The sequence below is a fragment of the Panicum virgatum genome, chromosome 6N (genome assembly GCF_016808335.1).
Source record: "Panicum virgatum strain AP13 chromosome 6N, P.virgatum_v5, whole genome shotgun sequence".
Lineage (NCBI taxonomy): Eukaryota > Viridiplantae > Streptophyta > Magnoliopsida > Poales > Poaceae > Panicum > Panicum virgatum.
Window position 1 is genome coordinate 40,968,399 of NC_053150.1, and position 72,089 is coordinate 41,040,487.

General features: G+C 45.7%; 2 protein-coding genes across 3 annotated transcripts; both read right to left on the bottom strand.

Annotated features, from left to right (window-relative positions):
* Nucleotides 1–26,682: 26,682 nt before the first annotated feature.
* On the bottom strand, nucleotides 26,683–32,780 carry LOC120679459 (AUGMIN subunit 8-like). Of its 2 annotated transcripts, XM_039961045.1 has the most exons (7): nucleotides 32,455–32,780; nucleotides 29,461–30,876; nucleotides 28,950–29,069; nucleotides 28,166–28,282; nucleotides 27,989–28,078; nucleotides 27,705–27,812; nucleotides 26,683–27,123 (listed from the first exon to the last, which is right to left on the bottom strand). In XM_039961045.1, exons 2-7 carry the CDS (start codon nucleotides 30,736–30,738, stop codon nucleotides 27,064–27,066), a joined length of 1,773 nt encoding a protein of 590 aa, XP_039816979.1. In that variant the 5' UTR covers nucleotides 30,739–30,876; nucleotides 32,455–32,780; the 3' UTR covers nucleotides 26,683–27,063. The 2 variants fall into 2 exon arrangements, with proteins under 2 accessions (XP_039816979.1, XP_039816980.1); XM_039961046.1 differs by having other exon boundaries at nucleotides 26,683–27,117; nucleotides 29,461–32,780.
* A 1,732-nt stretch (nucleotides 32,781–34,512) lies between these two features.
* Nucleotides 34,513–34,982, bottom strand: LOC120678163 (receptor-like protein 9DC3). The gene is made up of 2 exons (XM_039959315.1): nucleotides 34,792–34,982; nucleotides 34,513–34,735 (listed from the first exon to the last, which is right to left on the bottom strand). Exons 1-2 carry the CDS (start codon nucleotides 34,980–34,982, stop codon nucleotides 34,513–34,515), a joined length of 414 nt encoding a protein of 137 aa, XP_039815249.1.
* Between the last annotated feature and the right edge of the window lie 37,107 nt (nucleotides 34,983–72,089).

The window sequence follows — 72,089 nt, forward strand, 5'->3', positions numbered from 1 at the left end:
ACAAGGCCGCAAAAAATGGGCTGAAAAGGTTGTGCTGGTAAAAGGAAGGATTGGGAGGAGGAGGAGGATGAGAAGTACGCCGCCGAGGGAAAAGGAAACCCTTGGATGCAATTTCCTGGTCGATTAAGGACATATCTGCGAGCTAGGTCAGAAAAGAGGACTGAAAACGCAAATATATCATTCAGTTTCCCTTCTGTGTTAGCTTTGGCAGATAGGGTCAAAGCCATTGCAACTGAAGCTAACGATGGTTCCTTTCTGGTGTTAGAGAAAATGTTGTTGTCACCCAGGCACTTGAAAATCCTGAGCATCGAGGTCAAGTTTGAGGAGTGTCTAGTACAACCGGCTAGCAAAAAGGTTTCGGTCCAGAATTTGTTGGGATGTATAAGAAGAAAAGGAGATCTAGTAATCTGAACAAGGAAGAGATAGTGGGTGAAGCAGTACTGCGAATGGTGGACATGCTACAACGTGCTGGCATATCAATACCACCTGAAATTGTCAATATGTCCCACCAAGGACGGATATCAAGTTGTAAGGAGGTGGAACAGAACTCACCGTATCCATCAACCATTCCAGATCCTCTAGATGGCCTAACCAAGGCGACAATGTGCAGCCTCGTGGATATCGTATCTGCCAACATCTATCTAGTTCAGCAAGTGTGCCACACAGTACCTGTAGAATTTGGTTATGTTGTGACGCAACCTACTTTTGTGTGGCCCAATGCGAAGGATGTGAAATTACCTATTCCAATCGGTGATGAGATCATAGCCCTTGGTGAAGCTCTTTTTCAGCAGATACAGTGGCAAAGGGGATGTATTGAAATACCTCCAAGGACAAGGCATCCTCCCACCTCTGGCCCTACATCATCTTCATGTGTACATCCTCATCTTCATCCTCGCAAGTCAGCTTCGCCATCTTCTTCCATTCACAAGGATGAGGATGAGCGATTGGGTGCTCAGCAAGACCCACCCCATCGTTCTCCTCAATCTAAAACTCCAGTGCAAGAACAGACTCCTCCTCAAACTGAAACTCTAGTGCAAGAACAGACTCCTCTATTGGTGTTTGGCCACCAAGCCCACCTAGGGATACCCCACGGTGGTAGGTTTGTAGGTAGGATTTTGTCGAGATTTGGAACCGATGGCACAAAGAACACAAAGCTTTAGACAGGTTCGGGCCACAAGATGTGTAATACCCTACGTCAAGTTAGTTGTTTGTATTGCCTTAGATGAGGTTATCTAGGGATTCCTATCCGCCCTTAATTATATAGTCTAGGGGGACAGGGTTATATGGAAATTCTAGCCGAATACTATTTTAGGAGTCCATCCCAATGACTATCGGGTAGTTTCCTTATATTTGACTAGTTCTACTCCTGTGCGGGTAGTTGTAATAGGATAGTACATGACATGTGTTATCTCTTATTCTAGAATACTCCACATCTGTGAGCAATGCCGCTACCTCGGATCTGACATCCTCCTCCTCCTCCTCCTCCTCCTCCTCCTTCTCAAAGGGTTGATAAGAACCGGTATTCTCAAAATAGGGTGCTGCCTCAGAAAGAGACTCCAGCTCAGAAGAGCGAAGCTACAACTGTTGCCTCCTTTTGGACTAAGGACAATACTAAATACAAGGCTGGCGAGCCTAGGCTATCAAAGGAGATCTAGATGCTGCTATACCAAATTGTGCATCCTTGCACAATCACTACATGTTACTGAGTGCACATGATGTTGACAACATTGGTGTAGCGTATCAGGAATGCCACTTTGAAAGCAAGGCAAATGATTTCATAATTGGAGTTAGTGACTTGTATGACCTATTTCACCTCGATGCATTGGACATCAGCTTGTTGAGGTGCTTCTCAAGTACCTTGACAATAGAGTTTCGTTAATTACTACCACAATGTTGAGACTAAAATTTTAATTTTTTATGTGGGAAAATTGATGAAACCGCAAAAGAGATGCTGGTAGATGTTGGATTTTTGGACCCACAAACATATTCGGCAACAATGATCCAAAGCCAATCCAATTTTGTAGTACAGCAAATTGCTAAGCTTATGCAAGATGATTTCGTGTTAGGATCATACATCACGGGTTCGCACTAGGTGCTGGTAGTCATTGCCATGAAGTGGAATCTCGTATTCTTTCTAGATTTCACAAAAACTGTGCCAAGGCGAAAGTTCCTAGATGCCCAACAAGTTATTAACATATAAGTTCTATTTAGTTTTTTTCTATATATGCAAATTTCCAAGTCTTTAATGTTGCTTACAGTGCCTTCGGACATTACAGTCCGAGAAAAAGGATAAAAGGAAGGTCCAAGGCAACGAAATAGACACATAAGACTGGTTTTCAGGTAATCCTAGCAAGGAATTGATTCATTCTATTATCAAAGTTCTACCCTGCTTTATGCCATTTAATCTACCATAATATTTTTGTGTGTTGTAGTGATGTCAACAACCATCAGAGATCTTGCTATGTGGTTTCTATGTTGCAATTAATATGTGGAACCTGATGTGTGTGACCTACAAAAAAACATGTTGTACGTACTCTTCACAGCGCATTTATGCATCTTTCACTTAGTTTATTTATTTACTATTTGATGGACACTATTTTATTAAGCATTGTGTTCTATAAGATTATAAAGCTCCACACGAACTAATTTGCGAAGACTCATATGCAATCATCCGGGAGATGCTATGTGAATTCATCATCAAAGATGTCATCCCACCGGGCAGCAGGTTCTACTATGCTCAAGTTTAGAAACTGTGAGAACTTGTGATATATTATGACATGTGGTTACCAATTTGAACTTGATGTACGTGTACATGTACATGTGTTTATTTATATTAGGGTACATGATAGTTTTCGTGAACATGAGATCATATGTGATGACATATTTATGTTATAGGTTTCTTCTTTGTAAACCTGAAGGTATTGCTTCCGTGGAGTATACAATATATTGCTTGTAGGTTTAAGGTGGCGGCCAGATCTTGGCTGGTGCCAGGATGCAGCTAGGAAATGGGGCAGCCCAATTGGCAATGACTACCGTAGGTAATAGAAATCCTGTTACCATAACATTAATGGTAACGGGTATCAAATGACAACCATCACCTTACAAACATCAATGGTAACGGGCTTCAACCGCCGCCCATCACCTAACAAACATCAATGGTAACGGGCCACAAGGGCCAACCATTACCTCTAATTAAAGGCTGGTAACGGGCATTAAAGAAAAACTGTTACCTTCGAAAACTCAATGGTAACGGGCGCAAAATAATGGTTGTTACTAATTCGGACAGTAGGCCCAGAAGACCAGCCGTGCGGGGTCATTGGTAACACTTGACAGTAATGGGTTATAGCTGACACCCGTTATTGATAAAATGTTAAATGGCAGCAGGCCAAGAGGACCTGTTGTTATTAGTAACGGGTTATTATGGACGCTCGTTACGGATAATAACAGGGGGTCCAGTGGGACCAGCCCCGTGGGGTCATTGGTAACATTGGTCAGTAACGGCCTATTACAGAAACCGTTACTAATGTGTTGTTAAAGGTAACGGACTTCTATTGAAGTCCATTACCGAAACTTATTTTTGGCCCAGTGGGAGCTGGCGCTAGGGGTGATTGGTAACCCATTTTAGTAACGGACTTTTTAAAACACCTGCTACTATTTTGTGTAATTGGTAATGGGCTTTTGCTCGATAACGATGAAAGGTCATTATTAACCCATAAAGGGAAATGATGTCTATGCCCGTTACCCATGTTCGTCTTTGTCCGTTACCATTCTCTGTGTTTGAAGTAGTGATTTAAATTTGACTATATTTGCACAAATTTTTGAATAAGACTGGTCAAACTTGAGGTTAAAAAAGTCAAACAAATTATGATTTGAAAAGGAGGGAGTAGTTTTTTATGGGATATACTATGGACGCAAACTCTATCCATATCAGAAGTAATAGAAGTTTTGAGAGACTGTATCGGTAGATTTCGAGTTCAACAAAATCACCACATGTGGCTCATTGTTGATGGGCACGTCATTGCCACAAAAAGAATACAATCGGTTAATTTGACATAAATTTATAAATATAGAAAATTATTAAAATTATGAGAAACTTTTTACTAAATTTTCTGTAAAGAAAATAATTGTTGGAAAATTATTTAAATTATGAGAAAATTGTTGATTCACTTTTGTTTCTAATCACATTCTAAAATCTAAAAATTTGACCCATATCGAGGTCCTTTTTTTCGCGACCTTGCCTGAGCACGTTTTTCATTAAGAGAAAGAAGAAACAAAGTACAAGTGGACTGATTGCAGAAGAAATCAGTCCATGGCAGCGAAAAACGATTACATGGCCACTATTGCGCGACCCTGGCCCCACCACTAACCTCGCTGCCTAAAACATGTGCAACCATTTGCAGACGCCTGAAACCCGCTAACAACCAATAGGTGATCTCGTCGGTCACCTTGACTAACGTCTCCTGAATCGTGTGGACACTATGATCGAAAGTCCTATTTTTTCCTCTCCTTCCAAAGTAACCAGCAGATTAGGACAGTGAGAGTGTCGAAGGCCTTCCTATCTTCTTTCTGCAGACGTTTTCTTTGGTTACTGCTTAAGTGCTTGACGCCTGTGCTGTGGATGTTGCGTCCTGCGAGTGCTCACGTGATGGAAAACAGAAGCCTGTGCAGGAGAGTCGTCCTAGCCCAGTGAATATATTGGCGCCATGATATACCCTCTAATTCTTTTACCTCCATCAATATCTCCAAATAGAATGGTAAAATATAAAAAAAGAAAACGCCCCTCGGAAGCGCTCCGAAGCACGGCTGTTAGAAATGATTAGAATGGAATGATTGATTCTCATTGATGAGATTGATTACATATATATACAAGTCTAAAGGGCATGGTGTTCCTTGGAATTGACCCTTTTGTAGTGATCCTTTTGTGATGATTCTTTCGTGATGACCTTTTCGTGATGACCCTTTCATGAAAGGTAACCGCCTAATGAGTAATCTAATTAACTATTACAGAAATTGATCATTAATCCTAATTTCTTCATAACACTCCCCCTTGATCAATTTTCTTCTTCTTGTGGTCTTGTAATCAATTTGATCTTCTCATGATCTTGTAATCAATCGAAAAATCCTTCAAAACCCTACGGGAAAAATCAGAAGATGCGATACAATATATAACTCACCCAAACACCTTTCAGGAAAAATGTGAGGAGAATCTTTGGAAAACCCTATGGGAAAAACCAAAGTAATACCAGTATACCAGGCAAAACTCCTTAAAAACCAGTGGGAAAAATAAGGAGAAACACCATAATATACAATTATCAATGTTAGTAGACACTTGAGATAAACTCAAAGTCTTAGTCTAATAACACCTTGACCCTATGGTCAATATGCTTCAAATATCATCTTCCAAAAACCCCGGTGGGAAAAAACTAGATGATATAGCATATACCTTTATTGACATTGCCTCATCAAAAACTTTATATGAGAAACCTCAAAAGAAAAAAAACTCACATAAAGAAAAGAGTACAATGTATCGTATGTTCCAATATCATCCACTAAAAAACTCTAGGAAAAATAGATGATAGGACATAATCTTGTGTTGATATGGCCTCATTAAAAACTTTATATGAGAAACCCAAAGGGAAAAACTCATACAAAGAAAAGAGTGCAATATTATGTTTTCAACAAATTATTTAATTAGAGAGGCGAGAGACTCTCCCCCTGAAACTTGCAAACCTTTCGTACCAATGTATTCAACACATATGAAATGTAGAGTATAGTAGACCTTGTGAATATCTTTTCGAGATTATCACAAGTACTTGGTTTGAAAATATTCATATGCCCATATGACCTATGAAATAGAACATTCTTAATGCAATATAACTTATCTCCATCTAAACAACATAAGCTGCATTATCTTTATAGATAATGACATTTGATTCAATAGGATCAATACCACATAACTTCAGAATGATTAATGGAATTAACCATTAAATATTTACTTAAAGACTATTGCAAAATGGTCTTTCCATATTCATGTAAAGCTTATTCCAGTGTAAAGCTTATTCATCTAGAATTTGGGGATCTTATGGATAATCAGAATCATAATATCCATGTAATCGGATCATGGATTATACCAAGTCCGTATGTGCTATTTTATGATATCAAAGATATTCTTAACTTCAATCTACGAATCTTAGGCAGGAATGGCGCTGCTATTAGATAGCAAATTATTGCAAATACAATATCCGGCCGGGAACTTTTACAATACATGTATTAGCACATAAATAGCACAGAGATAATGGACCACATGTCCCATTATCTCAATTCAATCACTATGGTATAAAATAATCCCCCCTCATGTCTTTCTCTATCATAAGGTAGAACCACTATAGGATTTTCCTTCATATTGAATGACTCAATATGATGTGAATATCGATAGCTTTACTACAAAAAAACTGGGAGAAGATATTTGGATCCAAAACACAAAATAAAATTTTGGTTTAGATCGTTATCTTCCATGTCTAAACTCTGTCTTTTATATTACAACGTGTTCTTGACAAATGTTCATTACCAATGATGTCAAGATTATTAACAATTATATAATACTAGAAAATCCAATCAAGAATTCCGAAATGTACACCATGTGTAACCAATCATGTATCCATTCAATTTAAGGAATACATACAATGTCAATTGTACCAAATTTAACTTAACTGCTTTAAGCCATATATCGACTTAAACAATACATGGTATATGTCGCGATTTTATATATAAGTATTAGATATATGAACTCCTTCCTGGATGTTTCACAATATACCAAATCAAATGATCATATGTAATTACTACATCTATCAACTATCAACAACAAAGATAGATGCTTTTGTACTGCCAGTCAAAAGTTAGTATCAGAAATTTATAACTTACTATGGAGAATACCTGCATTGAAAATCAATGCTCTGGGCTTTGCGTAAACCCCTTGTGCTACTAGTCTTGTTTTAATCTCACCACCTCATTGTTATCAATCCATTCTAGGATGAAAACACTTTTGTACCCACAGTAAAGGTATGTCTAGGTGTTGGCTTTACTACCAAAAATACCTCTCTTCTGGTGAGCAAGACTATCTCTGTATGTATAACTTTACTCAACAAGTTCCAGTAAGAGTGACAAAGCACTCTGCCATGGTCTTATTAACTGGATAACTTGAAATAATGTATACAATTTATTCAGAGAAGTATGTATCGATACATGTAGTTTTTATATGTTATCAAAGCTTAAAAAATGAACCATTAATGACTCATCGTGACTTCCTTAAAAATGAGAGTCAGGGCTTTCCGATCTTCCAGCCTCAACATTTTGGTGCACTTTTGAGCTGGGTCGTGGATTATAAATATCCACAGGACATAAAATGTCCTCTAGGTGTCTTTCAACCAAAGGTTGAGTTGGATTTACTATTTTAGAAGGAAAGTCTTCTACTGCTAGCATGAATAATCCTGTTCTATGGCCATACTTCTCCCCCTCTTATTTACAATTGGGAGTTGAGTGGTTTTACTTAGTACCACTACTCTTTCTGGCACATACTTGCATCAGATTAATGAATAGTAAATGTGTGTGGCAGTTTATTTGCAATACTATGCAAATCAATAATTCTTTGAACTCAAAGTTCCATTAATTTAGTATGTGATCCTGAGTTTGAAATGCTTTATGCATTCAAATATTTTCCGGGCATTATATATGGTACTACTAATCTCCCCCTAATGCCTGGGAAAACTCATTTATACTAATACCAGCATACAGGTTGCAAATAGATCTTATAAGAGATCTAAATATTGAACAATCGACGGAGATTGAAATCTCAGATTGATCCCCAATTTCCTGTGTGAATCCATCAATGTATGCTGCTGTGGTGAGAGCGGTACATATACAATGTAACTCAATCTTACACAAATAAAAAATCTTCATGTATTTTCACGTACTATATGCATATGAGGAATATGCAGTTAATCATAAGTCAGGAGTGTGTAAGTCCACCTGACTCCAACACAAAGTTGGCAATAGCAATTTACTACTAATGGTCATGTTATGACTAAATGTCATACTTATAGATTCCAAATTATCCTTTTGGATATGTAACTAAACTTTTGTGATACCAAACAATCGTTATTGTAGGTACAAAAGCTCAGTAGTGTTCAAGATAATGCTCATAACAAGAGACATTATCTACTAAATGCATGGCTCTCATATATTTATCTATACAACCATGAAATGCCTGAACTGTCCATACAACCTTTGTATCAGACCCATACATATTCTTTTGAATATGATCAAGGAATCTAATAAAGTCAACCTGATTTTAAGATAAGAGGGTCTTAAAATCCAGTTCCCTATGGTACTTATCATATCCACACTTTGGGAAAATCATGACCAAAAGAATTGCCATTAATTTCTCACGCATCCCTTTGGATGCCCATGTTGATCATTTCAAATTGAATAGATCGAGCGTGTGAAAATTTTGTATACGCAACATATTGTACGGGATGGTTATAGGCATAGTACAACCAAAATGAGATTCATCTCATTACTTATATGCCATATCCAAAGTTGTCTTTTTGTGTTTCCCTAAAAACACATGTGGATATCTCTGTACTTTAGTAAAATATGAGTTGACTTAGGACATAATAAAATGTCCTCAATTATTTACTCATATCCTTAGGAAGAATAATAGTGGAGAAGAGTCGACTAAACTATCATTGCATCGCATTAGCGATACCTAAAATTATTCCCTCTTCTTGTTATAAGAACCAAGAATATTTTGCTTCTGTAGTTATAGAGTTTGTGGTACAAATTATCCACTAGGCACATATCATTTCAAATTAGAGTGATTCATGTACAATCTATATATGACAAGAATTCAATGAAAATCTTGTCTAATATATAGAAAATCCGTAAGTATTGTCGAGTATCAAATTCATCAATATAATACTCACAATAGTTATGCATTGACAATAAGTGTTACCACATATTCCGATGGACTAAACAATATCAATGGACCATGAGATTATTCCAAATCTCAAAGTAAGTCATTCGAATTATATTTAATGAGCTTGTTGTCCATGAATTTAGGTTCTATTGTGGCAGAAATAGGAGTCTTTGTTTTGTGGTCTTATAATATCTAGTAAAAACAACCAACTTCATAGAGATCTTGAAATTTAAGATTGAAAATCCTTCAAATCTTATGTCTTAGCTCTCGTTTTATCTCTTACCATTTGATATAGATCAATTTCTTCAATAAGATATTCTTATCAATAATCTTTATGGATGCAGTGCCTTAACAATAATAAGGCACATTTTCTATGATCTATATAATAAACAACCCAATCAAGAGTCATTAAACTCTTTTATTAGTTTATGGGATAAAGCCAATATTAATGTCCATTGTCTATGTAGGATATTGATGCCATCGAGAGTGAGTTCAACAGACTCTTCTGATGTCAATATTCACAACATGTGACAAACCATTGATTTGATGAATTTACGCCTAAGGTAAACTCAAAATCACTATGGTGATGTTGTAATCGCAAATGTAATATTTTACAATTATATATCTTATCATAGTTTTGGATCATTGTAGATAACCACATAGATGTGTAGACCATATAACAAATCATCATAAATTTTGGTATACACAAGACAAGATAATCTCTATGACAGAGACAAAGAGTAGATCTTTATAGTAGGCAATGAATATTGCTGCCTAAGCACGATCTCTGGGTGTATTAATTCTCAAAGAATTAAACGCAGCCTTTACTTAGGACTCTACTAACTTGTGTAATAGCAAAACAATATGATGACAAAGAGCAATCCAAAACCTTTATTTTGATTAAAAACACAACATAGGTAATCATCATGGTTCAGAGAAACAAGATGTAGACCTGTCAGTAACAGGTGATTAGATCACTGCTATGACATGGTCTCAAGGCAGGATAATTCATAAGGAATTAAATGCAGCCAATGCCATAGACTCCATTACCTTGTGTTGATTAACCAAAATAATCAAGATATTCATATTGCATTTTGAATCCTAAAGGGATTAAAATTTTCTTATTCTATGAAGAACTTAGTTAAATTGCATCTAAATAAATAGCAAATTTAACATCTATGTGGTACCAAAAATGGTTTGGGGCACCAACATACGCGATTCTATTATAGAAATGTAAATGTAACATATATGTTGGTGCAAAAAAGGGGGTTTGAGTGCACCAAAATAGTTCAATTGAATTATCAAAGTCACATATGTAAACAATATAATAGAATCAAGATGGCATTGTAATATAATATAATCAAACCATAAAATATATTACAATGACAATATCCAAGCAATAACAAAGCACAAAGTGCTATAGTTAGGTAGTAGCATAAATTATGCAAAATCCCATAGGATCAAAGCAAAAAATACTTCCTATGTTAGCCCTCCTAGCAAAAATGGTTCGACTGCCATTTTGCCTTTTTGATTGTGGCTCATATGAGTTAAATTATATCCAATCTTAATTAAATATTAATTAATTAAGAGAATTTAATTTTGTTGCAACTAAAATTAATTAATTGCCAAATAATAAAACCGACAAACTATGTATATTTAGATACGAATAATTTTCTGGTGTTAAAAACAAACTAAGTATAGGAGTAAAAACTCTACCATACTAATATTGTTAGAATGACTCAAACAGAAATCATAGATACAGAAAATATATCTAAATATTAATATAGTATCTTAATTGCAATATAATATTATGATGCAATTTATGAGAATCGATGTGTTTCAAAAATTATTTATTTACAATAGGTAAATAATTTGCATCATAATTTATTTAGATTAGAGATCTAAAACGGTCAATTATACGAGGTATAAATGCAATATATATTGCAGTGTTATATGGAGGGCTAAACTGAATAATTTGGGGTCTCAAATATAAACATGCATAACTGGATACTTTGAAAAATGTAAAAATAGAGAAATTTGGGGGCCTAAATGCAAGATTGTATGGGTGAAGAGGGCCAAAAAGGCCTACAGGAGGCTCAGCTTGCTTGCAATTGCGGCCCGGCTTGGCCTGGCCTATGGTCTGCAGCCGGCTCGGCCTGGCTCGGCTGGGCGCAGCCCGGCTTGTGGCGGCCCAAACCGGCCCATCTACGGCTGTCCCAAATAAGAGTCCAGGGGCAGAGGGTGGGTGGTTAGGGTTCAACCCTAAACCGACTCCATCTTTGAGCCGCCGCCGCCGGCCCTTGTTGGGCGCCTCCGCCGCCCATGGATGCCGCTGGCGCCATGTGCCGGTGCCAGAGTAGAGCCCAGCCGCATATCCAGGCCGCCGCCGCCTTCCTCTTGCGCCGCCGCCTCTCCTTGATCTGCCCGGCGCCGCCATGCCATGGCGCTACCGCGGCTAGCGTGCGCTGCCGCGCCCCAGCGCCTATGTGCTGGAGGGCCCGTCGCCGCGGGCGGTGCCCAGCTCCACCGTGCGCCGTTGGCGCCGCCGCCAGAGGATGCCACGCTGAGGACCAATACGGCTCTGGCCCCTGTGGCGCGCCGCCGCCGCCCCTTATGTGCACCGCCGTTGCTGGCGCGTGGGGCACCAGGGGGGCGTCGCCGTCGGGCCTATGCGTCGCCACCTCCTTGGGGCCACCCTATGTACGCCGACCGCCGCCACCCTTGGCTATGCCGAGCACTGCTAGCACCGCCGTCGAGGGCAGTCAAGCGAGCGCCGGCGAGGATTCGTCGCTGTTGAAGAATGGTGAGTGCCTTCGCTCAGTGTAGAACAAAGTGCATGATAATGTGTTAGAAATGATTAGAATGGAATGATTGATTCTCATTGATGAGATTGATTACATATATATATAGAAGTCTAAAGGGCATGGTGTCCCTTGGGATTGACCCTTTCGTGGTGACCCTTTTATGAACAGTAACCACCTAATAACTAATATAATTAACTATTACAGAAATTGATCACTAATCCTAATTCCTTCATAACAACGGCAACTGTCCTAGTGACGTATTTTATGGGCATATTTGAAAGGCCAATTAGACCCAAGATCCTTGTAAAGCGCAATCCCCTTTATTTTGTAAAAACCCACTTTACAAACTCGAATTATTAAAAAATCATGATCTAGTTTTATAGTTAAAGGTTGGAAATCGGATTTTTGAGATAGTTTAACGGTGTAAAGTGGACTTTTCTTTTTAGAGTTATTTCGTTCCTGCCCCTATTTTTAGATTCGATCAATTTAATGTAAAATGAAGATTGCTAAACCTATCAGCTATCAAGATTCTGCTCGAAAAATGTTAGATAACAGCCAATAGATCTATGATGGCAAAATAGTCACTTTGGTCCTTCGACTTTGCTTCAAGGGTCAAGTTGGTCCCTTAACTTTCAAAAGGACCAATTTGATCCCTCAACTCTTTTTTTGAGGTCAAAATTTTCCATATACTGATGTGATGCTCCATAATACCATGAGATAGATGTGAAAAGTCATTTTCACCCTTAGTTCCTCATACTCAATTTCCATTATTGTATAGATGTAAATAATCAATAGTATGTCACAATAGGTCAATTATTATGTTAGCTAGTCTGATGTCTCTCGTATTTGTTGAAATGTTATTTCGTATTTAATTAAGTATAGATCATATAAGAATATCATGCACATTTTTTATTAACTTGTTGCACCACTGCTAAATATGCAAATTGTGAAGGAGAGAAAATGGCCAAGGGTAAAGATGACTTTTTAGCATTAGTCTCATGGTATTATGGAGCATTACATTAGTATATGGACAAAATTAACCTAAAAACAAAAGTTGAGGGACTAAATTGGTCCTTTTCAATGTTGAGGGACCAACTTGACCCTTGGAGCAAAGTTGAAGGGCCAAAGTGGCTATTTTACCATCTCTGATCAATGTTGGGTAAATTGTGAAATCTAATAAAAAGAGTTACAAAAGATCGGACCTATCTGAAACAATCTTATGAGAAATTAAAAAGATTGATAACCAATAGATAAACTAAATGAAATTACAGTGATACCCCCATTATTAAAGTTTAGCAAATCTGATAAGAGCGATACTTGCGAGCAAACCGGAGGTCGGACCTAACCGATACGCCGAGTTGTACTCCTACTCCTACTACTCCTACGGTTTTGGCGTGATGCCGAAAGAAGATGTATTGATTAATTGGTTGTCTTTACAAAATCCTCACGTGCGCCATTTATAGCCTGATACTAAGAGCATCTCCAAGAGATTAGCCAAAAAGACTAGCCAAATTTACTGATTTAGCTACCCTGTAAAATAGATTTGACAAAAAAAATATTAGAGTAGTCCAACAAAATCTGTAAACCAAAATTTTGGATGGCTAGTAAGATAGGCTATCTAAAAGAAGAGAGCAAATGAGGTGGGATGGAGAGCCACTAAATTTGGACAGTCATTTGCAAAGCCTGTAGGAGATGTTTTTGGATGGTAATGAGATAGGCTATCTAAAAATAGTGAGCAAATGCGGTGGGATGGAGAGCCACTAAATTTGAAGAGTCATTTGCAAAGCACGTTGGAGATGTTTTTTCTTTAACAATAGCTGAATTTATCTTTGACTAATCTATATATTGGGGATGCTCTAAGACTCCTAGCTTAAAATGACTCAACAAAGCATGATAAAAAAAAGAAAGCAACTAAATCTACTATATCTACAAAGTCCTTCCGAAATGATGGGTGATGAGGACATCAACATGTTGGATGTACCTGCGATTTGGTCTTCTACGAGTTGCAAGTCGTCTCCAACTTGGTCTTCGCGTCCAGTTCGGAATCAGCCGACCATCCTGGACGGAATCGGTCACACCTCCTTCATACGACATCGAAATGAGGTGTTCTTTGATGAGTTAGAAAGCTAACAACGAAAGATTTTTTTGGTTCTGGTCCGAGCTCCAGAAGCCTCGTGGATCATTCTGTATGACTCCGACAAGGTGCTGCATCACCAGTTTTGGCCAAGTTGGTCGTGTATCGTGTTGGGCCTTAAGGCCCCCCTGGTCACCCCCAAACCCTAGGACACCCCTTTTCTCTTATAAAAACAGCCGTCGCCATCTTAGAGTCTTGGGTTTTGTTTAGTTCTAGTTTTCTATCAACAAACATGCATAGTTCATTGTAACTGTGACATCGAGTTCTTTTGCTGTGAATCAGGACCCATGTTCTTGTTCTACACTATTGTGGCAATTCATTCTTTTGTGGTCAGAACTGGAACCCAACATTCATCTTTGCTTCATACACATCCACAGTGTCAGATTGTGTGTTTACCCTTTTTCGCTTGTGTTCTTCGATTTGTTTGCAGGAAAAACCTTCTTAGCGAGGTCAATTAAGTTGTGCTTGGTTGATAACCAACGGAGCAGCAGTGTAATGGTTGCAGGCCTTGGAATTGTGTCTAATTAGAAACCTGGATTGCAAATGTCAAGTCTCCAACAATTGAATTTATCATACCTATCAGAAGATCGGGCCAGTACTACATCAAGTGGTATCAGTATTCAGGTTAACCTGAGGTATATCATCGTGTTTCCCTTTAGATCCATCTCGTTCCTTTACCTACAGTCCACGAAAAAGCCAAAAAAAACTACACTTTCCACTGTCCTATAACCTCTTTAGCCTCACAATTTCATTTCAGATTCTCTTCGATAAGTTTGTGTCCATGGTCGAGTCTGTTGCTTGTTTAGTGTGTTCGTGGTCGTAGTTCAATCGTTCGTCGCTTTTGTTTCCACCGCTGTCTCATCCATCTTTACCCAAACAACAAGTCGAGCCCTCATATTACTTGATTTGCCCCCGCTAGCCGTCTTGTGCGAACTCTCGCCGTGCAAGGCCTAGATAGGTTGCCGCCACCTTTTATGTTTTTTTGCCTTGCATCACAACCTTCTTACTTCATCTGGCGATACCTATTGCTGCATACACCAGGGACACTTTGCCCTAGGTTATTCGCTTACTGAGAAGCTTTGCTTAGTCGTGGTTTGCGTTCGAGGATAGAGAAGCTTTGCCCTAGCCGCGTAGACATGTTTTTACATTGTTATTGCCCTCCAAAAACACTGATTCGGGGGCCCTTACTTAAAATGGGCATAACTTTTCGCTCGTAACTAGGATTAAGGTGATTTTTTTTAAATCGGCTAAAATTAAATTTCGCGTCTAATTTTCTCATGCTACGTTGAGCTAGCCTATGACATCCTGGCCCAAGAGCTTAACGGGATTAATGGAATACTCATACCGACAAGTTTCAACTTCTTTTCTGGAAGCCAATCTCGAAAGAACTTTGAGGTTAAGCGTGCTTGGAGTAATTTCGGGATGTTTGACCGACCGGGAAATTATTTCTGGGTGCGGACGAGTGAGGACAAATGTGCAGAAGAGACTTGTGTTGGTCCGTGAGGGCAGTTTATGTACTAGAAAGCTGCCAGATGTAAGCGGGCTCGGCCTCGGGTAGGCGAGACGTTACATAGCCATTCTCAGAATTTCCATATTCGCATTCTAAGCGGAAGTTTCTGCACGCTTTTCAGAGAATGTGCTTGATTTTCTATGGACAACATCCTACCTCTGTTTGGGCTGAAAATTTTGTCCTTTTCAAAGAATGTGCCTGATTTTCTATGCACCACATCCTACCTCTATTTGAGCTAAATATTTTTATGGTTCCATCTTATGTGATCCCTTTTTAGAGAAAAATATCAAAAAAATTGAAAAATTAAAAAGTTGCTAAAAAACAACGACTAGAGGAAAGATCAAGGAAAAAGAAAAAACAATTGCATGAGTCGTTGGTTGCTTGTTCTTTGAGTTCTATCCATCATTCTTTGTTCTAACTTGTAGTGCTTTATGACCATGTCCTTTGGATACTAATTGAACTTTGCTAATCTATTTTGATTATTGCTAATCCCTTGCTGTTATATTATGCCTATCCAAGCTTCACATATACTTCTGATCATCATAGGTTCATCTTGCAACTGTTACACTCAAAGCTTGACAACAGATTGTACCGTCCTGTTGTTTTATTAAGAACACTTGCAAGATGGTGGTAAGCCGCTTGAGCTAATTGCTTTCAGCCCTCACCACCACCCAATACTTGTTAGTTTGATAGGGATAATACTTTGATGTTGTCTTTAGCTGTCTACTCACCATGTCGGGGACAGGAGGAGGAGAGTCCCCTTCAGACTTCAATGAGTGTGCGTCGAAGGATGAGTTTACACGACTTCTTGATGACCAATGCACCTACATGAATGAGAAATTTGATGAGATGATATGCTCCTTCAACAATCTGGTCACTTGAATTGAACATATCGAGCAACGACCTCCCCCACAGTGTCACAACCCCACGATATGGACGAGGTGGATAATGATGCTGACCTTGATGCTGATGCACATGAAGCGGACCGTCTTCAGCATAATCTTCATGGTATGGGAGGCAATCATAATTATAATTGTGGTAATAATGATCCTTTGCTCAAACAAAAATTTACCATAATTCCTTTTGCTGGCAATGCTGATCCTAAAGCATATTTAGATTGGAAACTTGCTATTGAACAAAAAATTAATTCTCACCTAGTTACAGCTGAGCATAGAGTTTACTAGTGAGTTAGATCTTTGCAATGATAACAATGCCAATGTTTTACCTCAGACTTGGAATGCTTTAAAACAACACATGAAATCTCACTTTGTATCTTCTTATTATCAATGTGATTTGCGCTTAAAATTTCAAACTTTGAAACAAGGTGACAAGGCAGTAGAAGAGTATTATCATGAATGGATCATTGGGTTAGCACGTTGTAATATACATGAGGATGCTAGGATACTTGTACTAGCTTTTTTGGTGGTGTGCATTGTGATATACATGATATCCTTGATTATAAAGAATGGACCAGGTTTAGCCAGTTGTATCATCTTGCTCTTAAAGCTGATGCGAGGTACATGGACGCCGACAACAACATTCATTCAGATCCAACACTAGGAAATCCTTTCTGCAGCGTTCTAACATTAAGCCTAAGGCATTTATTGCTAAGCCACCAGCGATGCCGCCACCTTAGAGTCTTGGGTTTTGTTTATTTCTAATGTTCCATCAAGAAACAGACATCGTTCATTATAACTGTGATGTCAAGTCCTTTTGCTGTGAATCAGGGCCCATTCTTGTTCTATACTATTGTGGCAATTAGTCCTTTTGGGATCAGAACTCAAAACCCACATTCATCTTTGCTTCATACACATCCGCAATTTCAGATTGCGTGTTTACCTTTTCTTGCTTGTGTTCTTCGATTTGCTTGCAGAAAAACCTTCTTGGTGAGATCAATCAAGTTATGCTTGGTTGATAACCGAAGGAACAGTGGTGTAACGGTTGTAGATCTTCGAATCATGTCTGATTAGAAGCCTGGATCGCCAATGTCTAGTCGGTCGTATATCGTGTTGGGTCTTTTATAAAAACAGCAGCCATCATCTTAGAGTCTTAGGTTTTTTGTTTAGTTCTAGTTTTCCATCGAGAAACATACATCATTCATTGTAATTGTGACATCGATTCCTTTTGCTGTGAATCAGGACTCATGTTCATGTTCTACACCATTGTGGCAATTCGTCCTTTTGTGATCAGAACTTGAACCCAACATTCATCTTTGCTTCATACACATCCGCAATTTCAGATTGCGTGTTTACCCTTTCTTGCTTGTGTTCTTTGATTCATTTACAAAAAAAGCCTTCTTGTCGAGGTAAATCAAGTTGTGCTTGGTTGATAACCAAAGGAACAGTGGTGTCACGGTTGTAGGTCTTTGAATCATGTCCGATTAGAAGCCTGGATCGCCAATGTCTAGTCTCCACCAATCGAATTTATCATACCTATCGGAAGATCTTACTAGTGCTACATCAATCGGACTCCTAGATTTTCTGATGATGTTGTTGCCACAAAATCCGATGCAATGAATCTTGCGGAGCCTGACACACTAAGGTCTGGAAACTCTGCTTATCTGCAGCGCAGGTCCTACTCTTTAAGATCAGGGCATGCCAGTCAATTTAATCTGCAACTGACAAGGAAAAAATAATTAGTAATTAATAGGGAACCTATCGGCTGGTGTTCTAAATAGTTCCATAAAAAGTGATATCGGTCGTGTAGTCCGATACGCTCATAGGATCATCGACTTTTCAGCCGAATCTCGTTCAACAGCTAGAGCTAGAACAAATTAAATTATAAAGAAACACATCTAACTTGCTCAATTCAATTTACCATCACCATTAGTCGGATCGGACCTAACCGAGATGGTGCTAATAATCAGGTGATAAATTAGATTAAATTTGCCGATGAATCTAATTATAGAGGAGCTTATTTTTGACTCACAACTGTTATAGGCTAAGATAGCAGATTGATAACTCAAGCCATAACAGATCGAGTCTCCCCAACGAATCTAAATTAACTGTATTGCCCAAAGATCGGACTTAACCAAGAGATTATGAGACAACAAAGCCAAGTTAAACGAATTGGCCAATAAGATCGATTATAACAAGGTACCAGATTTAATCAATGAATTGCAAGGTATGAAGAACACTAAATCTATCAGCTTTCAAGATTCTGTAGAAAAGGTAGATAACAGGCAATAGACTTTTGATCAATGTTGGATAAATTGTGAAATCTAATAATAACTCATAAAAGATCAGACCTAACCGAGATAGTCTTACGAGCAATTGAAAGAAATTAATAATTGGTAGATAAACTAACAAAATTATAGCGATGCCATGGTAATTAAAGTTTAGCAAATCTGATAAATATGATACTTATAAGCAAACCAGAGATCGGACATAACTCATGCAGCCATGTTCAGCGAAGAATACGCCAAGTTCTATTCTACTCCTACTCCTAGAGTTTGGCGTGATGCCGGAAGAAGTTGTATTAATTGATGTGATGTCTTTAAAAATGTTAGGTCTGCTATTTATAACTTGACACTAAAACTCCTAACCTGACATGACTCGCTAGACTTGATTAAAGATAAAAGCTAAATCTGCAATATCTACAAGACACTTTCCAAATGAACTGGACTCCTAGATTTTCGGATAACGTCATCCTCTTGTCCGAGTCGTAGCCTGTCACTGGACCATCTTCGACCAACTCCTGACCGAGCTTTGACTATGCTAGCAACAGTTTTGACTAGGCCTCCAAGCAATCCTGGGCCGAACGGGCTATCGTCCTTTCTAAACAATTCACATCAGGCACAATCTTCGTTGCCAAAATTATACTTGCAAAATTTTAGCGTCAATAGACCTCAACCTCTGGTTCGAGTTGTGGTCAGCTGCTGCGCCGCCTTTGATCAGCCTTTGACCGCACCTTGACCATGCTAGCGTTAGCCAGGTCTTCTGACATCTTGTGCCGAATGGGCCATCGACCTTCCTTGGATTCCTCTTTGGCTCTATTTTCCTTTACCAAAATTGTACTTGTAAAATTTTGATGTTAATAGTAGGCCTAATCCCAATATTTAAAAGAGCTAACCCCAGCAAGCTTATAAGCTAGCTTCATCCCTGGCTATAGTATCTATTCATACATGCACGCACCTCCACCCTACATACGCACATCTCACTAACACCACACACATACAAACAAACCTACAATACACTCAGATATAGAAACCGTGTCCTTCTTATATCAAGAAGGATTACTGACTTGCCACAATCCATTTGTGGCTTCACGCACGAGAGGCAGCAGATTTTATAACGGGGCTAGGTGTTAGATTTAATTAATCATAAACATGATCTTAGCTTAGTCTAATCATGATCACTAATAACTTAATGCAGAATTAATTAGATTAAAATGACCAGAGCTTCTTGAATCCATGAACGCCTCTGAAATTGTAGTAGTAGGGCTGATGACTGATATAGATGAAATAGACTTAATCTTCACCATTGGAGATATTTAGATCTCTCTGTTGATGAAGTTCTTGACGAGCAGCAACTCCTCCTTGTGCATGCCACGAAGTAGATGAGGAACAGCAACTCCTTGTGCCTGCCACGAAGTAGATGAGGAAGTAGCGCTTCCATCCCCTCCAGCGCTCTAATTGATTGGTGTTTCGCTAATCGCGAGATTAACTGATTAGGATTAGAGAGGGTTCCCCTCTACCTCATATTTATATACAGCACTGTGGGACCGGGGCCGACTTATAGATGGAAACGTTAGGTGTACCTGCCAATCACGGTACATGACTTATTTGGTATGTTATCTCTAATTTGTGGAAATTATTTACCATGCAGATCTAGGTTGTTATCCTGAGATCACAAATTTCCAACATTCTCCCACTTGATCGAACGGTTAACAACTTAGGTTTGCTTTAAACTTATGTTCACACTCAGTACAACAGTAAGACCGGACCAATGCGTCGTCAGTAGTATTTAATTCACTACCGGGACTCCATTACCCACAGTTCACTGCAATACCTCGATAGAACGCTTATTACTTATTTGGGAATGATCATGTATCCAGAATCAGGTCCAAGACCGTTCACAAATCCCATACTTAATTTCGCGAAAAATTAAATGGGATGAGTGACAAGTCTTGAATAATATTTGCTAGCATAAACTCAACTTATTTCTTTAACTTTAATAAGTTGATCCTGGGACCTTTCTTTCACAACATAATATTTAATCATCAGTAGTCTAGACATCATCAATAATTATGTTGTTACTCGAATGAATACCGCAATCATAGCAGTATCAATTTGTTGTCCATAAACTTAACACCGGAATATAATTCTAAAGCTTGATAACTTAAAACATGCCTTATGCAATCTCAACTTTTCATTATGCCAAGATTGCTTAGAGCTCTCAATATTATTGCTCTTTTCTGCAAGAATGAAGGACATAATCTAATGTGCACTTTTACATCCATACACTCTTACAGAACTCTTAGCTAAATAATTTATAAAAAAACAAGCATGCTATGGTGTCTTGTACATTATCCAATGGACCTCTTTTGGATAATATTAAGCACATAAGGATTTCCGGCTTATAAATGCAAAGTCAATCACTTAGAGACTCATGCATAAGCTTCAAAAGATTGAAGCATAAGGAACGTCTTCCTTAACTTTATCTCAACTTTATTCTTATGGTATTAGACATAATTTGCTAATAGAACAGCATATCTTAATATTTATTCTTATTGTATCACTTTAGACAACTTACATCTCAAGTGATGATCCTAACACTTTCTTGGTCCAATCTTAGTGTACATTGATGCCCAAAAACATAAGAGGCTTTCACCAAGATTACTTTAAATTTAATTTAATGATGATAGGAAATCTCACAATATTAGTAGCATATTCTAATCGCCACTTTACTTAGTAGAGCATCATCCACTTAAGTATTAGGATAGTAACTTTTCCACCTTAATCTCAGTACATACCTTTATCCGTGAACATTTAATCATGGTAAGCTATAAGCTCAGTATTTTTAATTTTCTTTCGGAATCATGATCATGGCAAGATACTAATTTGATTCCATCACAAATTTATACTAAAGCTCATAGACTCAATTTATGGCCTCCTTTATAGTGACCTTCAAAACGAATGAGGTCATTCTTTTATGCCAACATCAACCGTTATTATATATCACATATTCATGTTGGGATTAATCAACTTATGAGAATCCTCAACAAAATATATGGTAGCTTAAGATGGAGGTTTACTTAACTAATGGCATGAGTTAAATATTATGAGATTCTGCTACTTGAATCATCGATGCGGGGTAACTAAGCCCACATCTCTCCAAATCATCTCTTCCTCCTTTGTGAGCTCCCACTGACTCCCACTAATCTCTGCATTCTTTTAAGAACACAACAGTTGAAACAACTGATCTTTGCATTCCTTTAGAAACACAATAGTTGAGACAATTATAGTGGTAGAAATGGTACCCCTCAGACTTATTAGGATATCCATAAATGGTAGCTCATCATGACATAAGTTCTTTATCTTTAGTATACCATTGATCAATTTCCTTTACTAATCAAGCTCACACCAGCGATGGCTAGAAATGAACAAGAGCAGCAAAGTTTATGGTCAAATATTTACCAAACAGCGATGGCCAGAAATGATAAATATAAGCCATACTTCAAAAGTCTCGAGCTTCATTGAACTAGTCAAATAGCGAAGGCTAAAATGAACTAGAGCAACAAAACTTTGTGAACATGTATCCATTAATCAGCGATGGCCAGAATAATGAATAAAGTCACACTTAACTTTATTTGAGACAATTGGCTTTATGGAGTAATTCTCCTGTCACAATGGTTTTTTTAGCGTTCTCCATCATATTCACCCTTTATATGAGCCGATTTTCTAATTCAGCCTTTTGAATATCAATCTTTATGGGCAAATAAAATATGGTGATAACTCTTTATAGTCTTACATCTAATGACTGGAGTATCTCTCATTCTTATGAGACATTACAACTGGAGTATCTCTTATACTTGATGAGATATTCCAATTCTCCCCTTCGAAATGTGATTTAACTAATAATATCACAATTTCGACAAGGTCTCATCAACAACTTATTGAAGCATTACACAATATGCAAGAAATAAATAAGATAATTCCTTGACAAGATAGCAAAATCAACAATGATGATATACTTATTATCTCAAAACTTAACAATTGTTCAGAATCACTTATTACTGAAAACAAATATGGCTAAATATATAAAACTAATGCGAAGCATTTAACATCTTCTTCATCATCATCATCATTAAACTTTGCTCCCCTTGAACTCCCCTGATCTTATGGGTCAGACTTAATGACCTACTGGGAATGCATCTCAATCAATCCACCAAAATTTAGGGGAAACTTTAACTTAAAAAAGCTTATGAGACAACTTTATTATGCTTCCTTTGCACTTGGTGAAGTGACTCACATAACTTATATCTTACTAGAGTATCCACATTTTGAGCACGCTTATTATAATTCTCTAGTAGAGAAGCCATAAGATATGACACCAGCAGATCATCAGAGATGAACCTGCCAAGTGCTTTCAAATCAGCAGCCATATTGTACATACTCTTAATGTGTATACTTAGTCCATTGTGCCCATCATAACGTGAGGTAGACAGCTTATTTATGAGGAAATTGGAATAATTAACTTTAGAACTTTCCTCAATGGAGTTCATAAACTCCTTCACACTTAGTTCCCTATCACCATTCATATAAGGAAATGCTCCCCTTATGGCATCTGAGATCGAATGTTTCATAACTAATTTTGCAAATTCGTTGGATTTTTGCCATTTCTCCAACTTGGAGTTGTACTCCCTTAGTTGCTCATTATGATTCTCAGTACTTATAGAAGGATTAACAGTTTTATCCTCATAAAGTGCGTAATCAAGGTCCAGAACCTTGAGAACAGCATGCACCTCTTTATTCCGCTTGGGAAAATTGGTGCCATCAAAAGGCTCAATGGTGCTTAGCAAGCCCTCATAATTCACTGAAAAATCATAAAATTGAAGTCTCAATAATCTTATACAATAAGATGCACACAAAAGCACAAGATTAACCCTACGATGGTTTGATTAAAATCATGCCATAAGTTTCAATTTGCATCACCGATGGGAAAACAAACAAAACTTATCATTAACTCATAATTAAAACAACGATGGTCAGAATTAATTACAAGTGTACTCTAATCAAACTTCTCGATGGTTCCATTTGATTAGAGAGCATCTTAATTGTACATGGTGGAAAATATATAATTTTTCAGCTTAAACAATGCGAACTAATGCAATGTTCATCAATAAAGCATAATGGAAACATTAAGGCAAATACACTTATTTTGGAATTTTAAACTCAAATTTAAACAGTGAAATAACACATAAATCATGAAGAGATCAAATTTCACTGTAAATATAAAGCTCATAAACCTTAAACTTTGCTTTATATAATTAGTGCATAAAACATCAATAAATTTAATTGCACTAAAATGATAAGGCTCGTTAATCTATAGATATAAGGCTCATCAATCTATATATTCTTTCTCATTTAACAAGCACATCTGACATTATAAATTAATTGTGCTCAAATAACAAGACTCATTAATAGCCCAAAATAAACTCATTATCAATGATGATTATCCATAATTATTTTTAAATTGACCTTATAACCTCAGAATTATGGAAAAAACCACTATTCATAATTGAGAAATATCTATCATAGATAAATTAAGCAATAAACTTATTTGCGAAATTATAAACAATAGATATCTCAAATATGAAATAAATACTCATGGACATTAAATAAATATAATGCTGGTAATTATAAGTGCAACAAAAAATAATTAAAGCCATAAACATAAACATCAATTAAATTAAGCTTAAATCATAAGGAAAAGGTTTTAACACTTCAACTGGGCTAAAACTCGTGAAAACAGGCCCAACAAACTCCTTGCGCGCGGCCCATCAAGCTGTTGCTCGGCCCAGTCCGGCCCATCCCGCGAAACCCTAATGCGGAGCAATCTTGGCCGTTCGTTTCGATCGAATGGCTGGAAACTAATTCCACCCGGTATAAAAAAACCGGAGCCGGTCCAAAAACTCGCTCTTTTCCCTTCTTACTTCCTCAGACAGCAGCCCGTCCGCCGCTGCAGCATGCGCCGGCGTTGCTGGGGTCCGGCCGACCGCTGCTCAGGACACTGGCCCGCAGCATGCGCCGCCTGGCTGTAGCCCACGCGCGGGAGCAGCGCCGCCTCCTCCTCATGGCCAGCACCAAGTGGTCACCGGCCACATCGGGCCTGCGCCAGCCGTGTGGGGTAGCAGCGCCGCTGCAGGACCGCGTAGCACTGGCCGCCGACTTCTGATGCGCAGGTGCTGTGTGTGCCACGCACGCGCAGGCCGGGCCTCAGCCACAAGCGCCGTGCGTTCGACCGAGGACTGCACCGGCCGCCGCTGTAGCCTGATGCAGCGCGTGTCCGCCCTGGGGCTGCGCCGGCGGCCGCCGCTGCCTGATGCAGCGTGCGCCGCTGCCTGATGCAGCGCGCGCCGCGCGTCCGCCCTGGGGGTTGCGCCAGGCGGGCCCGGGCGCGCAGGGTGGCACCGTGTGCTGCCTCGCGCGAGACCTGAGGGCTCCGCCTCCTGATGCGCTGCCTGACGCCCTTTCGGACCCTCTCGCCGGGGTGCCGTGCGACCGAGTCGCGCGGCTCCCCGTCGAGGGGCTTCGTTGGGGTGTCCTTAGCCTAATCTCATGGCTCAGATACACCCTTCAGGTAAGAACTCCTTCAATCTTAGGGTTAGGGTTAGGAAAAATTGGGACTTTGCTTAATTCATCATTATTTGCCCAATCCTCTCCTTCTTACTTGCTTTCTGATGCATCAATTTCATGGATCTAACTTCAATTTGCGGAATATACATGATCAGGTGTTTAATCATGGGGAAAACTTAGTAGCAATTGTAAACCCTAACCTTAATTACTTAACTTAATCATGAAATAAACTTAATTTGCCTCGGACTAATCATGACTTAGCATTAAACATAATGGTTTGCATCTAATCTGAGACTTTTTATACTTAACCAGATCAAGATTTCAACTTAGACTTGACCTAACCGAACCAATTAGATCTAATTGCATGATTATGACTTAATTAAATACACGAATTAGATCTAATTGCATTCAATTAACATATAAAACTTTTCTGCAGTAACTGATTGCATCTTAATGGTAGAAGCAGATGAAGCTGCACATTAGGATCTAATCTGTGCAACACCTTAAACCAATCTAATCATGTAGCTGTGCACAAACAGATCTAATTTGCACATAGCACTTAAATGATTAGATCCATATCAGAATTAATTACTCATGATTAAGCACGGAACAGATCTAAATTGACATTAATCAGAGGCTAAGAACTTGATGGCTCTGGATTAGGATCATGACAGATCTAAGAAGGCTCTTGAGACTGATTGTTAGATTTAATTAATCATAAACATGATCTTAGCTTAGTCTAATCATGATCACTAATAACTTAATGCGGAATTAATTAGATTAAAATGACCAGAGCTTCTTGAATCCATGAACGCCTCTGAAATTGTAGTAGTAGGGCTGATGATTGATGTAGATGAAATAGACTTAATCTTCACCATTGGAGAGATTTAGATCTTTCTGTTGATGAAGTTCTTGACGAGCAGCAACTCCTCCTTGTGCATGCCACGAAGTAGATGAGGAACAGCAACTCCTTGTGCCTGCCACGAAGTAGATAAGGAAGTCGCGCTTCCAGCCCCTCCAGCGCTCTAATTGATTGGTGTTTCGCTAATCGCGAGATTAACTGATTAGGGTTAGAGAGGGTTCCCCTCTACCTCATATTTATATACAGCACTGTGGGACCGGGGCCGACTTATAGATGGAAACGTTAGGTGTACCTGTCAATCACGGTACATGACTTATTTGGTATGTTATCTCTAATTTGTGAAAATTATTTACCATGCAGATCTAGGTTGTTATCCTGAGATCACAAATTTCCAACACTAGGCAGCCAGGTCGATTCCAAGAACAGTATCTGGGTGGATGAGGCGAGCGCCATCGCACCCAACCACTAAGCTACGCGCTCGTTCTCAGTTTCCCACAACTTATCCAGATAACACATCTGATTGGTTGCATCTTTTCTATTATCAGTTCATTTCGTTTTAGTAAGATGAAAAGTAACACGTTTAAAACACTGCAAGAACAAATGAAATTTCATCGGCATTTGTTTTATTTTCATTTATCCTTTTTTTACTTTTCTTTGCACTTCTGAAAAGTCAAAATGTACAGTGGGAACTGGGTAAGAACAAGACTATACCCCTGAAGAAACAACTACCAGGGAAAAAAAAGAATTACTGAACCATGAAAATTAACCATCAACACTTTTCTTTCCCCATAAATAATCTGTAAGCACCATGAGCTATCGTTAGCTGCAATCTGCAGATTAGCTTTGCGCCATGATCTTCAAAGGTCACTGAATTTGTGTGCTGTGTGTGCGCGCGCGCGCTCAGTATGCATCACAGCTCTTACTTCATCTCTACGGATTTCTGTCAAAAGCAGTGTTAATGTCTTCAGCTTAGCAGTTCATCATCCTGCAGATCCCTCCCTCAGTTGCATCAGATGGGTGCGAAGGCTGGTCTCCTGCACCTGACCAAAGATAAACCCTGTAATAACCTAGCTTACATATAGAGTTCAGCATCTGTTGTTGTTGCAGTATGTGCACTCCGGATAGAAAATGAAGGATTTGGACCCGCGCGAAGGGGGTTAACAAATTCAATTATGCAGTGGCAAATGGTCCAGAACTCTGGACATATCTCCCTACCGATTTTGTCAGGCTCGATGGTCCAGACACTAGGAGCAAACAGTTCCAAAACAAGGCATGTCATGCTAGTCCTGCAGCGAACTCTAAACAAGATCTTGTGAAGAAGATGAGGTGCAGATTTGGACGGAGTATATAATGTCTTGTCTGCACAGGACCTTGTCCAAAACATGGCATATCATGCTGGTGCTAGTCCTGCACGGCATGCCATGCTAAGGCTGCTTCTGGCATATTGTCCAACCGAAATGGCTGGATTATAGCAGATAACTAAATGCTCAACTAGGATCGGTGTCAAGGTTTTTTAAATCTAGAGATTTAACTGGGATTCAAACATAAAGAATTAGGAAAATAGGATGAAATGCGAACGGGACTGGTAAAAGGTTTGACATGACCGTAGTCCGAAAAGTACCTGCAGTTTTGCTGCCGTAGCTAAGAGCTCTTTGCATTGGTCAAGAGCAACCTTTTCCTGCCTCGCCATAACCAAAAGTTCAGAAACTAATGATGTCCTTTCTTGGACCTGGCAAGCATGTCCAAGCGTCAATAATAGAAGCAAGGATGTCCTATCTTCCACCAAACAATGTACTTAGCAGTTTATGATTGTTACTTTATAAAGAGAACAGTTTATATTGATTTTGAAGTTCCAAATAATCAAAGGAAAAATATGTCTTGAAGAATTGGGAACTAAAATCTAACCTTCGATTGCAAGTAGAACATAGAGGAACTCAAAGCTTGCATAACATCAACCGCTGAGCTAATAGCATTCCTAATTGCAACTCCATCAGCCTATTCATGTGACAGTAATGTCAATATATCCTAGTAAAGAAAACAGTTTTTTCATAAGTTCATGCAGCTATGTTGTTCACCACAAACCTGTGCTCCTGATGTAACTGGAAGGCACAACGTGCTTGCTTGAAGAGCCTCGATCGCCTCAAATACAGTAGCAGTGCTCTCTTCTTCTAGTACCGGCCATTTCTCAAGGTAACCAATCTGAATCACAATAGCATGGTAAGTAAACTGAATTTTTAATTTTTCACATGACCCAGTTTCAGAAAACAATAGAGACCTAGGATTACCATAAAAATGTTTCCTTCCCTATAACTTTTTTTAATACAGTTCAATAATATCCAAAGCTTTGAAGGCCTTGTTTAGATACATCATGTAAAGTTTTTGAACATTTGAAGTATTAAACATAGACTAATCATAAAACTAATTACAGAACTCATTTGTAAATTACGAGACAAATTTATTAAGACTAATTAATCCGTCATTAGCACATATTTACTGTAGCACTTTAGTGTCCAATCATAGCCTAATTAGACTCATTAGATTCGTCTCGTAATTTACAAGCAAACTATGCAATTAGTTTTTTATTTCGTTTAGATTTAATACTCCATGCATATGCCGTATACATTCGATATGATAGTTTTGGAATTTTGAATTTTGCATCTAAAACAGGCCAAGTTCAATTTGTTATTTTTCACATGACCCAGTTTCAGAAAGCAATAGAGACCTAGGATTACCATAAAAAGGTTTCCTTCCCTATAACTATTTTAAATACATTTCAATAATATCCAAACCTTTCAAAGTTCCTATGATAGTATACTCATGAACTAGTAGAAATACAGGTAATAATAAGTGATATGTGAATCCAAACCTGCTCTGCTAGAATGTTGTACAGATTCAGCTCTTGCTGCAGGTGTTGCACATTTATTCTTGTTATTGTTGGAGCATCACGCAGTGTCAAGGTACTTTCCGAAACACTATAAAGAATGTTCTGTTTTGACAGGGGAAAAGGTATTGTGTCAGTTGAACGTTGCGCAGCAAAGGGACATCAAGAGAAGTTGCGTAGTAAAGTTCATCAACACATATGGTCACCTGAGCATCTCTGACGGATAAACAAACTAATGAGTACAGTTGCATCATTAAGCAAAACATTAAGCTAAACACAAAAATCATTATGAATAAAGTAGCTAGCATATGGTTTTCCAATAAAAATTTTTGTTGAGCCATTGAACAAAAAGAAAAAAAGAAGATGAACTTGCCTCATATGAGTTGTACTGTCTATTATCTGAATAAATAAGGACTACCAGAGAACATGAACTAATTCAGCTCAGGTAAAACGAGACTAGAAAAGGAACACAAGTAACAAAGGGTGCCAGTGTTACCTCAACACCATTTTTCTGGGGTAGTACTGTATCTTCTGATTGTGCATTCACAAAGCGCCACTGCAGGAATCTATTATTCAGCAGGCGTAGCTGATGGATATTCTCAATCTGGCCTGCATTCTTTTTCCCTTTCCGGGCATCAACGATATAGTTAAACACAGGTCGTTCAACACCTGATTGAGTTGCTGAAGGGGCGCAATTTGATCCGCAAGGTGTTGAAGGCCTCATCCGCGACGGGCTCTGGCAGCACCTGGAAGTAGATGGTGCAGCTGACGAGCCCTGTTTCGGTGACGACGATCTGTGCAGAACCGGGATGGCTTTGCTCGGGTGACAAGTGGATTCAGAGCTTTTTGACGTCTGAGAAGAGGTGTCACTGCTAGAATCTGGATTACCCTTTCTTCTCCGGTGAACGATCATTGCCATCTCCTTCGACGGTCGCTTCAGCCTCTTGCCCATTCCTTCAGATGGATGCACCCTCCTTGGAGAGCATCCTGATGAAGCATTTGATGAAGAGACCAACCTGCTAGTCCTTTCAGCAGGAGCAGCGCTTGTCGAAGTGAGATCAGCAGAGCCCCGGCCGGTCATCATCCCCGGCCACCGATGTCGCTCAGTGATCCTGTTGGCTGGAGATTCTGATAGCCGAGCATTCTCACATTGGTCGCTGATGTTGTCGGCCCTCCCTCTAAGAGGACTCCTCTTCCTCTCAGCCGCAGCTCCTGACCGCAGTTCATTCTGCTCTGAAGGTAAGCCAAGGACTAGCCTATCTATCTTCTTGGCATGGCCTGCAGCTGCTTGCACGGGCTCTGGCCGGACAGAGGGAGACGAGCTCCGTGCAGACGCCCACAAGCCATTGGAGGCCTTCGCATTCCTTGCACGGGGAGCAGCGCAGTGCCCGTGTGCCTCGGTGGCCGTGTCACAGGCCGGCGAACTGGACCTTGCGGCGGCAAGGGTGGAGGGCTTCAGCCGAGAAGACGGGGCACCTGAAGGCGCGGGCGCGGCAGGCCTAGCTCTGTCAGCAGACCGCGCTCTGTTGCACGTCGCCGAGCAGTCGGCTGCCGGCGCCCGGCCGAGGCTCGGGGACGCGCACCGCCTCCCTGCAGGAGTTGCCGGTGGCGCAACGGGCTTGAACCTGGAGGGCACCTCTCTTCTCCGACCAGCCGGAGCAGCCGCAGCATTGTTCTTCTCGGACTGCACGAGCGGCGGCCGTCGCTGCTCGCCATCGGCCGCAGCCGCAGCCACAGCGGCCTTCCTGCGCTCACCCTTCACGACGGCGTCCATGAAGAAGATGAGGAAGAATAGCCGCGCGCGCCGAGAGGTGCCACCCGCATCGGCGCGGCTCTCATCAAGATCGAGCTACCGCGCCACGCCTGATGACGCCGTCTCCCCCGCGGCGAGGCGACGCCAAACCACGCGGATCTACCACCACAACAAGACACGATCCAACCACCGGGATAGTCAGCCGAGGTAGAAGCTTTCATTAACCACCTTAGACACGAGAGAAACAAAACCCAAGTCCCCACCACCACCACCGTTGCCATCGGGGGCAGGAACCCCGCCGGCTCTGTTCATGGACGCGAACGGCGCCGACGGCGCACGCTCCCCACTGGCCGGTAATGCCGAATGGGGACAGCCGCGTGTGCCGCGGCCATGCGGTCGGCCATGGAGGCAAGGACCATGGGGAACTCCCCCGGTTTGTTGCTACCGCGCCGGGTCGCTCTCATCACGGGCATGCCGTTGGCGCCATGCCATGGACAGGTCGGGAACGGTCCCCTAGCGGGAAGAAAGCTCTCCACACGGACATGGGGCTCAGAGCAGAGCCATGGCAAGAACAGATGGTGGGCACTGAACTAGCTCCAAATCGAGCCGCTACGTTTCGTGCCGCTACTCGCCGGCTGCGACGTCACAAGGGGTGGTTCATCTGGAAAATCTCTGCGGCCGACAGAGACACATGATCGAGCCATGGATCTTAGTGGCCGAAGCAGATTTTCAGTACAACTGGAATAGAAGCAGCTAGCAGAGGGGGAAACAGCGATCGCTCATCAGCACTCTACCATCTAGGAACTAGGAGGCCATCGGTTCGATGCAAACAAAAGAACACAAAATCCAAACCTCCAGAATTTATTTAAAAACAATGAAGAACTTGACGAGAAAACAGACATGGCGGTGGCGGGTCTACCATCACGTAGCGGTAGCTGATGAAAATAAACTAGCATGAAATGCAGCCTGATGCATTCAAAATTGGCTTCGAGTTGAGCGGCCTGCCGTCAGGGGGTAAAGGAAGAAGCTCGCCGGAGTCGTCCGAGACGGGCACGCCGCGACACAGGGCGCGGCGCTTTTGGATCTGAAGCGAGCGGCGGCATCGGTCTGAATGCGCACATCGAATCTGACCGGATCGAACGGAAAGGGACACTTGACTTGGGCGCAAAGGATTTCACCGAAAAGGCGCCGTACGGGTCGGTCACAGCACAGCGCGACGAGGACGCCAAGCCAAGGACAAGGAGAAGCAGCGCATGCAGCTGTGCAGCTCCGATCAGTCCCCCAAAAAATATTTTCGTTTTCTTTTCCCGGGGAAAAAATGGGTTCGGATTGAGCGTCGGAATCAAAACTGAAAACCTGCAGGAAGAAGTTTGAGAAATCTGGGCAGTTTTTCGAAGACGGCGAGGATCCATCGCTGGGGTTCCTCCGAATTTCTCAAGAAATGACCCCCAATGCAGCTCGAGCGCACGGCAGGAATCGGCGCCGCTGGACGTGGGGCGCCAAGACGCCATTGGAACACCTCTCCACGAATTCCCGAAGGCCTCCAAATCCCAACTCCCAAGTTCCCGACGAGAAGCCGGTTCGAATCTCCCCAGAACGCGAGTGTGGAGTCACGCCGGAGGAACTCGCGACGAGGCGAGCCGATCAAAGGAAGCCAGCAAGCGAGTAGCAAGAGAAAGGTCGCCTACGCCTATGCGGCTATGCCGATGTAATCGCGGTTGAAGGCTTTAGGCTTACCTCGGCAGCAGCACGTGAGGATCGCCGGGCACGGTTGCCTTTCCGCCGCCGCCGCCGCCGCCGCCGCCGCCTCGTCGTCGTCCTCCTGTGGCGAGTGGCCCGCGGTCAGTGGACGCGGGACGCCGCGTGCAGTGGCGTGCTGCGAACTCCTGCAGGTGTTCGTTATGTAGACTGCAGGGGGGGCTCTGCTTCGGGAGGAGTGTTCCTGCGGCGATCAGAACCGATCAGGAGGCCTGCTGCAGAGGTAGGAGTCTAGGAGAGGAGCGCCGAGCGCGCACGGTTGCCGCACGTCCGCACGGCCGGAACGGGACGGGGGAAGACGAAAACGTGGCACGCTGGCAAACGGCGCTAGCACGACCTCATGGGTTTTAGTAGGTGTCTCATCCCCAGTGCGTTTTGAAACCGTAGGAATTTCTTTCTTTTCTTTGCGTGGAATAAGCCACAGAAATTATTTGGCACTATACTCTGAAACATGTTGGTGTCAGCTTGCAGATACTCTGCTCGGAAGAACACAATTTCAGAGATTGGATGAAGCATGACACATAAGTCTTCAAGTTATTATCTGTGTTTGAAAGTTCAGTTAATTAGTAGTTCCAATGTTAGTCGATCTGGTCCAAAAGTCAGACACTGTGCAACAGAACACCCCCGCCGCCACAGAAAAGCCCTACGCCACTCCTGCCCTCCACCTCCGCTGCCTACGCCGCCAGGGCTCGGTCCCCTCTCTTTCTGCCGGAGACGAGAAGGGGAGGGGATCCACCCTTTTTCTTTTCTCCTAGTTTTATAGTGTCTTAGGGTTTGCTAAATAAATTTCCGGTGAAATCATATGATTTTCGGCTGGGGTTTGTGTGGTGATTACCACGACGAGATCGTCGTTATAAGCATCGATTTCATCGGCAGACGGCCAATTTGTGGCCATTATCTGCAAGGGGAGGGGTCCTTCTGGGAGCCCCCTACGAAGACAACGACTCCGGGTCAACGATCTCATCGTCGGTGGTCGCGGAGAGGAGATCAAGTTTTGAAGGTGATAAATCTACATCTTATGTTATACCCGATGATGCAGCCGCTAATATTCTTTCAGCGATTTAGATGCGTCTTGGATTGGTTCCGAAGCGTTGGATCTTGCGGCATGTCCAATGTTTTGGGGTTGGTCATCGGATTTGGCATAAGGACTGCACTTTGGCTTCGACACTCGATGAAAGTCATTGAGGAAGAAGACGATGGAAGAATCTGGATAGAATATTATGTATCTTATATTTCAGATTTTTTTCATGTGTAATTTGGGGATGTACTTTGTCAAGATTTAATATAAGTCTCCCTTCCCTTTGCAAAAAAAAAACTGTTAGTCGATCTAAATTGATTAAGTAGTTCTTCTAAAACTAACTGGGTGTTAGTTTTATTTTTCCTTGCATAGGGATGGCATGCATATTGTATATAGAACCTGCTTTGTCAATAAATCTTCAATTCCTGAAGTGTATACGTTTCATTTAAATGAGAAAAATGGATGACGAGCATTTGATGTTGAACAGTGGCAATCCGTGCAATGATTTTCATGTAGTAAATTCGAAAGGTAAGCTTTGTTAACTTTTCAGCAGTTTTAGTTTTATATTACCGTTCTTTTTCCTGGCAAACCAGAGTTTCGTTCCTTAATAAATCAAATCAAATTACAGTTTCAAAAAGAAATAAATCAAATCAAATAAACATGCAGCAGCACCACATAAATTTATTCACCAAATTTGAAATATACATACATATATACTAAAATGCTGTCCTGCGAAAGCACGGGTAGTGCTCGTTTATATTCTTGCACACATCACAAAGGCATACACACACTACCATACACTTTCAGCGTCGACGGCGGCTGATCCATGGCTGCAGAACCTGCAGCCAAAACTTGTCAACATGCCAGTACACCCACCTTCTCCCGTTACCCCACAGCAGCATGGTCACAGCCACAATGGCCAAACCCGAAATGACCCCTACCTCAACTGACAAAAATTCCCAGTTCAGCTCTTTAGAAGAGCCCGGTGTAGCATTAGCTGATGGTGGGTGGTTCGTCTCTCACAGTCGTGCCAGTGGCTTCCCACACAGCCTGTCGTTCCCTAGAAATGAGGTGTTTGGTAACGTCAGGAACTGGCTTGCTTGCGGTATCTGCCCTGACAGGTGGTTGTATGAGAGGTTGAGCACCTCGAGAAATGACATCAACGCCATTGCTGGAGGGATCTCCCCGGAGAACTGGTTGTAGGAGAGATCAAGCGACTCCAGCTGCAGCATGTTCGCAATCCTGGGAAGGATCTCGCCAGTGAAGGAGTTTCTGGAGAGATTAGCCCCTTGAGAAACTTCAGGTCGCCGATCTCCTTTGGGATGATACCCTTGAAGTTGTTGTTGGAGAGGTCGAGGGACATGAAGACTGAAAGTATTTGTACTAGAGTTGTTTCTTGCCCCTTGAGCGTGACTGTGACCGAGTCCCTGTAGTACGGACGGTAACTTGGAGATGATGCTGATGATTTTGTAATAATTTCAACATACATGCTGGGTGCGCCGGGAGAAATCACCATCATAGCCTCGCCGATGATGACGGGAAGATCTCTGATGAAGCTCTCAACCAGTACTCAACTTTTTACCGGGACCTCCTTGGACGTGACCATGTCGAAGCCCTGTCAGCACTCTTTGGATGGGCTGTGCCATCCGAGGAAGATATTCGTAGGGATCCTGCACCGGTTTCGGTGTACTGATACTGTCTATTTCTACTTTTGTGTGGTCTGGTCTTTTTCCTGGTGTCAATGGATAGAACCAGCATACTAATTTGGAATGTTCGTGGTCTAAATGATAGAGCTAGACGGGATAATCTGGGGAAGGGTCTCCCGGTAGCGAGGATGGCAGTGACCAGGAGAAGGTAGCTGGGAGGAAGATGCAAGCGAACTATGGTTTGAAGCTAGTGCCGACTCGAGCAGAGAAGGTGATGGGTATGTATTACCTCCGTCCCAAAATATAATAACTTTTTGACTTTTCAAAGTCAAATATTTTTATCTTTGACTGTAGATGGTAAAAAAATATAAAGATTGACAACATAAAAGTGATATTAGTTTATTCGTAATGAAACCAAATATCATAACATGTAATCTTTTCTATTTAAAAGTAATTATTTTTTGAGATATTATTGGTCAAAGATGAAGATGTTTGACTTTGAAAAGTCAAAATATTGTTATATTTTGGGACGGATGTAGGACCATGATTTGAACCATGGTCTGGCCAGGGTTTCACTTCCCGTCCGGTAACCGCCGGTTTTCGGGATTTTTTCCCGTTTCCGGTCCGGTCCGAGATGAAAAACCGGATCCGGTTTTTTATATTTTAGGCTTCTAAATCTAAAAATACAAAAGTAATTTTTTTTGTGTTACTGTTCCGGTTTTGAACAGTACCACCGGTTTTTTAAACCCTGGGTCTGGCATGCTAGTATGCATAAGAGGCATTGGTGTAGACATCACCAAATTAATTCTCCAGACAATTGTCTACCCTATTCCACACGGAACACTGATATACATTTCCATCTTTAATTACTAGCTTCTTCAGTGGTCAACTTGACGAATTTTTGGGGTTACCAAAAGCATGACACGGACAGCTTGCAGGTCTTGCCGTGAGAGAACCATCCACTGCAAGGATCAAGATGCTTTGTTCATCACAAAATTTGTGGATACACCTATCCTCGCGAAAAGGGGGGAAAAAAGGCTTTGGCACCTTATTTATGAATTCAACTTTTCGGTGACTATATACATGGATATGTTGTCACATTATTGGCGGTGCCTGCATTTTTTTTTGGGCAATGTCCAACAGGGTTTCACTTCCCGTCCGGTAACCGCCGGTTTTCGGGATTTTTTCCCGTTTCCGGTCCGGTCCGAGATGAAAAACCGGATCCGGTTTTTTATATTTTAGGCTTCTAAATCTAAAAATACAAAAGTAATTTTTTTGTGTTACTGTTCCGGTTTTGAACAGTACCACCGGTTTTTTAAACCCTGATGTCCAACACGATGATTTGTTGCGGATACAGTCTCTTGATGAATTCAGCCATGTACTGTTGCACCTAACATGGTCTTACAAACACATTGGCTAGTAGTCACTACAACAAGCCAGTACGCTAGCGCTAATGGATGCATATAATCGTACTGTGATTCATGTGTATATATTTCACAAGTTTACATGTTGTTCATGCGCGTGGTTTTGAACACTCAAAGTTATTTTGGTTTCCATGCTCAACCATTAGCCTAACCCTTTTATATTGGAACTATTTTGGAATGACAATGCCAATTGATATTATTATTGTAATAGAATTTGCTTAGCAAACGTAGTAACAGTGATTCCTCATTAATTTTGCACAAAGTCGGCTGACATCGATGAATAGGTCTGGCTACACCTCCCGACATGTTGGACCCTCTAACTTGCTGCGCAAGGCTAGTCCCAATGAAAGATTAAAGAGAAATGTGAAAGGGACTGTATGGAATGAACCTAGATGTCCACTATTTTCAAGACTATGAAACATGTTGAAATTATTGGGAAGTACACTATTTTCAAAACTAAGGGTAGGTATATACAACGCACAAATGACCCTCATCGGCGAATTGATCCTACATGTACAACAGTTAATAGGCTATCCATATTCGTCGTACTCTAAATTTAACCTCTAAAAGTAATATTTTATTCTAGTCATCGATATTCCATCATCTATATCCAGTTCTTCCGCACTCATCCATCCTCTATATCTATCATCTATCCCAACTACAGATCGCGGGACCCACACGTCAGATTTTTTATCTTTTATTTACCCCTCCCTCCCATTCTCTCTCCCCACCTGCTTTTCCTCCGTCACCGCCCTCTTCTCTGCTCCTCCCCCTCCGCTCGCGCGCACCCTGCCCCTGGAGCTCGCGCGCGCCTGATCTGGTCGACGGCTGGGGCGGTAGGCTCGACAGCGGCGGCAGAGCTCCCGGCTGCGGCGGCGCGCGCCATGGAGCTGGCGATGGGAGGCGGGATGCGACGCTCGGCACGTCGGCCTCCTCCGCGCACCACTCCTCCGGCTTTCCTAGCACGGCGACGGGCATCCTTGCGAGCTCCGCGGGCCAGGAGCTGCCCCGGCATGAGGAGCAGTGGCCATGGCGGAGGAGGGCGCGCGGGCCATGGTGGAGGAGGGCGGCCGAGGCGGAGGCGCGCGCGCGGCGGAGAGGCGGAGGCTCGCGGCGGCGGCGCGCACGGGGCTCGGCGGCCGGGGCGGGCGGCGCGGCGAGCATCCTTCCCGGCGGCGGACCTCCTCCCCGCGCTGTCCTTCCTCGGCGGCCCTCCCCGAGCCGGTCCTTCCCTCCCCGACGGCTCTCCTCCTCGAGCTCGCCGCCGCCCACGCTCCTCACCTCCGTCGCCGCTTGGCTCCGGCGAGTCGGCTGTCCCTCCTCTCCGGCAGTCTCTCCTCCCCGGCTCGAGCTCTCTGACTCCCCGGCCTCCCTCTCTAGCCGGCGTGGGGGCGTCAGGCAAGACCGCCGGGGCACGGTGGGCCGGATCTGCTCGACGGCAATCGGCGGGGGCGGCAGGCTCGATGGCAGCTGGCCGGTTCTGCTCGACAAGTCGGCGGGTCCCGTGGGCAGCCACATCCTTGATAGAGGAGGTCCGGTACCCCGCCACATTTAGCAGATGGTCGGCCGTCCGCTTCGGTAGCAGAAAGGATACGGTACCCCGCTGCAGGATGTTTTCCTATAAAAGCGGTACTGGAGTAACCTTTGCAGTACCCAGTGCGCACAGCCTTAGGAGAAGTGAGTTCTCACCTCGCGAGACTAGCTGCAGCTCGTGCTCCGAGGAAATATTGCGCCCTGCAGGACCTTGATGACTTGAACCAGCTACTTGTTTTATTCAGGCATCCATATGGAACCGGTAGCTTCGTTTTGGTTTTTTCGGTTTAAGTTATAAGTTCCGTCATATTGTATGTTTAAATATCAATTAGAAGTACTAAATAAATTTATTACAAATCTAATTTCATAAGTCGTAATTTAATCACGAGACGAATATGTTAAACCTAATTAGTCCATAATTTGATCACTAATTGATGTAATCACTCTCTAATCGTGTGTTTTTTTGAAATATAATTGTGTGTTAATTATACTTAATAGATTCATCTAGAGTCCTAGTTGCAACTTATGTAATTAATTTTATATTAAATTGGTATTCGGATATTCAGATTGACACTCTTGATGTGACAGCTACTTAAAAAACGAAACGAGATATAGTTTCGTTTCAACATAATTGCCTCTCCTTTTATATGTCGCCGGTTGTGGTGGTTACTTCGGCTGTGGCTGCACTGCACGGTACGAAAAATTGAGCGGCGACAGGGGCTTGCACTTCGCAATCTATTCTGTCAGTGAGCAGTCGCTTTCTTCCATTTCGTTTGGAAACCCAAAGTTGAGATACCATTCCCCCCCCCCCCCCCCCCCCCCCCCAAAAAAGCCAGAGACAGATACGGGATAAGGAAAACATACAAAGACACATGTGAATACAGATATGAGAGTACAGGATACCCCATCAAACACGCGGAGAAGTCCCTAGAGAAAACAAAAATTACAAAAAGGTCACTGTCGGATTGAGATCCCCATCCTGAAACGGTAGAGTTTCAGGATGGGGATCTCAGGACCAAGAGCTCGATGGTAACACAAAGACGCAGGGATTTAGATAGGTTCGGGCCTCAATGTGCATAATACCTTACGTCCTGTGTTCGGGGCTGTATTAGAGTTTGTGGAACGCTGCGAAAAAGAAGTCTCTCTATGGGTCTTCCTACGTCTCTTTTATATAGATTAAGAGCCGTAGGGGTAAAGAAAGGTATACTCGGGTTGTTTTATGAAGCGTTCCCTCATAAGAGAAGACTTAAAAGTGCTACAATATCAGTCCCAGGAGGCTGATAACACTTTTATTACATCAGATGGTGCATCACCGTACAACTCTACGCGGAAGTGGGCAGTGAAGCGCCACGATCGCGAGGATAACAACCCACACTCACACAACGATATTAACTACGAAAAGAGGGTCATTAGAGTCTTGCGCCATATGGAACCTCCTGCGGGTGACCCTATCCACAGGCAAGGTTGGGTGCAGGACGGAACCTCTACTCGGCGTTTTCGGGAACGAAGTCTGGGTCTTCATCTGTAAAAATTAAGAATGGGGTGAGTACAAACGTACTCAGCAAGTCCAACCACACACACGAATGGGGTATAAACAAAATATAATGCACATGGTAAATCAAGGATAAGGCTAGGGTTTAACTTGCGAAAAGCGAATTTTTATGCAGGGGTTCATTTGAAAGAAAGGATTTTCAAAACAAGTTTTCTGGTACCGAGTAACATGTAAAGTTGATCCACACAGGATCCCAGTTTTAAGTTGTTACCAGACTCCTCATCCGCCGTAACACACGGCACAACTGCCGGACACTTTTCTCAAAACGACTCACGCTAACCCGTCCATTCACAGAAGAAACACTAGTTATGTGACCACACCGTAACTCGCCCAGTACCATGGGCACGGATATTCGAATAGATTTTAACTTTTCAGAGGTGTGCAACTTTACCCACAAGCGGGGTACCACAGCTCGAACACCGTAGTGTCGGTGTAGATCCCAACAAAGTCATTACCCACCTTAGCTAGACCTGACTAGCCATCACGGGATCCACCAAGGGGTCATTGACCTATGACAGAGGTTGTAACCGGGGCATAAGTCACACAGAGCTAATCCCTTCTCCTTGATCACCCGTTGCTCTCAGCACTCCTGATGGCTATCAGACTAACTAGTGGGGTTTATGCTAAGTCGTTGCCCATTTAACGGTCGAGTGGTTTGCACGGTAATAGAGTTAGGTGAGATGACACACCAACTCGGTCCTTAGTTGTGACAAGATGGATATCTCCCTTCCTTGCTCTACCATACAGGTACAAGCACACCAATCGGCAAATCACACAGAAGTGCCATCCATCCCGTCTAAACTTATCTTTCGAAAATTTCACATTTTTCCCTTCCCACACACTCACACATTTTCCTTTTATAAAACAAATGTTATTGTGTTTAAGGTCTTAAGTGTTCTAGCAGCGATTAACGTCCAAACACATTCAGACATTAATCTAGGTGGTCAAGGAATGGTTATAACAAATCAAGGGGTGGCTATCCAACCATGTTTTAGCAACAGGCAAAACATATGCAATTTTATAAAACAGGCCAATATGTTGTGTTTATAAAAACTAGGAAAAACATGCATCAAAGGGCGGGATTGAACTTGACGTCTTCAAAGCCTTCCGGGAAGTCCTTCTCGAGGTACTGTCCTTCGGGTTCGGGGTCGCAGAACTGGTCCTCATTCACTTGCTCGCAGTACTGTTCATCGACGGGTTCTCCCTCGTTCACACCATGATCTGTGACGCACACAAGCAAGCACACAACCAGGAAGAAAAAATAAAAGTTTTATCGTTGAGCTCGAATCGGAAACGATTGAGATATGGAGATAGGAGTAATATTTTTGGGCGGTTTCCTAATAGCACGGCCAAAATTATGTTAGGTTTGGCGTGGTAAAGTTTCAGGTCGATCGGAGATTGTCTGGCGCATAAAATGATAAGTAACGGGGTGTTTAGGGTATAAACAAGAATCCAGGGACTTGTTTGTACTTAGTGAAAGGACCTGATTAGAATTCTGGGGAGTGTTTTGGGTTATTCTGGAAAAGGTAGGGGTTTATTTAGAATTAAGTTTATATGGTGGAAGGGTTTATTTTGAAATATAATAAAAGAGGGGGTTTCTTTTGCAAAATGGTTAGAAAGGGGGAGGGACTCTTTAGGAAATAGAGAGAAGGGGAGGGGCTTAAGGGCAAAATAGCCTTTCATCCCCTTCCTCTCGACGCAGAACAGGGGAAGGGGCGCTGGGCGCAGGCGGTGGCCCTCGCCGGCGGCCCAGGGCACGGCGGCGGCTGGGATCAGGGGGAAAAGGGAGAGGAGGAGGAGGAGGTGGGTTGATTCCCCCACCTAGCTCGAGCTGGGGTGGAGCGAGGCGGCGGGACCACGGGGGCCAGCGGCGGCGGGCGGAGACACTTGCGGCGGCGGCGTTGCAAGGCCGGGGAAGGGTTAGGGGTGGCGGTGGAGCTCGTGGGGGAGGTGAGCTGCGCGGGGGTGCTACTTATAGGCCGGGAGAGGCAGTGGAGAGGGAGCGAGGTGGTGGTGGCGGCCGGCGAGCGACGCGGGCGCCATTAATTGCGTTTGGCCACTTGCGAGCATCGCGGAGCGGCGCGCGGGCAGCGAGGACGACAAGGCGGCTCGGGCAGGCGATGGGGCAGTGCTGTGCAAGGCGATGGGGCGCCCGCGTGGGCACGTGGAGGCGGCCGGGAGTGAGCGCGCGCGAGCTAGGCAGGGAGCAGGGGCCGGCGTGCCCAGGCAGGGAGCGGCTGGGGTGAGGCGGTGGCCGGCGCAAGGGCACGGCGGCGTCGAGCTGCTCTGCGTGCGCAAGAGCGTGGCAGGGGAGGGAGAGAGAGAGAAAAAGAAAAATGGAAAAGGAAAAGAAAAAATGGAAAAAAGAAAAAGGGGAAAGAGAGAGAGAGATTCGCTCGTCGGATTTCGCTGTGGCGACCGCGGCCGGTCGCGCACGCGCGCCGGTCGGGCGTGGAGCGGCGGCCGTCGGTACGTGACACACGGAATAGGAAAAGAAAGAGACAACACAGTGATTGATTTCGGGTGTAGGGGCGGAGATCCGATGGGACAAGTTTTGGGAATTAGGGCTCAGGGGTTTATGAAGGTTTTGAGCTCAACGATGAAAATTATTTTAGCGCGTGATTTAATTTTAGTGAATTTTTCGGGATGTCACATTTTACAAGGAAGGAGGTCGGTTAAGATCCCTAGATATCCGGGCTTCTACCTGGAGCCTCTCATCCTGATCTACTGAAGATCCTTTCTGCGCACAGCCGAGTGCCTGCACGCCGAGTAGTTGTAGCCGAGTCACCGAGTAGGGTAGTCACCCGGGTTCGGGGACCCCACTCGGCAGGGAGGTATATAGATCTATCTCCTTCAAGCCCTAGAGTGCCGGAGGGCCGAGCTGAACCTTGTCGTACTGAACGAAGTCCTTCGGTGCTCTTTATGAGTATCCATTGTTGTTGTTGATCCAGAACAGGATACACCCCTGGGCGACCCGTTGGGTGTAGCCCCCGGGCCTCGGAAGGTTTCGGAGAAGCATTTTGAGGATCAAAGAGTTGATTCCTGACTTCTGACTATCCGAGAGCATGAGCCCTTGATGAGTGTTTTTGTTGCACCAACTCCCTGGAGATATTGGCCCTTGGCTACCTCGAGGCAGCCAAAACGCGAGAATCCAACCAGGTTCCCTAGCCCTGAAGCTCTGGGTTAAGTCACTAAAACATTTCGAGTGGCTGCGACGTCCAGGCCCTGAAGCCTCAGCTGGGTCGCTAAGACACGCCGGATTGGAAATGGCGCCAGCCCCCGAGCAGGGTCGCTAGCGGAGTCATAGAGATGCACCGAGTAGTTGCAGTGTCCGGGCCCTGAGGCCCTGGCTAAGTCACAGGCGGAGTCACGGAGACTCGCCGAGTAGTCGCGGCGTCCGGGCCCTGAGGCCCTGGCTGAGTCACGGAGACACGCCGGGTCGTAGATGGCGCTGTTGTCGACCGAAACCCACCGGCGAGCAACGACGGGCAACACGAAGAGCCGGGAGGTTGCTAGGGCGCTAGAGGCACTGCTCCCTCGTCGACGGCCCGCAATTTCCGTCACGCGCCCGGAGGTTTTGTGGAAAACCGGGCGTGCCACCTGACCTATACCCGATCAGGAGGGTGCAGACGTGCTCCGAACAGTTTCCTGCATACAAAGACACGTGTAAACGTAAGTCCGAGCCGTGGTCGGCTCCCCGGGATGACTCTTGCATCGGCTTTGAAGAGCCGATCGAGTCCTGGTGTCAGACAGGATCTGATTGTATCCGGATATGATAAATAGAGCAAATAACTATGAAAAGCTGCTTCAGTCAAATCTAGTTGATCTAATCCACGATGGTAACAGCTTCACTGCTAGATCGGAACATCCTACACGTGACTAGGCCTAGCGAACGTAACAAATAACTAAACTACAATCTAAAACAGAGGCCTAAGAACTAGCAAGAGCCGATTCCCGGAACAATCCCTATCAAGGCTAAGATAAAGCATCTACTACGCCACCGGATCATCCAATCCGTTTGCAAGGCCTAACCTAGCAGATATTATGCCAACTCTTAAGATAAGAGCAAACCATAACAGATCGGATCTACTAAATATGAAAGAAGCAGGGTGTTGCCCCTGTGCGACTAATTCTATGCAATAAGAACTAGCATGAGATCGGAACATGATTGCACAGAGACAACATGATATTCGTAGATGATAAACAACAAAGCACAATGGATCTACTAAAAACCATGCTACGAACATCATGATAACTAGTACTACTCGCCATCAAAAACGCTTCAGTACGAGTAATACCAAGGTAAAAGCAAGAACAATACTGCCCTGATCGCAAGAGGCGACCAGGGCAGCATGGCACTTACTTGAATGAAACCCTAGGGTTAGGGGTGGCGATGCGCCGAGAGTTGTTGTTTGCGAGTCGTGATGACGCTCTCTTCATGAATAACAAAGGGTACATATTTATAGTCCGGAGACTTGGGAAATAATCTAGACTAATCTTGTCCCGATTGGACTCTATCTCTAACCTTAAACTGAATCTAAGGATACACGGCCAATGTGGCCCATATGCTCACGCAGGAGCCGATTTACAAGCCTTCCTCATCTTTTGCTTTAAGCCCATCTTGATTTCGGCCCATAAATTAACCCTGTTAATTTATGGCGATAACACATGCCCCCCTGGTTTTGGCAATGATTGTTCCAAAACCAATCCGTCGCTTCGTCTTCCCGTTAATGTTCATTAACCACATTGCAACCACCAAGGAAGACGCAACGTCTGTGCAACTGGCTCCTCGTAGAATGTGAAACTGCCGATCCGTCTTCCACCTTTTCACTATTTAATCTCACCCGAATCGGCTCTTCTCCACAGCAAAACTCCTTCCTCTTCCCAAAACCAGTAGCGCAGAAACCCCAATCCTTCACCACCAGCAATGGCGATCTCTTCTTCTTCCGGCTCCAACTCTTTTGGAGACTCCTCTTCTTCTTCCTCCTCTCCCCCTTCTCCTTCTTCCCTCTTGGCCTCCTCCATCGACTCTATCCCAGAGAGCCGAGAGCCGACCCCCGAGTGGGACCCGACAGCAGCCTATGAGGCGCTGGCTCCTCTGCACTGGGATGTAGAGGAGTTCGATTTCGGGGTCGCCTCCGAGGAGGACGAGCCCATGACTGAAGGAGAGGAAGACCTCCAGTTCCTCTTCCAAGAGGAACTGGAGAACAGCGAAGATGACGCCTTCTCCTGGGAAGGAGCCGACTCCTCCGAAGAGATCGGCTCTTCTTCCAGCGACGATACGGCGGCAGGGGAAAACCCCCATCAGTTCCTCAAGGCCCCCATGGAGGGGAGCGAAGAGGGAAGCAGCAGCAGCACCGAGGACGACGGCAGCAGCAGCGGCGACGACGACGACGATGGTGGAGACGCACCGTCGCGAAGCCCGAAGCGCCGTAGGTGTTCAGACACCTACGACTGGTAGATGTAGGCAGCATCGTAGGATTAGGATCATAAAGCCGAAGGATTAATTCCTTTTGTAAAATCGGCTTTCTCTGTAATGAATTTCCTTTTAATGAAATCAAGTTCCCCTTAATTCCATGTGCCTTCGTTTATTTTCCAAAAGCCGATGGCAACGCATCAGGCTTCCATAAAGCGTCGATCCTGAATATGTAATCTTCGAGGAAGAGGTACTGAATTTATGCATTTTATTCCTCCTAAGTCCTCTACTCCTTTCTCTTGGCTTAACCTGCTCATCCTGTCAGCAGCAACAAGATGGTTCAGAACCCACGACCAAGTACTGGGGAACCATTTCACTTTCTTCCAACTGCTCCTGATGTACTTTTCTGCAAAGGATCACCACCAATGAAGAAAGTGATAATGTCTGTTCAGCCAGACTTGCTTCAGTCGGCTTTCAGGCGAAGACAAGCCTCTGCAGTAATTGCCCCCCGAGTCTTGACCAAGAAAAAGAAGATGATCACAAGACGAGTGATCAAGAAACCAGCACCAGCATCTCCGAGTCCATCAGAGTTCAACACCAACCAGGTAACTCATCTTTCAAAACCTTCTCCATTATTTTAGACATATATGCTCTGGTTGACTATAATTCTATTTCCAGGATGCAGCTGAAGAAACCTCCAATGTAGAAGGCCTGAATCAACATGAGACAGCTGCAACTCCTGATGCACTGATGGATACAAGCGAAGAACAAACTGATACAGTCGAGGTTCTTGACGCTAACACCAGCTCTGATAGGACGATTGCTCCCGAACCGACCAACACTTCTTCTTCAGGACAGGTAACCTCATAAAACCAATTCTGAACCGGCCGATAACTTCATAAATGTATATTGTTCTAACTCCAGAGATGTCCATAGAGCTTTGACATTTCAGATTTACTCTCCTTCGACCCAGCATCAATGGGTCTGATTGTCCCTGGAGCAAAAGCATTACCTCCGCAGCAATCGGCTAACTTGACACATCAGCTTCGACTCATCAAGGATTTTCTATTTGCTCCAATCACCGCTCTGGTTGATGATTCCAGCAACATAAAGAACATCTTTGAACAAATAGAATCCCAACTCCCGGAGCCATTGCAAATCAAGCTCTGGTCAGCCAGCAACCTCCCATTCTTTCGGATAGAAGTCAATAAAGCACAACAAAGGATGGAAGCACGTCGCTCCCAAACTTCTCTGAAAGCTGACATTACCCAAAAGTGCAAGGCCCTCAACCAGAAGAAAGCAACTCTAGATATCAAAGCTAACGTGTCTGCCAACACGAACCGACTCAACCTCCTGAAGAAAGAACTGGCGGAACTCGAAGAAAAGGTCCGCACCACCAAAGAACTCATCCAGGCCGAGGAAACCTCCATCGCAAACTCTAAGCAAGAAACCCAGGAAATAGCCGAGCAGATACAAGCAGAGTTTGCAGAGATCAGCACCTTGAGTCGGCAGATAGTCACAGGCGATGACAAGGATGACGAAGCAATTATAGCACGAGCAGACTCTGTCCGAACTGAAGCCATCCATGCCATAGAAAAGTTCCTGAACCAATAGATAGGCTCAAGAGAGAATTAGTATCGCCTGTTAACTTGAGATTTGTAACTGTCCTTTAAAAACATCTTAAGTCGATGGTCACACATCGGCTGTTTGCTTTTCATATATTTTACTAACCAACTCAAAGTGTTGGCCTGTCATGATGATGATTTTTTTTTTACTGGCCAACTCAACGTGTTGGCCTTTCAAGACTCCTTTTTTTTTGCGCGGCCAACTCAACGTGTTGGCCTATTACACTGCAGCCAGATGGATCTCATCGGCTTTTCGTTACTCGCCTTCTCACATGCTCGGGAAATACTTCTTGAGATGCTGACCATTGACAGCAACGGGAAACTTGACGCCATCCATTTCCTCGAGCATGTATGCGTTCCCAGGCTAAACCTGATCAACCTTATACGGCCCATGCCAAGTTGGAGACCATTTACCAAATTTTTTGTCTTTAGTTCCCAATGGCAATACTGCCTCCCAAACCAAATCTCCGACTCGGAAATCTTTAGGCTTGACCTTCTTGTTGTATGCACGGGCAACCTTAGCTTTGTTCTCTTTGATTTTTTCCAGCGACCAAAGCCTTAGCTCTGTCAGGTCCTCCACACTATCGTTCATCAAAGCTGCATACTGTTCAGCAGATAGATCATTCTGAAACTCAACACGCCTTGATCCAGCCGTGATTTCCCATGGTAGCACAGCATCCTGGCCGTAGACTAGATGGTACGGCGATGTCTTGGTGGACCCATGACACGAAATACGATATGCCCACAAAGCTTCTGATAACACCTCATGCCAACGCCTAGGGTATTCATCAATCTTTCTCTTTATGAGCTTGATAAGGCTCTGGTTGGATGCCTCAGCTTGTCCATTAGCTTGGGCATAATACGGAGATGATCTGATCAGCTTAATCCCCATGTCATCGGCAAACTTTCTGAATTCCTCTGATATAAAGACCGATCCTCCATCAGTCGTAATGGTCTGAGGGATCCCAAATCTATGAATGATGTGTTCTTTGACAAAGCTGATCACATCTCTCGATGCTACTGTCCTCATGGGCACTGCCTCTACCCACTTTGTGAAATAATCTGTGGCAGCTAAGACCCATTGGTGACCCTTGCTAGACGACGGGTTGATCTATCCAATCATGTCCATGCCCCCATCCTCTGAATGGCCCGGTGTTTAATGATAGGATTCATCACTGATGCTGGCACTATCTGAATTTTGCCAAACCTCTGACATGCTTGACATCCCTTGTAATATTTGAAACAATCTTCAAGCATAGTGGGCCAGTAATAACCCGATCGCCTAATCAGCCATTTCATCTTATGAGCCGATTGGTGCGTACCGCAGGCTCCTTCATGAACCTCATGCAATAGCCGATTTGACTCTGACGGTCCCAGACATTTAAGTAATAGTCCTTCCAAGGTCCTGTAGAACATATCGTCCCCTATCAGAACATACTTCATGGCCTTGAGCCTTATCCTTCTAGGTGCCCCCCGAGCCGAATCCTTCAAGTAATTGAAGATATCGGCTCTCCAGTCTCCGGGTTCTAGAAACTGGACCTCCACCTCGACTCCATCGGCTGTCTCCTTGTAGCCAGAAGCCATCTGTGCTAAATCATTGGCTTCATTGTTCAGAGTCCTGCGTATCCAGTGGAAATTGATGTACCTGAATCGTGACATCAACTCACGGCATTGCATCCATATCAGGAAAAGAGCCTCGCTCTCACACCTATATTCCTCCGTGAGCTGAGAAATCACCAGCTTCGAATCTCCAAAAATTTCCACTGCTTCTGCACCGGCTTCGAGAAGCAATTCCATCCCTTTGCGAATGGCTTCATACTCCACCAGATTATTGGTGCACGAGGCAGTCATTCTGATGGAGAAGGAATAAGTCGCCCCTCGAGGTGACACCAGCAGAATTCCCACACTGCACCCATCATCACAAGCCGATCCGTCAAAGAACATAGCCCAAGCACGAATAAACAACGCAGCAATATCAACGCTGATCCTATCCGCAACAAGATCTGCCAGTGCTTGTCCCTTGACTGCTTTCGTAGGCTGGTATCGGATATCGAACTCTGACAATGCAAACATCCATTTTCCGAGCCGGCCTTTAAGGACAGGGGCCGACAGCATATGTTTTATGACATCTGATTTGCATATGACAATTGTTTCCGCCGAGAGCAAAATATGGCGAAGCTTTGTGCATGTAAAGTATAAGCAAAGACAAAGCTTCTCGATTTCAGGATACCTGGTCTCGGCGTCTAACATGCGTCTACTGAGGTAGAAAACCACCCTCTCTTGGCCATCATGCTTCTAGACTAGCACCGAAGCAATGGAAGTGTCACCAACGGATAGGTACACATAGAACGACCTATCTTGCTGAGGAGGAACCAATACTGGAGGCTTTGACAAATATTCTTTGATTTCATCGAAAGCTTGCTGCTGTTCTGCCCCCAGCGAAACTCATCATCGGATTTGATCTTTACTAAACCCATAAACGGCTCAATACGTCCAGACAGATTAGAAATAAATCGCCTGACAAAGTTAATTTTACCGATGAGTTTCTGCAACTCCTTCTTTGTAGTAGGTGGCTTCATCATCTTTACGGCTTCTTGACTTTTTAGGCCGATCTCGATTCCCCTTTCATGCACTAGGAATCCCAGAAATTGACCGGCCGATACACCGAAGGCACACTTCTTTGGGTTCATTTTGAGCCCAAACCTTCGAGTCCGCTCTAAAACTTGACGCAAATCTTCTAAATGCCCTGCAGTTGACTTGGACTTGACCACAACGTCATCAATATAAATCTCTACCAGCTTACCGATGAGGTCATGAAAAATGTAATTCATAGCACGTTGGTACGTTGCACCGGCATTTTTCAGTCCGAAAGTCATAACCAAGTACTCGAACAAGCCAACTGCACCTGGTACTCTGAACGCAGTCTTGTTCACGTCCTCTGGGGCCATGAAGATCTGGTTGTAACCGGCGTTGCCATCCATGAAACTCATCATTTTGTGGCCAGCAGCGGCGTTGATCAACGTCTCTGCAACAGGCATTGGGTATTCATCCTTCGGAGTTGCCCTGTTGAGATCTCTAAAATCGACGCAGACACGCCATCGGCCGTCTTTCTTTTGTACCGGCACCACACTGGAGATCCATTCTGCATACCGGCACGGCCTGATGAACCCAGCATCCAGCATCTTCTCCACCTCTTTCTTAACTTCTTCCAGGACTTCGGCCTTCATCTGACGTGCTCGTTGCTGAAACGGCCGAAACCCTTCCTTGAGCGGGAGCCGATGCTCGACTATGCTTCTATCCAATCCAGGCATTTCCGTGTAGTCCCATGCAAAGCAATCCCGGTATTCTTTCAGCAATGTGATCATCTCCTCTCGCAAAACTGGATCCAACTTATTGCTGATAAATGTCGGCCGTGGCTTATCCCCAGGACCGATGTCAACCTCTTCCAAATCATCAGCTGATGTGAATCCGTATCCGAGTTTGCCGTCATCTAAAAAATCGACCGCGAATGCGAGCGAATCTTCACTATCCACAATGTCAGCAGCAAACACAGGGAGATGACAAGAAAGATTATTTGGCCAGCCGCACGGGCTGGCCGCTTCTATACTTCTATTATTTTTCAGAGCCAAATAGTCAATAGATAGCCAACTGCTAGAGGAGGCCATCACGTGTACACGATGTAACAATTCCGACCAAAAATAGAATTTTTCTATTTTTTGGGGCCGATCGCCGGGACCGGCCTTTCTATTTCCCTTACACCCCGTGGCTAGCCAGGGTGCATCTATTCTGTGAGTCCAGTGGATAAGACCAGCCTCAATCCATTTTTTGTCGCCTCAATCCGATCACAGTCTTCTAGGGCGATCCCGGAAATTGGCTCTTGTCCTTCCGCATCCCAGGCGTTCATATCTGCGACCGAGACCTCGCTGGAATCATCTGCAGGGACCACCTCTACTTCATCGCCGTCCCATTGGACGAGGTACTGGTGCATTGTGGAAGGGATACAACAGTTGGCATGAATCCAGTCTCTTCCAAGCAGCACCGTGTATGTGCTCTTGCTGTTAACGATGAAGAATGATGTCGGCACAGTCTTGCGGCCCACTGTCAGTTCCAAATTAAGAACCCCCATCGCCTCTGATGGCTGTCCATTAAAGTCGTTGAGCATCACATTGGTCTTGATCAAGTCGGCAGAAGAACGACCCAATCGGCGCAGCACAGAATATGGCATCAGGTTCACTGCAGCACCAGTGTCGACCAACATCCTGTTCATAGGTTTGCCGTCAATGAAGCCCTTGAGATATAACCCCTTCAGGTGTTTGGAGCTCTTCTCCTTGGGCTTCTCGAAAATGATTGGCTGTGGGCCAAGATCCAGCTGCGCGATGGCCAATTCCTCCGGTTGGGGTGCTCGAAACTCCGACGGGAGCACGAACACCATGTTCACGTCAGCCGATGGCTTCTCATCGGCTTCTGTCTGCTTGGGGCGCCACTCCATCCTCGGGGGGCGCCTCACTTCCCTCTGCGGTCGCCTAACTTGCTCCGCGAGATCCGGACGTGCTTTCTTCAGCACGTCTAGATACTTTGCTTCTGCGTCTTCGAGGTTGCGCAAGCGCTGTATTCTGCGCTTCTGCGACCGATTGAGCCCGTCAAGACACCACCGTGGACGATGGTACCTGTCTTCTTCCTCTGGCTCGGAATCTCCTCTGGATGGTCGCCTCACATGATTATCCTGACGTGTCCTGGGCCCCAAATGCCGGAACACTGATGTCTTGTCCTGTTGGTGCCCTTGCGGCCTGCACTCCAAGCAATCATCTATAGTAGGTAATCGGCTCATACCGGAGCTCCAACAGTACCTGAAGAACGGGCAGTGCCAGTGGTCTCGTATAGCCTGGCGCCTTCCCAACGTCCTTCCCGTGCGGTGCTCGTACTCGTCTTCTTCCGATTCGCATCGGCGGCGCAGGTTGTACTGATACTGGTATTTCTCCAGAAGCCGATTAGAAGCTGGAAGCTGATTGCGGATGTGACGCACTTGCTCTTCAGTCACATGCTGCTGTTCCAACTCGTGTTCCTTGTGCGGCCGCTTGCCAGAAGCGGCCTCTCTCCTCTGCTTGTCATGGCGGCGCATAGGTCCCACCATGTTGATGTGGAATGCCAAGTCCTGGCCCTTGGACCTGAAGTCTGACAGTTCCACCAGGTTAGCTTATGGGAAGGGCTTCGTGTCCACCTTCATAGTGTGCTGAGCCAGGATTAATCGGCCCTGCTCGATGGCCGATTGGATCTGGTGACGCAACTGCTTGCATTCGCCAGTGGCATGAGTAAACGAGTTGTGCCACTTGCAGTATAGCCTTCCCTGCAACTCTTGTGCCGTCGGCAGCTTGTGATTTTCTGGGAGCTTCAGCTGTTTTTCTTTGAGGAGCAGGTCGAATATCTGCTCTGTTTTGGTTACGTCGAAGTCGAAGCCCTTCACAAGCCCCTGCTGCTTGATCCACTTGCATGGGACAGGATTTGCCCCCCGGGTCCACTCTGCCACGGCTACTTCTTGCTCTTCACCCGAGTCGTCAGATTCTTCAGCTTGTGCCATGTTTACATGGCGCTTGAACTTGTCCTGGTACAGCTCAGGATGATAATGCTCGTATGCGGTAAGCTTCTGCACTAGATGCGCCAGGGACATAAGCTCCAACTGGAAAGCCGCATCCTTGATCGGCTTAGCAAGTCCCAGGACGGCCAGATCGACTGCCTCTTTCTTTGTGATGCGTGACGAGTAGCATCGGTTCTTGACCTCCCTGAAGCGCTGTATGTACTCTGACACAGTCTCTCCTCGCTTCTGCCTGACTTGAGCGAGGTCGGCAATTCCGGCTTCTGCAGCTTCCGAGTGGTACTGGGTATGGAATTGATGTTCAAGCTGCCTCCATGTCCGAATCGAATCCGGAGCTAGCGACGCGTACCATCCAAAGGCCGGGCCTGTAAGGGATTGGCCGAAGAACCGGACCCTCAATGGATCCAACACTGAGATCATCCCAAGCTGCGTTAAGTATCGGCTCACATGCTCGATGGAGCTGGCTCCCTCCGATCCGTTGAACTTGGTGAACTCAGGAAGCCGGTACTTGGGTGGCAGTGGGATCAAGTCATAGTCGCTTGGATACGGCTTGGTATAGCCGATCGCTTTTCTCTTGGGCAGGATGCCGAACTGGTCTCTGAGTATTGCACTGACCTGCTCCACACTAAGAACTCCTAGGGCCGATGGCTCAGCACTCGGCCCAGTAGCATACTTTGCCAGCCACGCTTGTTTTTCTGCATCTGCTCCAGAAGCTCCTGGGTTCACCATCTGCACTGAGCGTGTTGGACTGACGCTGTCAAGGATGTAGGCGCACGTGTAACCATGCGGAATCTCCTTAGGTGGCTCGGTGAGGAATTGGCCTTCTCCAGGATCACCGCCAATCTTGTGGACGACGTAGATCGGAGAGCTCTGTGGTCTGGGGGCTGCAAATGAGAATGGCAGTTGCGGCCTAGAAAGCAATGCAGCTTCCTCTGTGTGACTCCCCAGGGTTGGCCCCGATGGAGAGTACTGGTTCTTGATTATCTCCTGGATGACGCGGTGCGCCATGCGCTCAACCTCGTTCATCAGGCTCTGAGAGTGCCGATGAAGCGCATGGGCCACCATGTAGTTCATCTCCTGACGCAGGGCTCTGGTGCGTTCTTCAGATGGTACAGACAGATCCACATTGTCCAGAGCGCCTTCTGGTGAGAACCCCTTCCACTTGATGCCATGGTTGCGAGTCCTCTCAAAAGAGCCGATGAGATCGGCTTCCAGCAGAGCTTTGATCTTGTCATACTTCTTCTTGTGTTCAGGAGGAAGCTCTTCATATGTGACGGGCTTGGAAGCGGGTTCTTGATCTTGAGCTCTGGTCATCATTGCGATGGATGTTGTTGCCGAGGGTCCCACTGCGCGTGAAAGAATGAGTTGTCGACCGAAACCCACCGGCGAGCAACGACGGGCAACACGAAGAGCCGGGAGGTTGCTAGGGCGCTAGAGGCACTGCTCCCTCGTCGACGGCCCGCAATTTCCGTCACGCGCCCGGAGGTTTTGTGGAAAACCGGGTGTGCCACCTGACCTATACCCGATCAGGAGGGTGCAGACGTGCTCCGAACAGTTTCCGGCATACAATATACACGTGTAAACTTAAGTCCGAGACGTGGTCGGCTCCCCGGGACGACTCTTGCATCGGCTTTGAAGAGCCGATCGAGTCCCGGTGTCAGACAGGATCTGATTGTATCCGGATATGATAAATAGAGCAAATAACTATGAAAAGCTGCTTCAGTCAAATCTAGTTGATCTAATCCACGATGGTAACAGCTTCACTGCTAGATCGGAACATCCTACACGTGACTAGGCCTAGCGAACGTAACAAATAACTAAACCACAACCTAAAACAGAGGCCTAAGAACTAGCAAGAGCCGATTCCCGGAACAATCCCTATCAAGGCTAAGATAAAGCATCTACTACGCCACCGGACCATCCAATCCGTTTGCAAGGCCTAACCTAGCAGATATTATGCCAACTCTTAAGATAAGAGCAAACCATAACAGATCGGATCTACTAAATATGAAAGAAGCAGGGTGTTGCCCCTGTGCGACTAATTCTATGCAATAAGAACTAGCATGAGATCGGAACGTGATTGCACAGAGACAACATGATATTCGTAGATGATAAACAACAAAGCACAATGGATCTACTAAAAACCATGCTACGAACATCATGATAACTAGTACTACTCGCCATCAAAAACGCTTCAGTACGAGTAATACCAAGGTAAAAGCAAGAACAATACTGCCCTGATCGCAAGAGGCGACCAGGGCAGCATGGCACTTACTTGAATGAAACCCTAGGGTTAGGGGTGGCGATGCGCCGAGAGTTGTTGTTTGCGAGTCGTGATGACGCTCTCTTCATGAATAACAAAGGGTACATATTTATAGTCCGGAGACTTGGGAAATAATCTAGACTAATCTTGTCCCGATTGGACTCTATCTCTAACCTTAAACTGAATCTAAGGATACACGGCCAATGTGGACCATATGCTCACGCAGGAGCCGATTTACAAGCCTTCCTCATCTTTTGCTTTAAGCCCATCTTGATTTCGGCCCATAAATTAACCCTGTTAATTTATGGTGATAACAGGCGCCCAGCCCCCGAGCAGGGTCACTGGCGGGGTCACAGGGACGCGCCGAGTAGTCGCGGCGTCCGAGCCCTGAGGCCCTGGCTGAGTCACGAAGACATGCCGGATCGTATCAGTAATATTCGAAGCATATTCCTGCTACGGTAAAAAATCGAACTATTATCGCCCCGCGCGGATCTGACGCGCCTGACAGAGGAGCGAGGCTGTCAGGGGCAACAGTAAAAAGAAAGTTACCGTTTACCCCACTCCATCCGCCGCAAGATTCCTAGCCTGATCAGATCCGTCCGTTGATTTCAGATCTGCCTGTTATGCAGCCTCTGATATTCAAACGGGGGAGGTTGCATGGAGCAGCCACCCTATTCCCGAGCGCTCCAGAGCTTTCCGCCGCCTTGCTGACTTGGCCTACTTCCAGAGCTCTCGGCTTTCCTGTTTCTTGCGATTTCCATCCCTGTCTCGAGCCTTGCCGCCATCACCATGGCCGCCACTCCTACTGCTTCGCCATCTTCGATCTCGGGAAGCGCCAGAGATGCTCTGCCGCCTTCATCGTCATGGCAGAAAGTGCACGCTCCAAGAGAGCGACATCCAGGATATGGTGGAGCGCGGCATCCTCCCGGAGAAGCAGATCTCCGGGTGGCAGTGCTACTTCGGGGAGGAGTTTCCGTCGAAGGACACGGACCAGACGGTCGTGTTCAAGTCCTTCTACGAGAAGGGCTTCGCACTGCCCGCGAGGGCCTTCTTCCACGGGCTCCTTCACTTCTATGGGCTCGAGATAATGCATCTCAAGCCCAATTCAATTAGTCAGATCGCCATCTTCAAGCACCTCTGTGAGGGGTACTTGGGGATCGCTCACCACTTCAACTTGTGGCGGGCTCTGTACCGCCTCAAGGGGCACCCGTCCAATGTTCGCCAGAACATGGTGGGCGGGGCCGCCTTCTCACTGCGCTAGGGGAGAGTCTACCCCGACTTCGAGCTCCGCAACACCAACAAGGGGTGGGCGCGGGAATGGTTTGTGGTGTCGAACCTGGCGCCCTGCCTCCCGGCACGCACCGGCCGCGCGTCGGAGTACAAGGCGTGCTGGGAGGAGCCGCCAAATGCCAAGGAGATGGTGCAGGTGGAATGCCTCCTCAAGGAGATCGCCGAGCTGTCAGCCCAGAAGCAGATAGGGGCTGCGGTGGCTCTCTCCTTCTGCAAGCGGCTGACAAAGCCGATTTAGGATAGGGTCCACCCTACCAAGGAGTATTGGGGTCGTGATGACCCAACCCGGGGACAGAAGCACAAAGTCCCCAGGGTGGAAGTTGCAAACCGGGTCGCCCGCTGTTGACGGCCATAAAATCACATTCTAGCCGTCAACTTCTCGGGAATAACATGAGCTTTACATTATGCTCCATTCATATTTTCTTTATTTCTAACGAGTTCCACAAGTTTTGGAAGAGTTTTGATTTCAAGAGCAGGTGCACCAAAAATGAGTAAAATTGGGTAGAAACCTAGGCCGACCGGCTTGGCATCTTCAAGGACAAAGACCCGGCCTCAAACCATTGGCAATGAGACACATTCATGAGGCTCAGAGTCAAGGGTTGGGCCTCGGTTCAATTGGATGCACTGAAAGGCATTGACATTGATCCAAAGATCCACAAGGCAGCCCAAGATCAAAAGTAAATTAGTGATCCACTTCTCCGGAGGAAGCACAAAAGTAGAGTGAAGCATCGGCAAAATAGGAGGCCGAGATGGGCCAGAGGGAGGCCGGCTGGCCTAGCACATGCACGCGTGAAGCCGAAGCAACTGTCAACCGCCTCCAAGAGAAGATTAGAGCCGCTGTCCGAACGTCGGTGGCCACGTGGCAGGATCCCCAGGCTGGCCAGCCTAGGGGAGGCTGGCCAGCCCCACTTGGAAGCCTCTCGAGCTGGGTCTTGGCGTGGAAGCTAAGCTCAACCGTCTTACCTGCTTACAACCGACGCCAACTGCAGTAACTGCCAGAACCGACATTGGGAGGGCTATAAATAGAAGGCACCATCCATCACTTCAACACACACCATTGGAGCTCTTCTCTCTTCACTTGTACTTTCTAGGGTAGGTTAGTAGCTTGGGTGTTAGAGTCGAGTCAAGCTTGCTTGGGATTCCGGAGTCGTCGGAAGTCTGGTATAGCTCTTGTATTTTTCTTTTGATATTATCAATATAAGTTATCTTCTTTACTTTTCCGAGTCAGCTTTACTTTCCGCTGTCTTTTATTTACTTGAGTCTGAGTGTATAGCTTAAGCATGGAAGTTATCCTTTAGCTTAGACTAAGTTATCTTTCTTAGTGATCGGGAACTTATCTTACGGGTTTTCTCGCCTGGACTAGAGTATTTCAATTTAGTGCTCTAAGTTGAGGGGGATTTCTAAATCCTAACACCAAGTGCAGATGTGGTGTCTGACCTTAGTGTTAGCTAGAAAGTGTGTTCCACCCCACAGAACCGTTGTGGTAGTCGGTAGGTGGTGACAGCCCTATCCGTCCTTTGTAGTCCACCACGTTCGGGTGTTTTCATAGCAGTAGTGCAGGTTGCCATTGGACTCCCCTCTCACCCCTTTCTGAAGTCCTTCCTCTTCCAGCCGCCAAAGTAAGCTCTGCTTTCCCGAGAACTAGTTAGGTGATTAGTCTGATCTAGAGAGGCTAGCTCGATAGTTCAGAAGTGTATCAGGAGTCTTATCTCGCTCGTTGTCCTCCCAGCTGCTACCTCTCTAAGGATTTCAATCTCCGTGTGTCACTCGCTCATTGCCTGGCCATTTATCTCACCTACCTATCTGCCTTACCCCCGTCTAGTTAGTCGGTCAATTAAGCTAGTACGATTATCATTCGATTTACGATACTCTTTACCATAGTGCTTCCCTGAGGAAAAATACGATACCCTGGAATACTCCAAGGTGAAGTGCTACAGCGGTGATTCTGTGTGCTTGCAGAATATCTATTCTATCGGGCATATGAAACACCAACAAGCATTTCTGGCGCCATTGCCGGGGAAGCAATTGGTTAAAGATATCGTAGATAGTTTAATAAACTCTACTAGTTTGTCGCCGCTAACCCTAGCGGGCTTACCATTGCTCTCTCTATCTTTTGATCGATGCAGAGTTGGGAGAAACATGAGACGCCATGTCGTCCCACCTTAGAAGAGACTCACTTGGCCCTTCAGTTAACCCTCCACTTTAGTATCTTCATCCATGGCTCAGAAGACTCTCCGTCAGTTTTCTGCCCCGTCCAGTTGCCACATTCCTACTGGATTGAACGTCAGCCAAGCCGACAATGACGGATTTGAGCTGAAGACTGGACTCGTGAACATGGTCCAAGCAAGTCCGTTCTGCGGAAAGGCATCCGAGGATGGCAATGTGTGACATCCCGAAAAATTCACTAAAATTAAATCACGCGCTAAAATAATTTTCATCGTTGAGTTCAAAACTTTCCTAAACCCCTGAGCCCTAATTCCTGAAACCTGTCCCATCGGATCTCCGCCCCGACACCCGAAATCAATCACTGTGTCGTCTCTTTCTTTTCCTATTCCGCGCGTCACCTACCGACGGCCGCCGTGCCATGCCCGACCGGCGCGCGTGCGCGACCGGCCGCGGTCGCCGCCGCTAAATCCACCGGGCGAATCTCTCTCTCTTTCCCCTTTTTTCCATTTATTCTTTTCCTTTTCTATTTTTCTTTTTCTCTTTCTCTCCCTCCCCTGCCACGCTCTCGCGCACACAGAGCAGCTCGACGCCGCCGTGCCCTTGCGTCGGCCACCGCCTCACACCGGCCGCTCCCTGCCTGCGCATGCCGGCCTTTGCTCCCTGCCTAGCTCGCGCGCGCTCACTCCCGGCTGCCTCCACGCGCCCATGCGCGCGTCCCCGCGCACGCGCTCCGCGTGGCGCGACGCCCGCCGCGCCGCTCACCATGCACCACACGCTGCGACACCAGCTCGCTGTGCGCGCGTCTGTGCCATGCCGCCCGCCCACGCGCGCACGCGCGCCTGCTCAGCCCGCCGCCTTCCCTTCCACGCGCCCCACGCGTTGCACGCGTGCGCTCTGAGCTTGCCGCGCCACCCGGCACAGCGCCACCGCCTCGCCGCGGGAGCCCCACTGATCGCGAGCAGTGCTCGGCGTCGCTTAGCCACGCCGGCCCCTCCTCCACGTGCCCGCCGATGCCCTCGACGCCCGAGCTCCCGCATCCGCCAGAGCGTCCCCACGCGCTCCCCAGAGCTCGCTGCGCCGCTCGCCTTGCACAGCACCGCCCCATCGCCTGCCCGAGCCGTCTTGTCGTCCTCGCTGCCCGCGTGCCGCTCCGCGACACTCGCAAGCGGCCAAACGCCATTAATGGCACCCGCGTCGCTCGCCGGCCACCACCACCACATCGCTCCCTCTCCAGCGCCTCTCCCGGCCTATAAGTAGCACCCCCGCGCAGCTCACCTCGCCCACGAGCTCCACCACCACACCTAGCCCTTCCCCGGCCTTGCAACGCCGCCGCCGCAATCGTCTCCGCCCGCCGCCGCCGGCCCCCGTGGTCCCGCCGCCTCACTCCACCCCCAGCTCGAGCTAGGTGGGGAAATCAAACCAGCTCCTCCTCCTCTCCCTTTTCCCCTGATCCCGGCTGCCGCCGTGCCCTGGGCCGCCGGCGAGGGCCACCGCCGGTGCCCAGTGCCCCTTCCCCTATTCTGCGTCGAGAGGAAGGGGATGAATTGCTATTTTGCCCTTAAGCCCCTCCCCTTCTCTCTATTTCCTAAAGAGTCCCTCCCCCTTTCTAACCATTTTGCAAAAGAAACCCCCTCTTTTATTATATTTCAAAATAAACCCTTCCACCATATAAACTTAATTCTAAATAAACCCCTACCATTTACAGAATAACCCAAAACACTCCCTAGAATTCTAATCAGGTCCTTTCACTAATTACAAACAAGTCCCTGGATTCTTGTTTATACCCTAAACACCCCGTTAACTTATCATTTTATGCGCCAGACAATCTCCGATCGACCTAAAACTTTACCACGCCAAACCTAACATAATTTTGGCCATGCCATTAGGAAACCACCAAAAAATATTACTCCTATCTCCATATCTCAATCATTTCCGATTCGAGCTCAACGATAAAACTTTTATTTCTTCTTCCTGATTGTTTGCTTGCTTGTGTGCGTCGTAGATCACGGTGTGAACGAGGGAGAACCCGTCGACAAATAGTACTGGGAGCAAACGAACGAGGACCAGTTCCGCGACCCCGAACCCGAAGGACAGTACCTCGAGCAGGACTTCCCGGAAGGCTTTGAAGACGGCAAGTTTAATCCCGCCCTTTGATGCATATTTTGTCCTAGTTTTTTATAAACACAACCTATTGCCCTATTTTATAAAATTGCATATGTTTTGCCTGTTGAAAACATGGTTGGATAGCCACCCCTTGATTTGTTATAACCATTCCTTGACCACCTGGATTAATGTCTGAATGTTATTTATTTGGACGTTAATCACTGCTAGAACGCTTAGGATCTTAAACACAATACAACTTGTTTTATAAAAGGAAAATTTGTGAGTATGTGGGAAGGAAAAAATGTGAAATTTTTGAAAGATAAGTTTAGACAGGATGGATGGCACTTCTGTGTGAATTGCCAAACGGTGTGCTCGTGCCTGTGTGGCAGAGCAAGGAAGGGAGATATCCATCTTGTCACAATTAAGGACCGAATTGGTGTGTCATCTCACCTAACTCCACTATCGTGCAAACCACTCGACCGTTGTATGGGCAACAGCTTAGCATAAACCCCACTAGTTAGTCTGATAGCCGTCAGGAGAGCTGAGAGCAACGAATGATCAAGGAGAAGGGATTAGCTCTGTGTGACTTATGCCCCGGTTACAACCTCTGTGATAGGTCAAGGACCCCTTGGTGGATCCCGTGATGGCTAGTCAGGTCTAGCTAAGGTGGGTAATGGCTTTGTTGGGATTTGCACCGACACTACAGTGATCGAGCTATGGTACCCCGCTTGTGGGTAAAGTTGCACACCTCTGCAGAGTTAAAATCTATTCGAATAGCCGTGCCCACGGTACTGGGCGAGTTACGGTGTGGTCACATAACTAGTGCTTCTTCTGGGAATGGATGGGTTGCCGTGAGTTGCTATGGGAAAGTGTCCGGCAGTAGTGCCATGTGCTACGACGGATGAGGAGTCCGGTAGCAACTTAAAACTTGGATCCTGTGTTACTCGAAAAACTTGCTTTGAAGATTCTTTCTTTCAAATGAACCCTTGCATAGAAATCAGCTTTCCACAAATTAAACCCTAGCCTTACCCTTGATTTATCCTGTGCATTATATTCTGTTTATACCCCCTCCGTGGGTGTGGTTGGACTTGCTGAGTATGTTGTACTCACCCCATTCTTAATTTTTACAGAGGAAGACCCAGACTTCGTTCCCAAAGACGTTGAGTAGAGGTTCCGTCCTGCACCCAACCTTGCCTGTGGATAGGGTCACCCGCAGGAAGTTCCGTATGGCGCAAGACTCCGATGACCCCCTTTTCATAGTTAATATCATTGTGTGGGTGTTGGTTATTATCCTCGCGATAGTGGCGCTTCATTGCCCACTTCCGTGTAGAATTGTACGGTGATGTACCATCTAATATAATAAAAGTGTTATCAGCCTCCTGGGACTGATATTGTATCACTTTTAAGTCTTCTCTTATGAGGGGACGCTTCACAATGCCCATCTCCAGAACTTCCTGGAGGTGAGTAACATCATCAACCCCAGAGGAACTACATTGGATGACATCTGTCTTCGTCTGTTCCCTTTCTCACTGCTCGGGAAGGCCAAGACGTTGTTCTATTCCAACAAGGAAGCTTTCACTACATGGTAAGCTTGTTCGAATGCATTCCTAGCAATGTACTTTCCAGTGGTTAAGACCAATGCCCTCCAGAACAGGATTACCGAAATTCAGCAATTGCCGGATGAGAGCATCCCAGAAGTCTGGGAACGTCTCCAGGAGTACATTCAAGCATGCCCACACCACGACATAGAATAGTGGCTGATTATTCAGAACTTCTTCCAAGGCCTGAATTAGCAAGCCCAGGACCACGTTGACGCAACAGCGGGTGGTTCCTTCCTTTCTCTCGATGTTGCGGGAGCAAAGGCACTGATTGACAAGATAGCTTCCAACCAAAGTGGGAAAGGAGAAAGGTATCCAGCCGATCCTAGGGGTGTGCATCAGATCGACACGGTCGATATGTTAGCTGGCAAGTTGGAACTTCTAATGAAGAAGCTGGAATCTCCGCATCAGGAGGTTAATCAGGTTTTGGAGTCTCGTATGACATGTGAAACATGTGGCGAGACTGGGCACTCAGGCACCTCGTGCCCATTAACTCAAGAGGACGCAAACTTCGTTGGGAGCAACAATAATCCCAACTCAAGATTTCGTCCAAAGCCGGGTTGGAACTCCAAGCCCAACCTCCCCTTCAGTCAACAACAAGGTATGAACTTTAATAACAGTTTTCAGCCCACATTAAAATACCTAGTGTACGGCCAAAAGCAAATAAATAACAACATTAGTAAGAAATTCCTTGCTAATGACAAGATCCTGGAATCTATGGTTGCACAACTAGAGGGATTTAGTTCTGTTATCAAGAACCAATTGAGCTTTAATAAAATGACAGAAACTCAAATAGCTCAGCTTGCATCCTCATGTCCTAACGCTAACGCGGGAAAACTACCCGGGCAACCAGAAGTACCCACGAAAGAAAATGTTAGTACGGTGACCACACGTGGTGGTAAGACCACGCAAGAGCCACCTTTCCCATAGGATGCAGGAAAGCAACGGAAGACCGTAACCGCTAGCCATACCGAAGTTGAAGACGAAGCGCAGGAGGAGGCTATGGAATCCAACACTCCTGCTACCTAGGAAGACCCTGTGGAACCCCCGAGAACTTCACGGGACTATCACGACACAACTGCCTTACCGTTTTCGGAGCGGATAAGAAAGCCAGTGGCCGACGAACAATTCGGCAAATTCGTCGAGGTAATCAAGAAGCTATATGTGAATATACCGCTTCTTGACGCTATGCAGGTACCCACATATGCCAAGTATATCAAGGATATTCTTGGAAACAAGCATACTCTGCCACCACTGAGGTCGTGCAGTTAACCGAAGAGTGTAGCGCAGCTATACTCAATCCTCTCCTGGTGAAGAAGAAAGACCCAGGCTGCCCCACCATCACCTGCTCGATCGGGGCTCGACACTTTTCAAACGCCCTCTGCGACTTGGGAGCAAGTGTCAGTGTCATGCCAACGGTAGTTTATGACAAACTTAACCATCATGCACTTGCCCCTACTGCCATATGTTTGCAGCTAGCAGACCAAACGGTCCGCTATCCCGCGGGAATAGTAGAGAATATCCCGGTGAAAATCCGGAATTTCTTCATTCCTGTCGACTTCGTCATACTCGACATGGAAGTCGACACCAGGACGCTGCTCATTCTGGGCAGGCCATTCTTGAGCACAGCAAATGCTCATATTGATGGGCTGGGGAGATTCAGCTCAACATTAATGGTCAAAGGGAGAAGTTCGCCTTCAAATCGAAGGTCGAACAATTCTCACAAGTCAAGGAGATCCATCGGAAGAAGAAACCCGAGAAAGAGGCAAAGAAACCGTCACTTCCTAACATTGAAGCCCTCATTGAGTTCGTGGAAAATCTGCGGATTCAAGAGATACAAATTCAAGAGGAAATGAAGCAAATCAAGCTTCACAATCAGAGGAATACCAAACGACGGATCTAGCGTAAGAAATTTCTAGACTCACAGGAAACAAAGGTCGAAACGCAACCCACACCCAAGAAAGTGTGGCGTAAGAAAGTGCCATCGCCCAGGACTCCTTCTGGCGACGACAATCAAACCAAAGGAATGGAGAGTCCGGCTCCGGACTCAAAACCCGAGCCCTCGCCATGAGGTACGTGGCACGTATACACCATTGCATTGCATATGGGATAGTTTATTTTTTCCTTGCATAAATTTTCTTCTCATCTTGCATAATCATGTTTGAAATTTAACTAACACATGTTTAAAATCTAAAAGTTTGCATCCATATAACTTCACAAAAAAAATTCGAAATTTTTTGGCTGAGTACCAGGCCTGCCGGCCCCACCTTCTCTTCTCTGGCAGGAAGCAGCAGGGAGTGGGAACTTTGATTAAGCACGAAGCAAGGGACAAAGGATTGAGCACTCAATGTGCTGGGGGCAGGCCGCGCGGTCCCATGCAGACCGGCCAGCCTCTACCCTCCACTCGTGTCCCATCACCACCAACGCTGGCATCATCACCTGCAAGCCTAAGCACTAGACCGTCGGCGTGGCTCGATGCCATCGCGCAGGAGCCGACCGGCCTGCCCCAGGCCGGCTATAAAAGCCTGCAAGAGTAGCGTCCCTCGGTGCACCAGAAGCTCAGGTACACTTGCCTCGGCCCGAGCTCCTTAATCTCTTCTCCCTTCCTTGAGTTTCATTGCCTAATTGAGCTCTTTTGAGTTGATTAAGTAAAGGACTTAAGTGCTAGCTCGCCCTAAAATAAAAATTTGAGTAGTAATTAGTGAAGTTTATAAACAAAAAAACACAAAAATATTTCCCCTCTAAACAAATTTATGGCACGCTGAACGTTGAACGTTTGTGGTGGTTTGAATGCCCCACAAGAACGACTAACAACTAACGACTAATATTGACCCTCTTCTTAACCCCTTGTTCCCTTCGGGTATTGCTTGTACTAACCTTTTTGCAGGCACCATGATAACTCGAGCCAAGGAGAAGTTCAAGAAGGCATTCTCGAGAAGATCAAGAAGCTCGCGGAGTTCATCTTCTTCTCGGAATAGCATGTCGGTCGACTCCGGTCACCACTCACATGCATCCCGGGAAGAAGAAAAAATTCCTGCAGTCCCATGGAGCCGTTTCTGCATCAGGATCTTGACGATGGTTGAGCAAATCGTCTTCAAGAACAACTACGAGCGGCAAGCACTCGAGCTGATGAAGAGGCAAACTTATGCCCATGCCAAGAGGTTCGAAACCCGCTTCCTCATCACGACGGGACTTTTGCAAGACATGAACCAAGCCTTCACTGCCGTCAGATGGGAGAACTTCGCCGACATCGTTGAGCCAGGTTCGCATCTCTTGACAATGGAATTCTTTATGTCTCTTACCGTTGAAGAAACCAGCACAGAAACTAAAGTTTACTTTCGGTTCTTTAACGAACAATTCGAGATAACTCTCCAATAATTTAGTGTTGCTTTGGGCTTTAATAAAAGATGCATTCTAGACCCTAACACACTTGTTGAGCGCTATCAATATGAACGTAGTTCTTGGTGGAGTGAAATTTCTAATGAACCCGTGAGTAGCAAGAACAACATAGTCTCAATTCATAATCCTACTCTGAGATTTCTCGCTAAGTGGCTCGCCATGGTTGTGCACTCTCGCACAGTCCTTCGCCTCTGCAGCTTGCCTGAGCTGCAGTGTTTGTACGCTATGGCAAACAAGATTTGTTTTTCGCCCATCCGGAGCATGCTTGCTCATTGGCAGAAGATGATTACGGCCAAAAGCCCCATCGACATAACCCCACTGGTCACCCGTGTGGTGAGGTATGTCAAAGCGATTGATGGCGCCGAAGTCACCTTCTTGCCTGAGACGGAGGCGTACAAATACGAGGTCGGTCTTGAGCATTTTGTGCAAGGGCACATGATGCGAGAAGGGCCAGGAAATTCTCTTTATGTGTTACCCCGGGTACGATAGGGAGATCGAGCTTCCATGCCCGAGACTCTCTCTCTACTCGGTGAAAAGTCTAACATTGCAGATGGAGAAAAGAGAACCCGCACGACGGAGTGTTACAGGTCCACAGACGAGGAGCAGGACCCGGCGCAAGCAGGCCGGAGCAGGTCCATCACGACGGACACTCCCGGTTCATGCATCAACACAACCGGGGTCGTCCATGCAGGACATGAGCTTCGAGGAGGCGTACGGGCATTACAACTATGATCTGTATCAGACCGGCAATAGTGGATTCGCTAGTGGACAAGGACCGTACTACCCCACAGGTATGCATTCGTCTTATGGTCCATAGGTGGGTCCCTCATCATCAGCACGCTTCAACTATGAGGACCCGATTCTTCGGAGCATCACGGACCTTTCTAACCACATCAGCACACTTGGTACACAGCAGCAGCATATGCAGGACACAATGGCACACAACACCCAGCTCACTCAGGAGAGCTGGGGGTTGACCTCGGCTTTGCAGTACGACATCTCGAACATCTTCATCCACCTTAGGCTGGACTATCAGTAGTCCCAGCCATACCAGCCATACCAGCCACCCGAACAGGAGAACAATGACGAGGAGGAGGAGAACAACGATGACAACGAGGAGGACAAGGATGATGATGAGGAGGACCCCGACGAGGGAGAGCAGGACTCCGATGAGGAGGACTGAGCTTCATCGAAGCTTGGGGGTCACAATGCCAGGTAAGTCATCACACCCGTCTCTTATTCAGTAGCCATGCCAAAAAAATAATAAATAATAATAGTAGTAGTAATAAATAAATAATCTCATAATAAAAATCTCAAAAATATTTCCATGCTTTGAATAAAATTTATGTGAGTGGAAATCCGTGTAAGCTCTTACTTTGGAAATGATGAATAGTTGCTCTGTTTAAACTCTATATGTGCCTCGTTTATAGCTTTTTACTCTCCTAGTACCTGAACTAGTTGGCACATATTAGTTCCACTGAAAATCTGGTTGCGTGGAGGCATGAGTTTAATTTCTGAAGTCTAAGTTGTTGCGGGATTTGAGATAGCCCAAACCGGAATTTAAACTGCTTGCTCTAGTAGGGAACCCCTCACAATTCTTTTAAATCAAAATTTTGGTAAAGGTTTCACATGGTTCAAATGACACATCCAGAGCCTTATATTGTATAAACCGTTTGAGCTATCTGAAGTTACTTTGAGCTTTGTCGAATGGTGCATCCGTTTCGGGAATGGTACTTGCCATCTACATGTCTTCATCCCACAATTCACCATTTGCTAGCCCAAACATATCTGGCCTGTCAGTTACCCATTTCGGGTATTGACATCCACTTCTGCCAGCTATACTCCCTCGCAATCATCACCTCAACACCACAGTTAATCCCACAAAAGCTTCCCATTCAAAACTCCAAAGAATTTAAGTTATATCAGCAAGGGAGAGTGAAGTTATCTTCTTTTTTTTTAAAAAAAGAGAGAAGCCCACTCTCCATCCCAAGTTGCAAATTAAGGAGTTCAAATAAATTCAAATGGGAAGCTATCCATTTCATTCCTTCATACCCTCCAAATATCCCATGTTCCATGAGACCTGAATTTGGCTAAGTACCAACCCCGGCTTGGATCACCCTTCGGCTGAGCAATACAGATAACCAAGGTATGAAACCGTCTTCCTACCCATAAACTCCACATATCAGCTTTAGAGATAGGAAGAAGATGGTCAAATTTCTCGACCATAGGTGAGGATCATACACTTTGAGCGACTCGAGAGTACCATTGGGAAACCTAAACTTCTTTTAAAAAAATTCTTATAAAAATCTGAGCTGGGAACCTAAACAGGTAGCAGGGAACATTCCGGTGAAGGTTGTTCAGTCCAACAACCGCCCAAGACCGAGGGATGAAAAACGAATACGCCCCATCTTCCAGAACCTAAGGTATGAGCCAACTTTTCACAAGTACAGACAGGTAGAGTGATATGTTGTGCACAAGGTACCTGCAAGGGGGTAAACATTGATGCAACTCCTGATCCACTGAAACTCAGTTTTAGCTTTGCTTGAGAACAAGCAAAAGTTTAAGCTTGGGGGGGTGTTGACGGCCATAAAATCACATTCTAGCCATCAACTTCTCGGGAATAACATGAGCTTTACATTATGTTCCATTCAACGAGTTCCACAAGTTTTGGATGAGTTTTGATTTCAGGAGCAGGTGCACCAAAAATGAGTAAAATTCGGCAGAAACCCAGGCTGACCGGCCTCTCCTAGACCGGCCGGCCTGGCACCTTCAAGGACAAAGCCCCGGCTTCAAACCATTGGCAATGAGACACATTCATGAGGCTCGGAGTCAAGGGTTGGGCCTCGGATCAATTGGATGCACCGAAAGGCATTGACATTGATCCAAAGATCCACAAGGCAGCCCAAGATCAAAAGTAAATCAGTGATCCACTTCTCTGGAGGAAGCACAAAACTAGAGCGAAGCATCGGCAAAATAGGAGGCCGAGATGGGCCAGAGGGAGGCCGGCCGGCCTAGCACATGCACGCGTGAAGCCGAAGCAACTGTCAACCGCCTCCAGGAGAAGATCAGAGCCATTGTCCAAAAGTCGGTGGCCACGTGACGGGATCCCCAGGCCGGCCGGCCTAGCGGAGGCCAGCCGGCCCCGCTTGGAAGCCTCTCGGGCTGGGTCTTGGCGTGGAAGCTAAGCTCAACCGTCTTACCTGCTTACAACCGACGCCAACTGCAGTAACTGCCAGAACCGACCTTGGGAGGGCTATAAATAGAAGGCATCATCCATCACTTCAACACACACCATTGGAGCTCTTCTCTCTCCACTTGTACTTTCTAGAGTAGGTTAGTAGCTTGGGAGTTAGAGTCGAGTCGAGCTTGCTCGGGATTTCGGAGTCGTCGGAAGTCTGGTATAGCTCTTGTATCTTTCTTTTGTTATTATCAATATAAGTTATCTTCTTTACTTTTTCGAGTCAGCTTTACTTTCCACTGTCTTTTATTTACTCGAGTTTGAGTGTACAGTTTGAGCGCGGAAGTTATCCTGCTTAGACTAAGTTATCTTTCTTAGTGATCGGGAACTTATCTTACGGGTTTTCTCGCCCGGACTAGAGTATTTCAAGTTAGTGCTCTAGGTTGAGGGGGATTTATAAATCCTAACACCGAGTGCAGACGTGGTGTCTGACCTTAGTGTTAGCTAGAAAGTGTGTTCCACCCCACAAAACCGTTGTGGTAGTCGGTAGGTGGTGACAGCCCTATCCGTCCTTTGTAGTCCACCACGTTCGGGTGTTTTCATAGCAGTAGTGCATGTTGCCGTTGGACTCCCCTCTCACCCCTTTCTGAAGTCCTTCCTCTTCCAGCCGCCGAAGTAAGCTCTGCTTTCCCGAGAACTAGCTAGCTGATTAGTCTGATCTAGAGAGGCTAGCTCGATAGTTCAGAAGTGTATTAGGAGTCTTATCTCGCTCGTTGTCCTCCTAGCTGCTACCTCTCTAAGGGATTGAATCTCCGTGTGTCCCTCGGTCATTGCCTGGCCATTTATCTCACCTACCTATCTGGCTTACCCCCCATCTAGTTAGTCGGTCGATTAAGCTAGTACGGTTATCATTCGATTTACGATACTCTTTACCATAGTGCTTCCCTGAGGAAAAATACGATACCCTAGAATACTCCAAGGTGAAGTGCTACAGCGGTGATTCTATGCGCTTGCAGAATATCTATTCTATCGGGCATAAGAAACGCAACACCCGCATTATGGCGGCGCAGATCCGAGACAAGGGCTGCCCGAAAGCCCTCTGCTTGAAGCGGCCGACTGACGCCATAAGTTTTCTTGAATCTTCCGAGTTGTTTTCTTCAATTCTGAGTTGTTTTCTTCATTTCCGAGTTGTTTCCTCTGTTTTCGCTCTATTTTTCCGGCCGCACCTGTTGGGTTGTTATATCATATAGCTCGGATAATCTGCAGTCTAAGGTTCTAAAGTACTGGTCCCCCGCTCCTCTGCCTGAGGGGGTCCCCGGCAAGGAGGCTGCCGCGCCCACCGAGCTACGCCAGCTGGAGGAGGAGGAGATAGAGTTCTCCTCCGACTCCTCCGTGGTGAGTGAGTCAGAGGTGGTGATCACTGGTGCCTCGGGGCCGCCGACCTCGGCTGCCCAGAGGAGGAAGACGCACCGCGCCATGAAGAAGATCCCACTGTCGAAGGTGGGGTTGATGGCGGTGCAGAGGTCGTTGAGGAGCTCTACCCCCAAGGGTACGAGCAAGGTTCGCGGAGCATCGGCACCCCCGACTACTGCTGGAGTAGGGTCGGCATCGGCCGGCCCTCAAGCTGAGAAGGCAGCGGCCCAGGGACTAGGCCAGCTATACGGGGAAGTGACACCCCCACGTCCTGGCTCTGGGGCCCGGCCGATTGCGCCGCTGAAGTTGAAGTTCGCGCTGCACCGGAGCGGCGGGTAAGTTTCCTGATCTTTGTTGTGAGTCTTGCTTGAATTTGCTTCGCTGGGGCTGCATTGAGTGCCTTGTTTGTCGGCGCAAGAAGGCGTCACTCAGCGGCACCAAGAGGAAGGCTGAGGAGTCGTCCACCGAGGGCGGCTCCAGTGATGTCGCAGTGTTGACGTCGCCGCGGGTAAGCTCGGCGAAGAGCCGCGCCCGCCGTGAGGATGAGAAGAAGGAGGCAGAGGAGGGGACCAGCGACAGGGTCCTTCCTCCTCTCCAGGACGTCGAGATGCAGGATCCGCCCTAAGTCGAAGGGGCGGCGCAGGTGGTGGTCGAGGCTCGTGAGGTCCCGGGCATTGAGGTGGTGAAGACCCAAGAGGTCCCGGCCATCGAGGTGGGGAGGACCCAAGTGGAATCCTCGCAAGGAGCCAGGGCCCCGCCAGCGAAGGAGGAGGAGGATGAGGACGAGGAGGGAGATGGGACTGTCTCCGGCAAACTCGTGACGTCCGCCAAACTCGCCCAAGGTCTGGTCGAGGTAAGTAGCCGACTTGTTCCAGTTAATGCTGTCGTGTAACACCGAGTTGTTCTCCAGGCTTTGGTGGAGCTGTCGGAGGAGGCCGCCCAGGAGCTGGCCGAAGGGAGCGCCGCCATTGGTCGGGTGGCGGAGCTCGAGGCCAGGGTGGCCGAGCTGGAGGCGCAGGGCCGCCGGATGAAGGCCGAGAAGGTGAAGGCCGAGGAGGCTCTACGCAAGGAGAAGCACGGTAAGGAGCCGGATTGATGTCTGCCGAGTCCTTTTTGCGCTGTTGATCTCTGACTTGCTTGTTGTTTAGAGCTGGAGGCCTGCACCAAGGCCAACGAGGAGCTGCAGAAGCTCTGGGAGGCTGTTGAGGCCCGGGAGGCCTCCACCAAAGAGAAGCTTCGCCTGGAGCAACAGGCTCGTCGAGGTATGATTCGGAAATCATACAGCCATTGGGTGTGTGTAATTTTTGTCGCTTGGGCTTACGCAGCCGAGTGCTTTTTTGTAGAAGCGGACGAATAGGTTGCCGAGGGCCGGGCGACGCTGAATCGCCTGAGTGGGCCGCTGGAGGCACTGCTCGGGGCATTCGAGCCCGAGGGCGTGGTGGCTGCCGAGAGCCTGTCTGTGAGGCTGGAGGCATCCCGTGGCCGACTGGAGGCCGTCGTCAAGGGGGCGGCCAGGGATTCCGTGCAATACATGCTGGGACTGGCGAAGTCCCATCTCCCGGAGGTGGATCTGGATCTGGTGGGGGGCGGCGTTCCTGCTGACTGCTCCGACGCGGATTGGGAGGCCAACCGCACCGCTGTCCTGGGAATCGCCGAGCGCATCGTGGCCGACTTGTAGGCCGCCGGCTTCTTGGAGTTCCTTTTGTTTATTTTGCTGCAAGAAGAGTTGGTCAAGATGGGCCGACTTAAAACAATTGTTGTGTAAATAATGCTTATTTTTAATCATTTTAAATTATGCCCATGTTCTGAGTTCTTTCTGAATTTGCTGAATAGGTAGAAGGCGGACTCTGAGCTCTTTCTTGAAGCACTTGAGAGCTGATCATCAATGTGCGTGGTGAAGTAGGGTGACACAGTGGTTCCAAGACATACTCGGCTGTGTTCATTAAGAGTGGACCGGGTTGTTCTTGTCTGACTGGTTGGACTCCGAGTGGGGACTGGCTGGGTGGCCGAGATGCAGCCCCTGAGCGTGTTGAAAATGACTCGGTGAAGAACGAAAGGATATAGAATATGATGAATAACATGCAACAAGCTTTATTAAATGAGTAGATGGGTACATAGCTTTGCATTTTCTATGCTTCTATGGATAGAAGCGGCGTAGGTGCTTCATATTCCATGGGTTGTCCACGTCGGTGCCATCTTGCCTTTGTAAGTGGTAGGTTTCTGGAACCACTACTCCACTGACGATGAAGGGTCCTTCCCTTGGGGAAGATAGCTTATGAGCGCCAGTGGACGACTGGATTCGTCGTAGAACCAGGTCGCCGACGTTGAAGTCTCGCTTGTGGACATAGCGATCATGATAGTGCCGGAGCTGCTGCTCATATCTCGTGTGTTGTATGGAGG

Bases quoted from the DNA above. Each gene is read 5' to 3' on its own strand.
- LOC120679459 (XM_039961045.1), bottom strand. From the start codon at position 30,738: ATGGACGCCGTCGTGAAGGGTGAGCGCAGGAAGGCCGCTGTGGCTGCG. The intron at 28,283-28,949 runs GTTTGGATTCAC...ATTGTGATTCAG, and splicing joins ACAACATTCTAGCAGAGCAG to ATTGGTTACCTTGAGAAATG. The intron at 27,813-27,988 runs GTTAGATTTTAG...CATGCTTGCCAG, and splicing joins TGTTCTACTTGCAATCGAAG to GTCCAAGAAAGGACATCATT.
- LOC120678163 (XM_039959315.1), bottom strand. From the start codon at position 34,982: ATGTATGTTGAAATTATTACAAAATCATCAGCATCATCTCCAAGTTAC. The intron at 34,736-34,791 runs GTTTCTCAAGGG...GATCCTTCCCAG, and splicing joins AAGGAGATCGGCGACCTGAA to GATTGCGAACATGCTGCAGC.